The sequence below is a fragment of the Erithacus rubecula genome, assembly GCF_903797595.1.
Source record: "Erithacus rubecula genome assembly, chromosome: 11".
Taxonomy (NCBI): domain Eukaryota; kingdom Metazoa; phylum Chordata; class Aves; order Passeriformes; family Muscicapidae; genus Erithacus; species Erithacus rubecula.
In genome coordinates this window covers 16,493,568-16,554,515 of record NC_136663.1, presented here as the reverse complement: position 1 = coordinate 16,554,515, position 60,948 = coordinate 16,493,568, and the positions used below count along the sequence as shown (strand labels likewise).

General features: G+C 40.8%; 1 protein-coding gene across 4 annotated transcripts; it reads left to right on the top strand.

The window, feature by feature from the left end:
* The first annotated feature begins 663 nt into the window (after positions 1-663).
* Positions 664-51,094, top strand: ACSL3 (acyl-CoA synthetase long chain family member 3). 4 transcript variants are annotated; one of them, XR_013775528.1, is made up of 17 exons: positions 664-824; positions 15,310-15,413; positions 19,895-20,316; positions 26,648-26,825; positions 31,937-32,046; positions 33,221-33,359; positions 35,142-35,292; positions 35,886-36,009; positions 36,170-36,241; positions 36,735-36,874; positions 37,565-37,737; positions 38,395-38,469; positions 39,115-39,306; positions 40,098-40,212; positions 44,230-44,421; positions 44,620-44,777; positions 46,982-51,094. XR_013775528.1 is itself a non-coding variant. In XM_079315658.1 (16 exons), the coding sequence occupies exons 3-16, from the start codon at positions 19,966-19,968 to the stop codon at positions 47,143-47,145; spliced, it is 2,142 nt and encodes a 713-aa protein (XP_079171784.1). In that variant the 5' UTR covers positions 667-824; positions 15,310-15,413; positions 19,895-19,965; the 3' UTR covers positions 47,146-51,094. The 4 variants fall into 4 exon arrangements, 3 of the variants coding, with proteins under 3 accessions (XP_079171786.1, XP_079171785.1, XP_079171784.1); XM_079315658.1 differs by lacking the exon at positions 44,230-44,421 and having other exon boundaries at positions 667-824; XM_079315660.1 differs by lacking the exons at positions 36,170-36,241; positions 44,230-44,421 and having other exon boundaries at positions 665-824.
* The last annotated feature ends 9,854 nt before the right edge of the window (positions 51,095-60,948 follow it).

Here is a 60,948-nt window from a genome sequence, read left to right as displayed (position 1 = left end):
GATGCAAATTGCCTCTGAAATGTGATGTCTGCGAGGGGAAGGACGAACGGCTGCAGGTGGGACACAGCCATGGGTGGTGGCAGCTGCAGTTTATAAATGGCTCAAAGATCCTCAGGAATTGTTAAAGAGGAGCCCAGCCTTGAGCAGCACTGACCAGAACCTTTCCAGGTGACCCAGCTCAGGTCGGGGTGGATGTGAAGGGAGCGATCTGTGCGGGCAGAAAGCCCCTGGAGGCAGAACCCCGGCAGCAGCTGCACCCGGCAAAGCCCGAACCGCCCTCAGCGGCCCTGGCTCCTTCAGCGACCCGCGGCTCTGGGGCACGCTGATCCGCTGCCGCGGTCATTCGCTATGAGCGGGAGACTCGGCAAAAACGCACACCGCCCGGCCGCCGGCGCGGTTCCGGGGCCGCGGATCGCGTGGGCAATGCCGTGGGTGCCGGGCCGGGGCCATCGGGGCTCCGTGGACGAGGCACCGGGCCGGGGCCGGGTCCCGCCCAGCGCGGAGGCGCCGGGGCCGCTCCGCGGGCGCGCAGGCGCGGCGGGGCCGGGCCGCGGAAGGACGCGCTGCTGACGCGGCCCCGCCCCCTGGCGGTGATTGGCCCCGGCGCCGGCCCCGCCCCCCCGGCGGCCGTGCCCTGTAGTAACCCCGTTCCGCGAGAGCCCGGCCCCGCGCGCCACCCGGCGCGGGCCAACCAGGAGGCACCGTGGCGCATACGGAATGAGCGCGCGCGGCGGCGGGCGGCCCGGCCGCGGGTGAGCGCGGGCGCGCACTCGGGCGGAGCGCGGAGCGGGCGGTGCCGCCGCGGCGTCCCCGGGCCGGGGCCGGTGAGTGCGGGGCCGCGGGCCGGGGCGGGCTGCGGGGCCCCGCGGCGCCGGGCGCGAGCCCGCCCGCCCTCGCGGTGCTGCGGGGCCCCGCCGGGCCTCCCGCCGCCTCTCCGGGGGCGAGTGCGGGCCATCCGGGCCGCGGGCGTGCTGGAGCGGTCCGGCGGGGCTGCCGCGGGCTCGGCCGCCGGCGGGCCCAGCGAGAGAATTAGTCGGTAACAGGCGCGTTTTTTCCATCTGCTGTGCTTTGTGTTTGCGGTCCCGTGTCCGAGCGGGTGGCAGGAGCGCGGCGTGAGGCAGGTGCCCGGTGCCGTGTGTCCCCCCCCGGCTGTGTGCCCAGTGCCGTATGCCGTGTGACCTTCCCCCCTCGGGCCGTGTGCCGTGTGTCCCCCCCCCCCCCGGTGCCGTGTGTCCCTGCCGTGTGTCCCCCCCCTCGGGCCGTGTGCCATGCGTCCCCGGTGCCGTGTGTCCCCCCCCCCCCCCCGGTGCCGTGTGTCCCCCCCCCCCCCCGGTGCCGTGTGTCCCCCCCCCCCCCGGTGCCGTGTGTCCCCTCCCCCCCGGTGCCGTGTGTCCCCCTCCCCCCCGGTGCCGTGTCCCCCCGCGGCTCCGGGACCGGCCGCGGCCCCGCGGTCTGGGCGTGCGGCTCGCTGCGGGTGAGCGCGGATGATGCGAACCAGCAGGGCCGGCAGTCCAGTCTCCTTTCAGGATTGCCGATCTGTGTTCCAGGCAGGTTTTAGTGCTAAGGTGCGTTCCCTTCCAGGACTCGCCCAGGTAGGATAGCACAGGAACACCTTTCACTCGCAGGGGGACGAGCAAGCCTCAAAATACTACTAGAGATAGTTCCATAAATAGCATGAAGTTCAGTGTTTGGGACTCGTACTGAATCCCTGGGAAATGAAAAAACAGTAACCTCCACAAAAATTAGGGCAGCAATAGAATAAAAATATTGGTAAGGTAGTTTATGACCGCTACACCTTTTTATTAATCCTAATAAACAAGCCCCCTCCCCGCCCATTTAGTACAGCAGCCAGCATTTAATCTTTTATAACAAGTACTGTGTTTTGTTTAGGAGTATCAGATTCTATGGTTTAGCACTTCTTTTGGCCTGTGAAATGGGTTTGATAACATCCGATGTGAAGTTCTTGTATTTGATGGCCTCAGTTTTTAAGTGTTGTTATCAGTACAGAATTAATCAAAAAGAGTCATACCGATGATAAAAGATTTTGGTTACTTTTAAAAGTCTGTTTAGTGTAAGGGCAGTCATTTTTGCTCGAAATACAAAACTTTGAGTTCACATAAAAATTTTTCAGGTTTTTTTTTTTTTTTCTTGTTATGGTTCTAAGAATTATGTAAAGAAAAAAGCATAAAATGAAACCAAAAGCCTTAATGTGGTTTTTGGCTGGTTTCATTCTGCTCTTGATACAGTCTTTCTCTAGAGTGGATTGCCATCACTGTGCAAAAGTTCACTGTGGCTTATGACTTTTATTTCCTGGGGCTAAAATCAGAAGCATGAAATAATAAATGTGTTATCAGGTCTTAGCTGTATCCCAAGAGGAAGGTAATCATCCGGATGCATTCATAAGACACCATATTCACTACCATCTGCAGCACTTCTCATGTTATTTGTTCTGTATGCTTTGAAAAGTTAAGGAGAGACATTTTTAAACTTGCTAATTCCTCCTTGACCTGTAGATTTATGCCTCAGGAATGGCTGAAACTAAGCATTGTGACTTGCAGAGCTAATTTTCTCTGTAGTTGTACAGCATATTTGTTATTGTTGGTCCCTAGAAATGGGAGGTAGGTTCATGTTTAACATTTGTATGTTCAATGTTGATGGCTGGCTTGAGTCAGTCTGATGGAGCTGCTGATCTTTGAAACTCATCATGAAGTCAGCCTGTGGTATGGATCTGGTCCCTCTAGGCTGGTCAGGAAAGCAGGCTGCTTGCTCATGGATACAGAATTCTGGGAGGGGTGCAGATTTAGTGGCTTAATTCTACAGCAGTCTGTTTGACCTGCAATGAGCTGGCACTGAATGTTTGTGCTATCTTCAAGCGTCCTATTCCACTCAAGGAAGGGTGAAGGTAATAAATTTTAGCTTCAGTTTTATTCTTCATATTTCACAGAACTGGGATGTTTTGGGAGGGCTTTGGCTTACAGCTGTAGACAAGAGGTGTTTCACAAGTGTTTATGGGTGGTTCCCATCTCCCTGCTCCATCTCTCTTGCTTGGAGGATCTGGAGTATGTAAGAACACTAAGCTGGGCTGACTATGCTGGTGTAACTTCTCATTTATGACACTTCCAAAACCATAATGCCAGTAAGAAATAACTTCTCAAATTTCAAGACGTGGTTTAACCAGAAACCTCAGAAAATCAGAATGGTATTTATTGGAAATCTGCTAATCTCTGAAGAACTATAGGAATTGTCTTCATGTTTGCCTTAAAGTATGGTGTGCTTTTGCTGAACTGGTGAGCATTTAAGCCATTGATTTCCCCAGCCCCCATTCAGTGCTGATTGTAGGGCTTTTATTCTTCCTTTCTGTAGACTAGTGAATGGTTTGAGCCGTTGAGTCATACTAAAGACCCAATTTTTTCAATGGATTGTCAAGACTTCTGGAACAAACATTGCAAATGGCTCAGGACAAAATTCAAAAGAACTATGGATAAAGCATTCTTGTTGAAGGAAATCCAGCTATGGAATAAATTTCCAGAAAATAGCAGGAAGAACTGAGTCCTGAATTGTTTAGCAGTCTACATTTTCTTTTAAAATTCTTGTTCCAGTGGAAGAGTAACTAAATCTGTCCTGACAGCCAACTACTACTTACTGCCATGGTGGCAAATCCAAAAAATAATGCAGTCTGATGCTGCAGCATTACTGGACCTTAAAAACTAGGTTCAGGTGACCTGAATTGAACTGAAGCCCCTTTTCTCAGTCAATGGAGAATTCTAGGTGGTTCTGAAAACCAATTCCGAGAATTTACATAAGACACTGAGTGGGGAGCTGCCTGAAAGCCAGCTAATAAGAAATAGGAGGCAGAAGGATTTATGTGGAATTTAGGCCATCTGAATATGGCCCTAAGAGGCGACTTAGTACTACTAAGTAAGGTGTATTAACACTAAGAAGACTTGGCTTCAATTTCTATCCGTTTCATCTGCTGCCGATTACTAAGCAAATTTACCATTTAAGCAGCTCCTGAAGGGTGGGGGCTTCCTGGCTGTCTCCCTGTCAGGAGTGACCCCCTGCACCAGCACAGCCTGTTCTGGGGGCAGCTCAGCAGAGAAGGCTCTGCGGTCATGGTGGCCAGAGAGCTGAGCAGGGCACAGCCTGTGCTCTGTATTAACAGGAGCACAGCCAGTGGGTCAAGTGAGGCAATTTTCCCATTCCGTTTGGCACTCCTTAGACCAGATCCAGAATATGGCATCCAGTTGTGCTCCCCTCCCTGGGACAAAGGAAATGTTGATAAACTGGAGTGAGTTCAGTGGAGACAGCTGCCAAGACTGGCTTGAGTTGTGAGCTTTTGCTTTGTGAGGAGAGGTAGAGGAACTGTGCCTGTTGTTGAGCCTGGAGAAGAAAAAGCTTGGGGGACCCTTCCAGCACCTGTGTGAAGGTTTCCAAGAGAGTGAAGCTGAGTTCTTCACACTGCATGGTGGGAGGAGAAGAGACAGCAGGTGTGAGATGAAGCCACAGAGGTCTGTGTTTGTAAGGCATTTTTCACCCTGAGGTGTTTCAAGTGGTGAGACTGGGAGCCCAGAGAGAGTCATGCAGGCTCCTGTGGTAGTTTTCAAAATGCGGCTGGATAAAGACCTGAGAAAGCAAGTGTGATTTCACAGCTGACTGCTTTGAGCTTGAGGTTGAGCCATAGTCCCCCTGATGTCCTTTACCATCTGAATTATCCCGTGGCTCTAAGTAGTTTCTGCCAATAGAGCAGTTGCAGTTGAAGATCGTGAGCCAGCTTATTTAGGGCTGTATGTGGTCTGGCAGTGCAGGCTTACACATCAGACTTGGAGCAGTATAGCAAGCACTCAAGCCAGTCCTAGGCACCTCTCAAATAGCAAGATTTTATTTGTTTAATTATGCAATTAGAGTTGGAAGAACCTGCTCTTCATCCTGGGTGCCTGGTCTACCTCAGGGCTTGCCATGTAGTAAAGCCTGAAGGGCTCTCAAAAGATTCAGCACTTGGCTGCAGATACAGTTTGAGATCTAATGATTTTGAGTATGCTGAAGGAGATCATGGACAAGGCCATATCCTAAACACACCTCCTGAATGGCTGTTCCGAGATATGGGGTGGGGCGGTGCAACTCTGAAAGAAACTCAAATGTTACACCTTCTGAATCAGGGAAAAGTTGTTCACAATTCAAAACTTGCAACAGTTTTTTACTAATCCTTGGGAAGGATCCTCACCCACGTGCCCTCTCATTCTTTTAGTGAGCCTGCAGCTCGTGGGAAGTCAAGGTGCTGACTTAAGGTGTCTGTAATCCCGGGGGAGGAGGAGGTGGCAATTTGTCACCACCTGTGCATTAGGAAGTCATCTTTCCCTCAGTGCTCGTGAGGCTTGTTAATTACAAAAATGTGCTAGTTAATTACAATATCTGAAATGGGACAAGCTGGCTTCTCAGTCCAATGAGTTTCCTGAAAAGCAGGGAAGATAAAATTGTTGAAGTTACTGGTTTATGGATTTTCACTGTTGATGGTGAAAACAGTAAGAACAAACTGCACACCTTCTCCCATTGCAGTATAAAACTGGCAATCTCATGCTTTGGTTTATAGAGCTGTATAAATACCCTTACCTTGAATGCTTGTGTCTATTAGATGAAGCCAGTATGAGACCTGGAAAGGGAAAATAGATAATGAAGCTTAGGAGTGGTTTGCTGAAGCAGGAGAATGGCACTAGTACAGTACTGGCAGGTTCAGTTCCCCATCTATTTGCTGTGTTACATTCCTGTCTGTAGAACATTTTCTCCTGAGATTACTTCATGAAAATACTGTGAACTGAAAACTCTGCACAAACACTTTGTCTTTAGAGGCAAGACTTCTGCCTTTGCCTTACAGCTCTCCAGGACAGGGTGTGGAACCTGCCTCATTTTGTTCAGGTTGGCTGCTCAGACATGTGAGAAATCTTGGGCATCTGCAGGAAAGTTTTGCATGGGCACTGTGCTTGAGCAATTAGTACAGTGTCATACATCAATGTGCATGGTGACATAAAGTCTAGTGGACCAACCAAAGTTTTAAGACAGTATGAGAAGGTAGTCTGTGAAACAGTGGAGTGTGGTCTGCAGTGGTTTCACCAAACCATGATTAAAATCAATGTTTATGAGCTCATTCTGTGAGAACCTGTGAAAAACTGGAAATGGAGTGTCTGCGGTTAACTTTTAGAATTTAGATGAGTTGGTAATTTGCCTTTGGTAAAGAGGTATCTATAGCTGGTTTTAAGTGTGTGGGTATGTAGAAAGGCAGAAGGGAACAGAAGAAGAACGAGGTAATGGCTTGCAGGAGGATTTAAGTGGTTATGTAGAGAAACATCTGCTTTTTTGTGTCTGTGGATTCTGTCAGGATTTTTGGTTTTGAGTGCTGAAAAGACATAAAGGCAGCAGGCACACAGGGGTGACAGCTGTCCCAGGAGGGCTCAGGAGGGAATCTTGGTGATCTGTGTGGTTAACTGGGTTTGGTCTGTTCCAGCAGTGAGTCCACAAATGACTTGTAAAGCCCTGGTAACAGAACTTTCCAAGCATTTACAGCTGCATTTTAATTGTCCTTATGAAGTATTGCTGCACTGTTATTGTTCTAGAGAAACAGTGAATAAATACTTTCCCTAATGGTTAATCTTGAGATGCATAGAAAACATTTTCAAATTCTGCAGTGCTGAAAACTGTGTCATTTTTATTTTTTCACCTGTCTTGAGGGGGAAGATGTTTGTGGAGATTCTTACCTGCTTTTCTTACGATCTGCACAAAAGGCTTAACCTGGTAACATCCAGTACTTTCAAGAGCAAGGTACAAATCCCCTTCCCAGCAGGTGTAGCAGGGCTGTGCTCACGTGTGAATGTCCAGGTCACCAAGCCAAGGCTGTTAGCAGGTGTTAGAAGGTGGGGTGAGGGTTTTTGATCAGGAAAGTTAGGTGAAACAGACATTCAAAAATTTTTAATCTGTAATTTACTAATAATCAGTTATAGTTAAGAAAAAGTCTTCTGCCCAAATCCTGTGTTGCACAGTCACAAATGAAGCTGTGGCCAGGTCCAGCTTGTGAAAGGACTGATTTGGTTTTTTTGTGCCTCTGTAAATGTATATGCATCTAAGATAACAGATTCTAATAGTACTGAGATTGAAACTGTATATATTTTAATAACATCATTAGCTTAATATTTCATGATTATTTGGGGGATTTTTTTTGTTTTTTGAAGCAAGATATATTTCCCTTTTGAAATGTTAGTAGCTCATGAAATGGTAGGTATTTATATTCTTCTTCTAGAAATATTTAATAGTCTATTCTGGACTTCCAGCTTGTCAAATTGTATTAATCTAATGCTGACATCTGTCTAAGACAGATGAAATGGTTTTGCCTGAGAACATACACAAAATTACTACAAATGCTGTTGATACTGTAGCACCTTTCTTTTTAAAAAAGGTCCATGCTCTTGAAACTTAGCAGTGAAAGTTCTACCCAGCCACATACCTCAATTTTGGTCATGTTTACATAATCAGAGTCTAAGGGTGTGTTTGATTTCCCTGAAGAGAAAAACAGGATCCACTTCTACCCAAACCTCCCTCTACCTACGCAATATTTGTGTACTGGTTCTGAACTACTGACTTGAGTGATCTCCTGGGAGGATGTAGTGACTTCCTCACCTTCATCCCATTCAGAACATATCTGGGCACTGGGTATTGTCCTCTGATTGTCATCACCTGTGTTTGTAAAGTTGTTTGGTTTTTTTTAAGGGTGATACATAAGTACTTGGAGCTGAGAGCCACACTTGTGTAATGCTTCTCAGAGAATAAAATGGCTTCTAATTTAATGAGACCTCGTTCTGTGTTTGCTTCGAGTTATGCAATTGTTGAGCATGTTCATGACTGATCCTGCCTGCTTTGCTTACAAAAGAAGAGTGATAAAAAGAGAGAAAAGGATACTTGTTCCAGTATGATGGAGAGAGGCTGTCCTGATACTCTGTTACTTCTAAAGCTAGAAAATAGAATGATGACTCAAGTGAACAGGGTACACTTCTTTATGCCACGTTGAAATAAATTATAGTGCTGGATTTTGAACAAAAGGGTAATTTCCCCCCCCTCCCCCTCCAAGCAGTATAGATCTAAAACCTAGATCAAGTAGCTCTTTGGGAAAACACTGAATTTGAAATATTGTCTTTTTCTTTAGCTGTTTCTTTCTTTTGTAATACCATATTCCCCACTGTCCCTAGAACTTTAGAGCAGCCAAGAGAAATAAAAACAAAACAAAGCAGTTTGCAGAGAAACAGCCTACTTGTCTTTCTGTAGCTCAGCCTTTTGTGTAACTGCACATCAGTCACCCCACAACTTGTTGAGTGGAAAGTGTGTTGTCTGTCCATAAATACATGGAGCTGTGAGGCCAAAGCATTAACTGCCAAAATCTTCTCTGGTAGTCTTCCCCAGATTTCATCAAGTGCTTGATTGATCAATGGTTTTACCATGGTTTCCAGGCTTTCCAGTTCATTTTGGCAATTTGGTGTTTTGGTGTTGTGCTTGTATCCATAGGAAATATTTGTTGAAGTCCCATTTCTACTGATTGTGTATGCAGCATTTCTGGTGTCTTATACATTGGTTTTGTTTAGTTGGAGTTTTCTGAAATCTGGAGTTAAATATTTAAGTGAAGTAATTTTTTAGTAATTATGTTCTGAAAAATATTAGGAGGAAGGCAGTTTCTGGCCATTGCAGGACAATACCCCGAATCATAAGCAAAGTATTTCTTTTAAACCAGCTTTAGAGTAAAGCTTAATCATCTGTAAATGTGGGTGTTTAGGATGTGGGGTTTCACAGACACCACTGTAAGCAATCTAAGAAACAGATGACTGTTTTTGAGAATAAGTTTGTAACCCAAGGCAGAAGTGAAAATTTTCACCAAAAGTGAAAATTACATATTCCCAGAACTTAGAGCAAATTTCATTTCTTCTTTGGATTTGTGCTCAGGAAAAGCTGCACAGGTTATTTTCTGCATTTATATCACTGCTGGAATGAAGCACTGCTTTTGAGATGTCTTGCTTAGTCCTTACAGAGGAGTTCAGTCTAGGGACTCTGAAACTCTCAGTGAATCTTGTACGAGTGTTGGCTTGAGGCAGAACTTGCTGGGGCTGTGAGTTTTATAAATTGCATTCCTGTTGTTTTTCTGCAGTGTGGCTGGAGGGGGATCTCTTTGTTGTACCAAGAGTGAATGATGGATAACAGTCTGAACCCTGCATGTGGGTTGGGAGCAATAGTCTTTCCTTAATAAGGTAGTGATCCTTTCTGAAGGACTTGTGACTTCCATTATTTTTCTTGCGAGAAATTTGTCTAAAGACTTGGAATTTTCACACTTTTTCTTATGAAGTCTGTATCTTCATTTTGTTCTCTCAGATTTGTTTTGTTACCTGAGTATTCATCATCTTCTCATTCTTCAGGAGCTTCTGGTGTAAAGTTATCAGGTCCCTCAAGATTTGAACTGAACTGTGCAGTTGTTTTGATGTTAATCAGTAGCTGTAGGCAGGCACTTATGATTAAGCAATTGCCTTGTAAAACCTGTAGAGACTTGCAGGCTTGGTTAATCTTCTGTTCCAAGGGAAGGGGAACACAATCCCAAGATGAAAGGGCTGTCTGGACAGGAGCCACCGGGAGTGAAGGCAGCAGGGCTGAGCAGTGACTGGGGAAAGGTGATTCTGGCAGGGGGGGTCACTGACCACCGCTCAGAACAGACCCCTGACTCCAGTGCAGAGAAGAGCTGTGCGTGCAGGCTAATCAATTAGCAGGAGTAGTGAGAGAGAGCTGTGAATAGGGGTTTGAGTACTAGTTAGTGAAAAAGCCCAGGAACACGGATGCCCGTGGTAAAATGTGTAACTAGTGTGAAGTTTTACTGACTTTGTGGGGTTACACCTAGATCCCTACTTCGTGCAAATGAGAATAAGGAAATAAAATATCTCATCTTGATGTGTGAATTGGCACTGCACACCAGGTAATGAGCCAACATCAGGGTAAACACTTACACCTAACAAAATCCCATCAAATAGAGAACAATTGTTAAAATTGGCTTACCAGATTTTGGACCTGTCCACCTGGTATTTCTTGAAAAACGAATATAGGATAATGGGTACTAATTTTTACTGTGGCACTACATGAACTCAAATTAATCTAAAAGTAAATAAGAACAATTTTCTGCATGCATAGCTTCTGCTGGAGAAAAAAATACTGAAGCACCTTTACAGTTAAAAGTGTGTGGGATTGTTTTGTTAGGGGTGTTTTATTTTTTTTTTGTTCTGATCTAGTGAATACATGACTAGGATGCAGTACAAACCACATTGAATGTATGGCAGCAGACCATCTATTTTTATTCTAAGAAATAAACAAGCCAGAACTGCTCATGCATTTCAGATTTTCCAGACGTTGGAGAGCTGATCTTGGGCATGAAGCACATGTAGCCATTCTGGTGAGTCCCTGGGATTGGATGGGAAGCAGAGTCAGCCTCCCAGTGGAAGTGTTTAGGGCAATTGACTTAAAGGAGTGGAAGGTGACTGTAGGAATTGGGAGTGATGAAATGGCAATAAGTCGGCTCTTATTCCACTTCTTCAGCAGGCAGAGGTTACTGGTGAGGCTTCTGGCTCTTTTATGCAGACTTTTTTCATATGTGCCCTGGTGTTGATGTTCTTGTTTAAGCACTCATCTGTGTTTAATTCGTATCTCTGGTTTAAAAATCTAGCGGTGTGCTGGGGAAATCGGTGGTTTCATTCCTCTCTAACAGTGAATTGGCAGATACCAAAGTTCTTCTGAGGCCATCTCCAGTGGCAAGGTGCTTTACCCATTAGTTTCTTTTTTTTTCCCTCTGTCACAAACATGAAAACATTTTTGTTTGGCACTAAATGCATTTCTTAAATGCTCTGGTAACTGCTTATGAAAAGGAAGGGAAGCAGTGAATTGACAGTATCTGGTAAAGTGTCTGAAACAAGTTAAGACACTTGTTTGCCAAGAAGTCATGTATGTAGTGGGAGGGGAAGGAGATGAAAGAGCAGCGCTGGATTGTGTTCTGGCATTGCTGTTACTTTGTTACACGATTTTAAATAAGTGTTTTAGCACACTGCCTTCTTTTTGGGAAGTGCTTCGGCTTTGCTGGTAAAGTTGTTGCTTAGAGCTGTGTTTTATTGCTCTTATTAATAGAAGATGTATTTGTCAATCTATTAGATATATAAACTGTCGTGGTTGAGTTTTTGAAAAAATCTCTTATTTAAGGAAAATAAGTTTTAAAATATTTTGGATAGAAAAAATCTAAGATGCAGAATTGTAATGAGGTTTGCATTTTTAGTTGATTTTATTGGAAGGCTGTTTGTGTTGTGGGTGAAGGTAGCTTTAGGAGTGTTTAAGTATTGTTTCTGGAGCTCATTAGTATTGAACTCATTTTGATTTAATTTTATTTTTCACCTGGAACAATGGTTCAAACTTAAGTTTGTAGCCTGTGCAGTCAGACTGTGCATTGGAGTCCTGTAGTTTTTTTGTGGAGGAAATGGATCTGTTTGGGTGCTTTGTGATGTCACTTTTCAGTTTCTCATTAATGTCACTCTTTGTTTCCTTAGGAAGCAGAGGAGAGAAGTTTGAACCTGGGCCCTATTTCAGACAGCAGGGCTTTGGTGTACCTAGGAGGTTGATGTCAAGTATAATACCCACTTACCATTATCTTTTTAGAAAAACTGGATATATTAGGGATCTATTTTAGAGAAAGCACAGTTCTCTGCCCTCAAGAAATGTCAGCTTTTACATAGTTTAGTTCTGTGCTAAACAGAACATTTGTCTCCCTATTGTCTTCCTACCCTAGGTGTGATTTTTTTTTTTTTTTTTTTTTTCCCACTTGATGTAAATGAACCTACTAAGAGGAAAAGGAATCTTTTCTAGATAATAAAACTTTTTCCTTTGTATCAAAATTTAGTTAATACCGTAGAGGGTGTCTCTAGGGTAAAAGGACTTATTTAGTTCATGTAATTCCAACTTTTGTAGTATTCTTGGTGTTTTAACAAGGACATAATAATTTATTTATCCTAATAACATGCCTTCTGGCTGCCTCCTAAGGAAATAGGAGTATCATTTTACAAACATAGCATTGACATGTGAAGGACAATAATTAAACCCCTTTGTTTTTATAGGATGTGTATTAGCCTATACCCAAAGTTAAAGGCATTTAAGCTTGTAGCACTTGAAACCCCCAAGGCTGAGCTCCTAAAAAAGTAAGTGGTGAGATCATTAGTAGGGGAGCAGCAGGTTAATCCCGGTGCCAGCTCTGCCCTGATGCCGCGGTGTGCTGTGACACCCCGGTCACAAGGCGCTGTGCTGAGCCTGCTGCTGCCCCACGGGCTGTCACTGCAGCTCCACTGCCGCCTCCTTCCCTCTCCTCACTGCCTCCTGCCGATTCATGCTTACTCAGGCTGAGATAGCAGAAGAATAACATCTTTTGTGCTGCTAATTTTCTGTTGATTTAGGTGGTTGCAGTGATTCAAATGAGTGCCAAAGTTGATAGGAAGGAAAATCCCCCATTCCGCCCTGAGAAGGAGAGAGTTTAAACTGGAACAACAAGCTAATCTGACTCATTCCTAGCCACACAGGCACTCTTGTGCTGGTACAATGGAGAACAAGAGTGGAATTACCTTTTGGAGATGAACAGTCTGCTTTTATTAGCAGCCTAGCATTAAATCTGCTTGAGCCAAACTGAAATCACATCCTCAGGCTGTGCAGTCCATGAGCAACCTTTGCTGCCCCAGCGGTCTGTTCAACTCCTGCCTCCAAAACTGTTTTTTTCTGGGTCGTGATGCCTCTTCCTGAAGTCTGTGTGTGCCCCCCTGTGCTTTTCAGAAACACATTCCTGCAGGGAAGTGCCTGAGCTTCCCTTGGGACTGGAGTTGAGTTGTAGGTTTGTTATGCTGAAGTGTTGAATGGGTGGAGTTGTGGAGGGGGGAGTGGGAGTCCTGTGTTGGCTCTGGCCATCTGTCAGTGTTGTGTTCCCTGGCAGAGCAAGGGGAAGCATTTAAAGAGCCTTAGGATTCACCCAGGCTTGTGGTAGAGGTGGGTCACAGCTGGAGGCTATAGATGATCTGAATAAGGTAGCTCAGGATTACTCCAGTGTCCTTTCACAGAGTGTTTATTCTCTCAATGTCCTGAAGTACTGCCTCCTTTTGAGAGCAGAGACAGAATAAATAGCAATATTGGTCTCCCACTATCCCTCTTTCTGTGTAATACCACAGCAGTTCACAGAACGTGGAGCAGCAGGGAGGGCAAAGTCCTGGTTGTCTCCTGTTCAGGACTGGGAGTGAGACATAAGGACTGGAGTTGATGTGGGAACTAGTTTAATTCTTGTGTGCTTGCTTGAAAGAGTTTCAGAAGAACCTCTGTCTGAGTGTGCACCTGTGTTACAGATGTTTCTGTAGCAGAGGCTGTTCAGTAGCTGTGACAAGCCCTGTGTGCTCATGTGGAGCTGTTGAGGAAGGTCCTGCTGGGTTTGTCCCCTTTGTCCCCAGTGGATGCTGGTTCCTGGGGGTTGGTGTGCTGAGCATGGCTTTTCCTCCCTGCTGGAAGCAGATGTCCTTTGGGACAGAGCCTGGACCCAGAGGCACTGCTGTTTGTGACAGGGTTCAGGTCTACCTGCAGAAGGGTTTTGTGGATGTTTGAGAGGCTTGTGGTAGGTCTCCCTTGTGCTAGAAGTGATGCTGAGACCCGGGCAGCAGCCTGGAAGAGTGTGCCCACTCTTCTGTTGCTTCCAGTTTGGGAGGATGTGCCGAGCACCAGCTCTTCTCCAGGGACCCAAAGCATCCATTTCCAGCATTCAGTAGGGCTTGCTGGGATTCCTATCCTCTCTGGTTCAAGAAATATATAAAAGCACTTGTGCTGTACCTGTGAAGAGCATGTTCTCAGATATAACTGTCCCTTAAACCCATATTGCAGAAGAGACCTTCCACTTAGATAGGCACATGTTTAGGATTCTCCTCTGCACTGTCCATTGCCTCAGCCCTCCTTGCTTCACAGGCCAGGGAGTTTGCCTGTGGAGCATAGCTGATGCATCTGTGTACATTTGGCTTGCTTTTTTATTTTTATATAGACAACTACATGAGTATTTATAAATCAGTAATAAAGATTTCTTTCTTTTTGGTCTCTTATTTTTGTCGAAGAAAGGTTCACTTGCTGAGTGCTAGCAAATACTGACAGCTCCTGAGTGAATTCCAGGTGTAGTAAAAACCTGCCTCTTTAGGATTTTTAATGTTATTTTTAAGTCCAGATGTAAACTAATAGAGGCTATTTTCTGGTACAGTTAGAAGTCTGTATTATGGGCTTTGTTATATTGTCTTGAGAACTCCTATTGTTATATTCTATAATGAAGAGATTGGGTAGTACATGAATTTACTCAGTTATTTTTGTCTGTTAAATTCTAACCTTTTTATCATTTCAGTGAATGTTAATAAATCAGGGTTTGTGGTTTTGGTTCTTTTTTGTGAGATTCACTAATAAGAAAAATTTGATGTGCAGTTCTACAACTGTAAATTTTTGACCAAAATGTATTTTTGGAATAGTATTTTGGAATCTGTGGTTTGGAGTTTGGGTTAGTACGTGTGAAGTCATGGAAGTCAAAAAATGGGGCAGTGAGCTCCCTGGATGTTCACCTCAAGCAGCAAATAGTTAATCCACTGAAACTGGAAAATATTATCTTTAAGAACTGAATAGCTGTGTAAATAGAAATGTTTGCAGAAAGATAATTGGTACAAAGTGTTTACATTTGCCTATTTTAAAAGTGATTTGCCAGCACGGGTTTTTAATATTTCTTTCCACAAAGGACAATAAATAAAACTTTGATGTATAGTACAGCAAAATCAATAAATACAGTTATTACTATTTTATTAAGTCTTTTTGTAAAGTGTTCAAGAATATTTTATTACTCAGGTTGAAATGCATTTTCTGTGTGGGTGGAGACACAAAGATAGGTCTCTTTTTTTTCTACCTCAAAGGGTAGAAGCTCTGTCCACTGAAAGCCACTGTGGAGTTAGAATTTAGGAGACCATGAGCTCCTGAGTTCACCCAGAGCTGTTGCAGGCACCTTGATGGTGTTCAAGGGGCTCAGGTGTGAGCAGTGGCTGTGCTGTGTGTGCATCTGGCTTTGTGTTAGCTTGAAGCACAGGGCCTGGGCTCTCTGAGGTGATACAGGGCAGTATCAGATGAGGAAAAAGGCTTTATTTATTACAAAATGCAAGTGAAAAAAATGGAGGATGTGTTTTATAATTGCCATATTTAATGGGAATTTTCCATTTTTAGATTTCATGCAGTTGCCTGTGACAGCTCCTGTTGAGTAAACTGAGACTGGAACATCTTATATCAGCTCTTGTACCTGTACCTGCCACGATGAGAAGTTGCATAAGGTTCTTTTTTTCTTGTTAATTCATTCTTTTATTGTAATGTAATTGTTGTAAGCAGGTCAATTAGTAAACACATTCCTTTAAGGATTTTATTTCTTTCTCATCTAACAAAAGTTTTTCTCTAAAACTGAAGGGTATAACAGTATTATTATAAGTAGTATATCAGGCCAAATCACTGATTATGCATTAAGAAGGATCAGTCCTGAAAAGTACTGGTTTACTTCTCCAGACTCTTGAATGAGTGTGCTGGTTGCTCCTTCTTTTTGCTGTTGAAAAAGAGTGTCAAACTTAGTTTGTGGTCTTGCTCTTTCCCATTTGGTGACCACCAGACTAAACATGAATTACATGTAACTGAACAGCTCTTATGCATGTCCAGAACCCTTTGCTTGTGCAGATTTTCTATAAATTGTATTCTTGTATAAATTAGCAACTCTTTCATCCAGGATTTCACCTCCCAACCTTTCCTGCATCACTAGTCAGGGTTTAAGCACTGATTCCTCAAAACCCCCAGCAGGATTATGTGAAACCAGGATGGACACATGTTCTGTAAGAACCTCAGTGTTTACAGCTAATCTGCAGACCAAACCACTGAGTTAGAATATTACCACATGTCATGTGTTTTTATTTGTCAGTGATTGAGCAGGAGCTACCTAAGAACAAAATTCCAGTATTAAAAATGCAGTGAACTTTCTCACTGTGCCATTGTCTTATACTTGCAAATACTGCTTAGGATCATTTGCTTTCTGTTCCTTGCCCCAAAATGATGGGTTTGCTCACACATTTTATGGACAGAAGCAGTCATACACTTCCAAAATGAATAAGGTGGCAGCATATTGTACTTCAATGAAATTTTAAAACCTTGTATAGTATTTCACTAAACCTTTCAAAGTTATGTTTCTGTTGGGTACTATTTTTTTAAAGGCAGAATATTAAACAGCAAACAATGCTTACATTTTAGGCCATCCAGATCTGATATAACCTTGAACATTTCACTAAAACTTCTAATTTTTAGATTAGTTCTGCAGATTGATTTTTAATAATGTATTTTTGAGTTTTTAAAATAATATAGATTGAAAGTTTGAAATCGTAATTGTTACAGAGAAGAATGCATGAGCAAGCATTGTATCTTAATGAAAACAGTCTTATTCTTTTACATTGTCATTAAAAGTGGTTTTCTTAATGGAGGTTAAATGACCTTTTGTATAAGAAAAAACCAAACAGAAAATGTACTGTCATGTTCAGCTGCATTGGTTTTGCTTGCTGTAAAACATAATTGCCTTACAGCTAGCACTCCAGCCTCAAGTCAGGGCAGAGTTTTTCTTCTATATTCTTCTATCATCAAAATGATGTTTTTATTGAATCCATTTAGCTGACTTTGATGTTCTCCTGGGAATGACAGTGATAAATCTGTTGGGCACAAAGGTATTTGAAACTGCATCTCCTTTGCTTACATGGTATTTTCCTTTTCAACAACTTAGCAAACGAATGAACAAAATGATGAGTTAAAATCTGTTCTTCAGTTACACAAGGAAAGAGGGGAAGCCTTTATATTTCCACCAAGGAGCTTCCTTTGTGTCATGGCTCAGCTCTCCTTAGAACCATCACCCTACAAAGATACTGGAGCTTTTTCTTCTTATGAAACTACTGGAATATGTATTTCTTTCTTGTTCTGAAAGGCATTGCATTTTTCCAATGTCCAATTACAATGGTAATTACAATGTTACAAGCATAGATGCTATGTAAATATCACAGTCTGAAATCCATTGACAAATTTTTCAGACATTGGCATCAGAGCTCACTCTCTTTTGCCAAAGTTTGCTATCTCCTAATTATGAGGTTTTTGAAGGAAAATAAATGGAGTCTTACTTGGCCTGTAGATAAGAAACTTCATTTGCAAAAGATAATTTTTAATCTTAAAACAATTACATTTTGAGTTAAAGAAAATTGTCTTAATTTTTAAAATAAACAGTTGTCAATAGATGACTTGTAATAGCCTCACTTTTGTGAGATAGTAACTAAAATAATTAGCAATTTACTTAGGGAAAGGAATGTACATTGAAGCAGAGTTTTAGAGCAGGGTGCTTGCTTTTCTGAGCCAGGGGGACAGTCCAAGGTGTTTCCATTTAATTTGTCCTGTTGGAGTGTTCCTTAGACACTTTCTTGCAATGCAGCCTTCTATGAAATGGTGGGAAAAGCACAATTTATGTTTGCAATTCAATGCACAGATTTCCAGGTTTTTATGCAAAGTTATTATGCAAGGGTGAGCCAGAAGAGAGAGCTTGGCTTGACACCTTGGCATGTTTATCATAGAAATAGTGGAAAAGGTTCCTCTCTCCTTCTGAGGAAGGAATACAGCTCTTGGGGTAACTAACTGCAAAATGAAATGTGAGGCTGCTGTTCTGGAAGGGCTCAGTGCCTCTAAACAAGGAAAGTTATGAAACCTAGAGAGAATATTATTTGAACAGCCTTGACTGTCAGACAAGGAATTTCTTTGGAGAACAGTTTGCCTAAAGATTTTAAATGAGTTACCTTAATTTTCATATGTACCAGGGTTTGGTTAAATTCTGTTTCTACTTTTTAGTCAGAGAGAAGTTCTCCAGCTTTATAAGGAGAAAAAAGATGTTCACCTCCTGAACTGGGCCAGGCAAAATAATAGTACAACACAGAACTTTTTAAAACATGGGTGAACTCCTGGTGTGTGAACTCTGAATTCAGCTTCAAAACATTTAATTCTGTGCTGCTATCAACAGCAGTATAATTTTTCTGGCCTGCAGCAGCTGATTGGCTGGCTCATGATTATTTTCATTAAGTATCCTTCAGTGACAGCCTAAGAACATAAGTCTCTTCAAGTGATTACTGAATTTGCCCTTTAGCCTATTTAAGTTTGTTTTTTATTTGTCATTGCTCTTTTTGCCTTTGATCTGAAAATTAAAATATATGCATTTCCATTTAATTTTAAAAAATATTTTAAATCTCTTCCCTTCCCCACTGCTGCTTGTTGCAGTAAGTCCCTACTGTGAAGAGCTGCTGTGGTTTATTTGAGTGTGTGTCTCAGGGTGCTGTGCAGAACAGACTTTGATGTTGTTTGGTTCCTTCAAACTGCTTGTAATGATGCAGTATTTACAGTGAGATTGCAGCAGCTTGCTAGGGAAAAACATAATAATGAAATATTTTTGCATGGAGTTTTAGGAAGTTTTATGTTTCAGGGAAAGATGGAATTAATATCATCCTAAAAATGAAAGATGCTGGATTGATCCATTCCCAAAAGGACTGCAGATCTAGGATTAATGAAGCAAAGTTCCTTTTTATTACTGCTGAAGGATCTTATATGATTTAAACATTAATTTTTCAACTCAAATTTCTTTTCATTAGAGTTTTCAGAGAGTTAATGGAGGAGTCAGAGTGTAAGATATCAGCACAGAATAATAATTTTATGAATGAAAATTTACTGAATTTAGAATTGTCAAAAGCTGTGCATCTTACATATAGATCATTATTAGTTGCTTGATTTATGGTACTGCTTTTAATAAGTTGTATCAATGCATTTGAAAGATTAACTGAGGGAAGTGCATTTGTAGTTTATTATGTACAAAACACTGATTTTTAGCTAGTGGCTCATTGAATGTTGCAGAAATTCATCTTTAGCCATTATGGCAGCCATCCCTGGTTTCCATAAGGATTTCAATTATTTTGTTGATTTATCTTTTTAATCTTTTAGAGAGATTGTATAATTTCTTGGCCCAACAGTAGAATACATTAGAAAGTTGCATTGTCATTGTGGTCATTTGATATGGTAAATCAAGCTTTTAAAAAAGACAAAGTGAATATCCTGCATCATTAGGGACCCTGGAAAAAGTTACACATCTCTTCATAGTGCTGTTGTTATGAATTTGGGGATATTTATAAGCTCTTTTCTAGTATTTACCCAATATTACTTAGCTCATGTTTATTGGTACAAGTGGCCCATTGAATACTGGTTCTGAGCCTGAAACCATAGGGCTGGTGGGAAGTTCCTTGGAATAAACCAGCAAAGTTCTGTCACGTGCACAGCTTTCCTTCTCCTGGATGGGTGTCCCAGTGTGTCCAGTGCTTGGGAAACATTTCAACACCTTTAATGGTCAGGTTTCCCCTGTGCAGAGTGGTGACATGGCCTGTGCTCCTGGGGCTTGTTTGGGGGCTGATGATTCACAGTCAGGTCATAGAGGTTCCCAGTGAAGGTGCACAAAGAGCTCTGATGTTGAAGAGGATCTTTTCAACTGTACAATAATAAAACATTTTCTGATGCACATGTCATTGTGCTGCAGTCTGCCAAAGGGGAGTGGGACAGTTCCACCTTGTGAATCAGTGTCTGGTTTCATTTGTGTGTGGATTTAGACTTCTAACTCCTGCATTAAGAGACCTTTTGGGATTGTAATACCATGTTTAAGAATACTCCTTTGCCAACAGTGATAGTTTACTACTAACCTTTTCTTTTCTCTTTTCAGATCTTCTTGGATCCCCGTCTAGCTGGTCCATGTTTCCAAATTTTCTCTTGTAATATTCTCAAGCAGCCAAAATGAAGTTGAAGCATAACATCAACCCTATTCTCCTACAGTTCATAAACTTCATAGTCCTGCTGTACTCCCTTGTAACGTACATTCCATGGTACATTCTTTCAGGATCAAAGCAAGCTATAGCAAAAGCCAAGCAGGTTAAAGCCAGACCTGTGAATAACAAGCCTGGGGGTGCATACAGATCTGTTAACAGTCTGCATTGCTTAGCTTCAGTTCTATATCCTGGGTGTGATACACTCGACAAAGTTTTTAAATATGCTAAAACTAAATATAAGGACAAAAAACTCTTGGGAACACGTGAGATTCTGAAAGAGGAAGATGAAATCCAGCCATCAGGAAAAGTTTTTAAAAAGGTAAGTCTTTTTGCAGTCTGCCTTCAAGAATTTTTTTCCAAAGTTTGTTTACTTTTTTATGCAGCACTTCTAGTCCAGTAAAGCAAAGCTAGGGGAAAAATAAATGTTTTCTGTTTAGATTCAGTAGCTGTAAAAGGAATTAAATTATCTAATTCACAATCTTTCAATACTTGGCATTTAAACCAAATCAAAACCTTTTTGCACTCTTCAATAGATAACCTATTTATGGTTTCAGTCAAAGAAAAAACACAAGTATGTTTTAGGTATTTGTTTTTAATATTCAGCGGGTGATATAAGTGGCTTTAAAGGTTTCTTTTTGAATTTTAAAAAGTCTTTGTGTTATTCTAAACTGTAATCAGATAAATATACAAAAAAATGCTAGATGCCAGTGCTCAGATGTGCCTTTCCAGCAGACTTAGTTGTGATTTAAGGATTTGCTGTTCTGTCCTGGGAATTCAGGACTTAAATGAATTTTTTTGTTTGGAAAGGGATTGCACAGATTTTATTGGAAGAGTCTTTTTCTTTGAGTCTCCTTTAAGGTGAATTACTCAGCTAATATGTAATCCTGGTGTGTGTGGGAGATGTGGTTTCAGAATCTGACAAGAGCTCTCTTGTTTCAAGGGACTGACTTTTTTTTACAGTGTATAGTGTTCAAGCCTTTATTATCATTTGCTACTTCATATTTATTCAAACACATTGAAAAATGCACTTTTTCCTGAAGAAGCAAGGTAGAATACTGCAACAGAATATACATGTTTGTGCATCTCTCTGTGTTAAAGATCTGCATTTCTGTATTAGAAGTCGTTAAATCCACAATAGATAATTTCTGGTTTAGATTAGTTTCCATGCAGATGAAAAAAAAAATTCTCTTCATGCTGCTGGTTTTAATTCTCATAGAGGAATATGTTTAAAATAAAATCTGGTTAATACCACAACATATGGCAAAGTTTACTTCTGTTAAAATCTTCATACAAACTTTATTATTAGTGAAACTTCCCCTTAGCTGTGGAGTTACTTTGGCAGCATGAAGGAGATGCTGGCATGAATGGTTACATGTGCTCTCTCTTGATGCACATTTTGCTGCCTCATTACCCTGTAAAGAAACAGAAAGTTCATGTTGTACAAAGAACAGCTTCTGAGCATAGATCAGAATTTTGGCTGCCTATGACATGTGCCCTGTTTTCAATCCTAACTTTGAATGTAAGGCTTAAGAATTTAGGAGTTTTAACCTTTTCCATTATACAAGCAAGCCATTGTGAATATTGGAAAAACTGAAGAATGTTTGTGTTGATCACTTGTTTGTAAGTATTTAGACTTGGAAATTACCCAAGTTAGGTAATTTTGTCTAAGCCTGACACAAGGGTTCATTATGGTGGATTGCCATACTTGCCCTCCTGTTACTTTGTTCCAGGTTGTGGCATTATCACACAAATCCACTTCTAATGTTTTTTTCTGTTAGGTAATACAGTGTTTCTTAAGACCTCATAGCATGTGTTAGCAAGTGAGGAAAATCAGAACATTTCACAAGACACCTTGATTCTGAATGTCAGGGTTCTCTTCCTTTGATTTCTATCCTTCATTCCAGGCACCTTTTTATTGCCTGGTTCCCTTTAGCAAAACTAGTTTGAGGTTTGCTGCAGTTCTTCAAAAAGGTGCACAATGAGTTTAATTCTTAGGTATAATGCATGTTATTTCTGTACTTTATAGGAGCCGTAATATATTTTTATATTATACATATATATGTATCTCAAAAAGAAGTAAAATACTGAGCTTTTCATTATTGGGAAAACTAGTGTCCTCATACTTGCAGCTAAAATTATTTAGAGCTTCTTAACATCTTTAAGATCAGATATTCAATTCATTGTGAGAACAATGAATATCTCTGATAATCAATAATTTCTTGAATTTTTATGATAGTGTACTGTTGAAAAAATATTTGTTTCTGTGTAGATTCCAAAGTAGCAGAAATTTATGAATGTGAATAAATTGCAAAGATTTGATTATGCACTTGTTGCTTTTCATAGTAATTCATATATGGTTACTACTTCTATTTCATTCTGTAGTGCACTTCTCCAATTTCCTTCTCCAGTATCATGCATACCTAATATTAATTTCATAAACCTTGTATTTAAGTCAGCATAAAATAATATTGAAAATACCACTGAGATTAAGATGTAATTATTTGGAAAAGGGACCTAATTTAACCACAGCTGAAATCTTATGATGCCCAAAGGATGAGCTTTATTTTGTGTCCTCTTAGTTATAGGTGCTTGCTTTGATCTATGTTGTTAATGTGGATTTGGCTTTGTATGTGTGTTTTTTAATTGGTTTATTTTTTGAGGGAGATCTGTTTGTTTTGGGGATTGCTTGTTTGTCTTGCTTGGCTTTAAAAAAGCCAAGTTGGTATCCAAGAAGAGAATTACTGGAAACATAATAAGTAAGACACAGTGGGGAGAACAAAACACAGCTTTGTTGGGGAAGATGATGCATCTGAAGCCTGAGACACTTGGGTGCAACATCAAGCACTTGGGAATTTAGAACTTTACTCATTATTGCTGATATTGAAACTTCATGTGAAGATTCAAGAAAGTTCTTGCCATGCCAAGTTATTGAGCAGTAAGAGAGTCACTTATGATGTTGAAAACCATGGATTGCTATGTAAGTGTTTATTAGGGTGGGGTTTTCAGGTATGTTCAGCTACAATTCATGTGTTCATGTGAAAAAGGCCAAAAGTGGGCATTTCAAATGACCTCCTTTGCATTTTTTTAAATATACTTTTACAAGAAAATGTATTTAATTAATGATCACTGATTTCTAAATCGTAATCAACGTTCTTTAAACCTTATAAGGTACTATTAGACTTTCAAAGGTGACTGAGATCAGGTAGTTTAATGACTCTACATGAGCCTGCAGCTTTATCAAGAACATTTTATTACACCTTTGCACTAGAAGTATTAACACGTTTCTAAAATCCATGAAGGGGAACGCTAGCGGTGTGTTCGGTCTCAGCTGTTGCGGATCCGCAGTCTGGCTGGTGCTGGGGCTGCAGTGTGAGCCCGGGGCACCAGAGGGCAGCGTTCCCCTATGGAATGAGCGGCTCCAGGTGGGGCCCCACTGCTCCAGCTCCTGCCCTTGCTGCTTCGCTTTCCTCTGCTCTAACGCCCTTCTTGCGCTCTTTTGCCAGCTCTTGGACAGATACTTTCTTTCCATTAGTTATCGAGCAGCGGTAACCTCTGAAAGTTGTTGGATGTGTTTGAATGTTTAAAGGACTGTGGCACCTAGTGCCAGTCTGATCACCTGTTTGCAGCTGAAGCAGAATCACAGAACTGTTGGGGTTGGAAGGGACCTCTGGAGATCATCCAGTCCTACCCTGAGCAGGTGGCACAGGAACGTGTCCAGGTGGGTTTGGAATGTCTCCAGGCAGGGAGACTCCACACCTTCCCTGGGCAGCTGGATAAAGAAGTTCCTCCTCATGTTGAAATGGAACTTGTATGTTTTAGTTCATGGCCATTGCTCTTTGTGCTATCACTGGGAGCCCTTGAGAAGAGCCTGGCACCATCCTCTTGGCACCCCTTTGAGGCATTTGTATGCATTAGTGAGATCTCCTCAGTCTTCTCTTCTCCAGACTAACCAGGGCCAGCTCCCACAGTCTCTCCTTACGAGAGAGATGCTCCAGACCCCTCATCATTTTTATGGCATCCAGGAGCTCCTTGTCTTGCTTGTACTGTCCATTGGAAAGAAAATGTTAGCAAAAGCCACTGAGGGCAAGGCCGAGAGGGAGATGGGTTTGGAGACAGTCCAACATAAGGAGTGTGAGAGAAACTGTAACCTGCTCTGTGTCCTGCAGAGGAAGCTGATGGAGAAATGCAGGAGGAAGGGACTTAGAGCCAGCTTAGTAATAGGTATATATGAATATGTATTATTCACTAATGTGTATGTAATATAAATGTCATAGGGATGGAATAGAGAAGGAACACTGGAATTTGAATATGTGAAAGGCAGCAGGAAAGTAAAACTCAAAGTTACTGCATTGGGAAAGATCTCAATGTAGTTCTCACATCAGTGTTCTTCAGAAATGTGTTTTTATATAAATAACTGCAGCCAACAGTGCTATACATCCTTAAAAAATATTTTTCCTTTTTAAGAAAAGATAGCACCAATGACATGGTCTTTTACTACATATCAAACTTGTTTAAGCAGTGAGGATGAATTATTTAAAAGAATGAAAAGAGGAGTAAAAAGCAGAATCACAAGTATTATTTGGAGAGATTAATTTTTGGCCATTTAATGATTTATTTTCCCTAGTTCTGTGAGTTACAGAGTGGTGGAAATTACTAAAACCTGTTATGGATTGGCAAGCTTACCAGAAACAGTAACAAGAATCTGCTTGTGTTTCTTGGCCTAATTATTTATGACCAGTTTTCCTGAGGCTACACTCTAGGCAGAGTATAATGGGGGAGAGGGTGTTGCCCAAGTCACTGCTATAAATTATTTTCAGCTGATAAGCTTGTTAAGAACTACATCTGCCAAAAATACTGTCTTTGGGGGAAAAAAATCCCAAATTAGAATTTAAATTCCGAATTACTGAAATTTGGATGGACAGGAAGAGGTGCAATAATGTTTTTGGAAGCAGTGAGAGTTTTCCACACCAGAAATATCTTGGTGTGTTGAAACAAAGAGGGACTCCCAGGTTCCCCCTCTTCCTCAGGGGGCCAGGGGTGAGCTCCTGCCCCACGTGCTGCCATTTCAACCTGATCTTTCTGCTCCAGAAAGGTTTTGGGCTTTGGAAAAGCCACTGAAACACACCTTGTGGAAATAAACCAGGAGAACCTGAGCAGATATTTGTGTGAGACATCTGTATTTCATGGTGGAATTGCTGTATATTGCTGTTGTTGACCAATGTTGTTTTTTGCGCTTGTGAAATTATATTTTCCCATAAAGACATTTGTGAAATTTTCAAGCAGCTGCATATGCTCCTGTTTGTCCTGCTAAACAAGTAGGTTAATGAGCAAAAGGCAGTGAAGCTGTAATAGAGACAACTCATTGTTACTTGATACAACTGATTGTAATTTGAGCAGTTTGGAAAAGGGTCTTGACAAAGGAAATCTACTGGATTTTATTTATTTATTAGAGCTTGTGAGAGATTTTTAAATATGTTTTATTAAAGAAGTGGATGTGGAAGTACAGACCCATTAGAAATGTAGTTACATGTCAAAATGTTAGATTTGACAGCCCAAAGTTTGAAATGTAGTTCATGCTGATAAATGAAATACAGAAAAAAGAATGAAGGAGATTTTCTAGTTCTAGCTTTTCTAGTTTTTCTAATATTTATTTGCATTTATTACTAATGCTTTGTAAAGAACATGTCTGAAATACTTGATTAAAAATTGTTTTTCAGAATTGTCAGTGTGCTCATATAAATACATGGATAGGATATAATAATTTAGAGTATAGATTTTTAGTATAAAACATCTTCGTACTATATCTACATATGAAAATTTCTAGGTTGTTCTCAAAGAAATATCCTGTCCTTCAGTAAGGAAATAGTACTGCAAGGTGCAAGTGCACACAGAAATCTGGGTAGTGACCTGTAAATTTAAATCCAGTTTTCCTGTGCACCATCTTTCCCTTGGAAAAGTGAGATTGCACAATATACTCTACATGACTTCTCAGAACTGAGGTTTGCCAGTAATTTCCTATCTTGTGTTCTGTTCCACTTTTGTTCAACAGCAGAAAAAGGCAAAATTATTACTGCTCATCCCCTTGACATTTGTTTCAGAACAAAGGGAAAGGGATTTCACAATTTCTGATTGAGGGCCCATGGATATACTGCTTCCTGGATTTCAGGTCCCTTTTTCTAATTTTTTTTTTTTAAATGAACATCTGAGTGTCATGTTTGTGTAGAATTGTAGTCCAAATATCCAAGAAAGCAGATACAGAAAATTGTACTAATTAGTGCTTTTCATCCCTTACACAAACCAAACTTTTTTTAAAAAGCAGAGGCATGTGGGCCAGATAACCAAACAGTCTTTCAGAGGGCTTCTGAAGCTACAAAAGATGATGACAATCATGTGCTTTCCCTTCTGTGTAATAGAAACTTAGGTGGTAATATGCATGGAGATACTGCATTATGATATGGTATTTATCTTGGAACTTCCACAGGCCCTGTAGCTTTTGGCAAGAAAAAGTATCATCTTTATCTTGAGTAAACTGCTGTTATAATTCAAGCACATGTTACTCAAGCATCCATGGATTCTTCATGTGGCTGAAGATGTAGTAGGACGTGTTAAGGATTTTCATTTTCTAAATTGATTTTTGTTTTTCTTATTAGGTCATCCTTGGCAAGTACACCTGGCTTTCTTACGAAGATGTGTACATTAAAGCTGTTAATTTTGGAAATGGCTTAGCAGTCTTGGGTCAGCAGCCAAAGACTAACATTGCTATCTTCTGTGAGACCAGAGCTGAGTGGATGATTGCAGCCCAGGCCTGCTTTATGTGCAACTACCAGCGTGAGTACCTGTCTTCCCTGAAGTTTTTATGGCTTTTGATCTCACAGTCTGAAAACAAAACACTTTCTTGCTTCACTTTATCTAAATTTAATATAGAACATTAAACTTTTCAAATTAAAAAATACTGCATGAGCTAGAAACCATGTACTTTGTAGCCTTTTGCTTTAGTGGATAGAGAAACCTGTATCTGTTGGCAGATGGGGAGAATGGTTTTGGTAAGTATAGTTTGCTCAATGAATTTGTGAGAGGTTTACTTTTTCATCTCCAATCAGTACAGATTCCCAAGTTTCTGAAAACAAGCAAACAAAAGTCACACATGAATTCATTGACTCAGTTTCAGGACTTGATGTCAAACCTTCATCTATGCCTGCAAGTTTTGTTTTATCTGGATATTTTGTCAGTTCTTCAATTTTGACTTTGGTTAGGCCTGTTTTCCTTGCTCAGGAATGTACTGGGTGCTGGTCTCAGTTGCTATTGTTGTTTAAATGACTGTTTCATCTTTGCTCCTCAATATGTCCTTCACCTAACTAATCCCAGGCTGGGTTCTGTGGTGCTGTCAGGGGGACACATCTTGTCCCTCAGCACATGCCAGAAACTACTGTTCCTCATAGGCTTTTCCCTCCTGTGCCACATTAACCCTCCTTCAATAAGAGGTGGGACCTAAAAGCCAGATGTGCAGAAGTTCCTGATTTCCTACCTAGATACAGTAAAGATGTCTATCAATTATACTTTTTTCAGATTTTGGAAGTAAATCTAATAGGATTTATATTTAAATGGTCCCTTTTTGCTCTGACCATGAGTCTGTTTCAGTTTGAGAAGCAATATATCAATGAGTATGTAGCAGTTTTCATTTACATACATTTTTACTCATGTCTCTGGTTATTTTGCATGTACCTGTTGCTGTGTTGGTCCATCAATGTTAAGGATGGAGTTGGTGACAAGGTGCACTGCTCTGGCCCTTAACATTTCAAAGTCAGCCTGCTTGCCTTGTGTGACAGCTGGCTCTGTGGACAAGGACAGAGTGGATGTTGTGTACTGGGACTGTAGCAATGCCTTTGACATGGCCTCCTGTGTACCTGTACAGCCAGACTGCTCAGGTAAAGATGGGCAAGATGGACCACTAGCTGCAAGGATTGTAAGCCACAGAACAGAGTTACTTGCCAATCTTCAGTGATTGACAGCAATTCCAAAGCTGCTTAATTTCTTCATTGCAGGCCTGGATGATGTGTCAGAGTGCAAACACAGGAGGTCCCAGCTGGTGGCATGTTGGGGACAGCAGCCAGTACACTCAATGGTGGGGCTGTTGTGCAGAGGAGCCTGTCAGCTGGAAAAGTGGGTTGTCTGGAACCTCATGGAGTTCAGTAAAGGCACTTAAAATTTCCTCTGTGTGTGCTGGAATGCACCTCATGCACCAGTATGGGCTGGGAGACAGCTGGACAGAGCAGCTTTGCAGGGGAAGGCCTGAGGGTTCTGGTGGGCCATGAGTCAGATAGGATTTTGCAGCATCTTCTTGTAGTGCAGGCCAGCAGCATCCTGGATATTGGTAGCATGAATGCAGTAGGTAGGTCCAGAAAATGATCATTCTCCTCCTTTTGGACACTTGTAGAACATCTGGACTACTGTGTCTGCATTGGGGCTTCCTATTAGGAAAAGATGCTGACATCCTGGAGCAAGCCCAGTGAAGGGCTGCCAGGGTGCTGGAGGGGTTGGATAACATGGTGTCTGACAGAGAGGGGTCTGCTCAGCATTAAGATGAGGGAGCTCAGACCTTGTTGCTGTCTGACACTACCCAGTGGGAGCATGCAGAGGAGATGGAGCTGAGCTCTGCTCACAGAGCTGTGCTTTGATACCACTGCAGCTCACAGTCACAAGTTCAATGGCAGGAAAATGTGATTAGATATTAGGGCAAGCATCTTCATTGTGAGGGTGGTTGTGTGTCAGAATTGGAACAAAGAGCAGTTGTGAAATCTTCATCCTTGAAGTTATGTAGAGCCCAGACTGGCCATGGCTCTGAGCTCTGCTACAGTGTTTGGTGTGTGCAGGTGATCTTTCCACGTGTCTTTCTGCCTAAGTTTGTGATGTTTTTGGTTGGTTCTTCAGTGAGTAAATAGTGCTGGCTTGCCTACCAGAGCAGAGGACTGCACAGACTATTCTCAGATAAGATTCTTGTGCTTCTTTTAAGCTACGTGTCTCTGTGCCAATTCCCTTTTATCACTTTTGGGATCTGTCAGATTCCCAGTGGCTATCCTGGGAATAAAATGCAAAAGCTTGTATAATTTTTTTTTTTTTTTCCCTTTGGAACTGAAGCACATTTACAAATCCTAGGGAGATTTATAATTTGAGGGGGGAAATCTGAGCTGGGGGCTGGACGTTGTGAGCAGAACAGTATGCATGTGTTTTTGGGTTTGTGGGATTAGTGCTTTAAATCCCCTTAACTGCGACGTGCCTCGGCACACACTCTGACGTGGTGTTCAGCATCTGAGCTGTGTCATCTTCTGTGAACTTGGCTGACTTGTGCTGGCAGATGAGGAGAGCTGTGCAGTGTTCATGGCAGCTTGCAGGACAAATTGGGAGGTTCAGATGATGAACTTGAAGCAGTAGTTGTGGCAAGAGGTTGCTAAATGGCTTATGTTAGCATTTTTCAGTGTGCAGGTTTGATACCAGCTAACTGCTGTGGGGGTGTTGGGACACTCTTTCCAAATGTGAAATGTGTTCAGTCTGAACACATTTCTGTGAAATGGTTCAGTCAGAACAGATGTTAACAGAGCAGGTTCATCATCTGCTTTGTACATAGTGTTGGAGAGAATGCCTTTTGCCCTGCAGAATTAAAATGAGGAAAGTGTTGTTTTTATGGATTGCTTGCACAAACAAGTGATTTTATAGTTAGAGAACTTCAGAAAAAGTCACATTTAAAATCAAATATTTCTAAGTTTTATATTTGCAGGAGATGGAATGGGATTGCTAGTTCAGGAGCAGAAGAAGTAGTACTAACATGAAAACAGATTTTCTTCCTAAGTACCTCTTCATGTGTGTGAACAGCTCTTCACCAGGGTAGGCAGATAAAACACAGGAGTGCATAGTCAAATGGTGGAGTAGGAGAGGATTTTTCAATATGCTTGAGCAGAAGTGGTTTTGTGAGAATTAAATTTGACTGAAGCCTTTAAAGGGGCATTTTGCTTTTTATTCTTGATATACAATGGATCCTGAAATACTCAGTTTAACATTCCAGTTACTTTGAAATAAATTGCAAAAGTTCTATTTGTTTCTTTAGAGTAGTATTTTGTCTTTTTATATGAGCTGGCAAATTTAGTGGTATTGGGGATTTTCTTTTTGCCAAGCCTTTGGTCAGTTAACTCACTTGTACTGTTACATATATAAAGGTGAATACAAAATAATCCCTTCTCAGTATGTTTTCAGGAGAATGGAGAGAAAAAAAAAATCATAGAAACTTTCAGATTTGCCTGAAGAAGTTTTATGTGCCGATGTGGAGAAGGGAGAATTTCAGAGTCATTGCTGAGTTTTGCTCTTTCCATGACATCAGTGCCCCATCATAGAACTGGTCTCTCTCTCTCTGGCTCTCTGGTATAGCTCTGAGTGTCATGACGTACTTCTTTGCAGATGAGTAACTAAGTATCTCCGTGGTTATCCCGAGATGATGCTTTGCCTCCTGGGCGGTGCTGTCAGCTGGGTTCTTCTCCTTGGCTCGGGACAGCTGAATTTCTGCTACTTGTTTATATAACAGGGGTCACTGCAGTGAGGAGAGAGAGCTCGTGGGAACGAGGAGAGGCACTCTTCTGGACTTTGCTCCCACCAAATTAAAGAAAACACAGTGTATGTGCATTTGCCCTGCAACAGTTCTGAACTATGATGGACTGTTTTAATAAGAAAAAAAATAAGTAGAGGTCAACTATTTACTTTTTTGTGTAACGAAACTGGTTTTGAGTTGTTTTGGTTTAGTAACTCCTTGGATTTAAATATTAAAACAAAGAACTTAAATACAACAGAACTTTATTTAATTTTAATTTTTAATCTTTGCTGCAGTGATTACAGTCCTGATGTAATCTAGTGGCTTGTCTTGTTTTCATAATTACTTTCTTTAAATATTCCGCTACATACAGACTAAAAAGCAGAAGATATTCAGATAGATACCTGAGGTGACAAAACTCACAACAAGGATGTTGTGATTATTGATTGTGTTGATTGATCTCAGAGCCTTTTTGAGATGTCTGTTTAGTGTTCTGCTTGGAAAATAGAATTTTTTTTTTTTTTGAGAGCAATGCTTCTCTTCAATTTTTAGCTGCCATTTTCTTCCCTAGTCTCTTCTTGTCTCTTCTCATTCAGTTCCATGGAAAACAGCAGGAAATTAAATATTATTTTAAATGTTTTAATATGAAATCATTGTTTAACACGCTCATTAATGAGCTGACCTTACAAACAGGAAAAAATTTTTCTTAGAGTCAATTTTCTAAGTATTTTCTTTCTTGCTATTTGGTATGATTTTCATTATGTAAGTTCAGGGTCTAATGACTGTGATGATTAAACCTTTATTGCATTATTTTAAATAGATGTCAGAAGAGGATAGTCACAGACTCATTCCTGAGTGTGAGAATTCTCTGCTGATGACATGTACTGCCATGCTGTAATAATTTGTTATTAGCAGTCAATTGTGAAAGGTTGCTAACAGAGTATGTGAATTCTGGAAAGAGAAGTCACATGAATGAAAGCTGTTTCTTTCCTGTGTGCAAGAGGAATGTTACACAGTGATTAAACTGAGAACATTTGCCTACTTTTCAGATGGTAAAAGCAATGAAAGTATGAGAGTAGATCCAGGAGAATTGCATAAGGTGATGTGGTTTGGGGACCTTTAATTAGACCTTGGAAAAGAGTAAATGGTCACATAGAGAATGGTTGTTCATTATTCCTTCTGGGAGTAGCTGAAAATCACACTGCATTGAAATTCAGATGTTAAGAGCCTTTTTAAATACAAAACTGTCCCATCTTTGAGCTGACAAATATTTTTACTGTTTTCTGAGTAGGAGTAGATTAATCTCAGTTCTTTTTTGTAAACTATACTTGAAAATTAAACCCACTTCCACTGTTTTGTGTTTCAGTTGTTACTCTCTACGCCACGCTGGGAGGCCCAGCAATAGTTCATGGGCTGAATGAAACAGAGGTGACCACCATCATCACTAGTAAAGAATTGATGCAAACAAAATTGAAGGTCAGAAAACTGTTCTTTGTCTATCTCTTTCCAGTGTGTCTGTTCACCATTGCTAAATAGCCTGGTTCCATTCTACAGAACAATGATTTATTGCCTTTCCATAAGGCAGATACTTGTGGGAGAAGATTTATGTATCTGTCTTCATGTACAGAAAGTGGTAGTTTGTTTTCAGTGGGTTTTAGGCTGCTCAGTGACTGGAGAGTGAGCAATTTGCAGTATTCCAGAGCTGGAGTGCTGCCTGGAAAAAAACACCTTTACAAGAAACTGCTGTGGCTTCTGGGTGGATTTAGTGCCTATAAATGTAACAATGGGAAGAACAAAAAAATGTATAAAGAGCTAACTGTGATCATGCTCCTGGCTTATTGTCAGATGCTTTCCCAGCAGAGAAAGGTTTTTATGTCTAAAGATGGTTGTTTAAAGAGTTAGAGCTGTTTTTCCATGAAGAGGGAGAAAAAGCTCACTAAACATTACAACAGTCAAAGAACTTCGTTGACTTACTGACCCTGAGAGAATACCCAAGTGGAACAACTAATCTACATGAGTTTCATCATTGTGTGTTTTGGGGAAACTGGACCTTTCAGATAAGGCAATTGTTTTAATGAAAAACTGTGCTGTTGTGGAATTTTGAATGAGAATTTCCCAAACTTTAAAAGAAGTTACTACAATGACAGTATCAATGCCATGCACATTTATTTCAGCTTGCAGTAAGAGAATGATCTTCTCTTCTTCCAGAAGAACACTGATAAATGTCTTAGAACTCATGTTTTGCTTGAAATGTTTAACTAGTAATTTTCAATATTTTTGCTAGCTGTTATTTTTTTTAAATAGCATAATTACCAAGGAACAATCTAAAAATTATTGTGAGCTGAATATTTCCAGTTTCTCTCAATGTTCTGTGGGAAGGGAAAGTCAATTATGTTTACAAATTATTGCAGCCTTGTTTGTGGGGTTTTCATGAAATAAAATGTAAATGAGTAAATGGTTGTAGAAGCTTCTGGCCTTATAATTGGAAAGATTGAAGCTTTGCAGCTATTTGAGCATGGCAGGTTTTATATTAGTGCTTTAAAAACGTATGCAGTAGATAACATGAGGATTTTTGTTCTTGGTTGGTTTTTTTTTGTTTCTTGTTTTTACTTCTTGGCATAATTTCTGAACCCATTTTTCATTTCCACAGGAAATTGTTTCTCAAGTTCCACTACTGCGACACATAATTACAGTGGATGGCAAACCCACAACATGGTCAGAGTTCCCCAAGGGTGTCATTGTTCACACCATGGCATCTGTGCAAGCCATGGGGGCCAAGGCAGACACTGGTAGGTTCTGCCTGTTCTCTTTGGGTGCCCTGATTTGACCCCATTGAGTGAACTTGAAGAAACTGCAGATTTCAAAATTATGCAGGTTTAGCCTTTTCTTATCTCCTTTTCCTTTAAATAAAATCAGTGTGATTTTTGTTTTGTTTTGGTTGCGAGTGGTTGGATTTTAGGGTGTAAATTTGTTTGGTTTTTCAACAGTAAAAACTGACTTCATAATCAAGTGTCACAGACTGAAGAATAGATTTTAGGATAAGCAATTAATTCAGGCTAGCAACTTAGAAAGCATTCTTATGAGCAGACATATTAAAACCCTGTTATTCTGGGCACAGAAGGAAAATCATAGTGTATTTTATTACAAAAGAAATCAGTAATTTGTTACCATTAAGTTCTGTAAAAGTCACAGCAAAATGTAAAATAGTAATTTGAATCTGATAGAACTTGGCCACTTATTGCATTTCTGAAAGCATCAATCAATGTAAATTCATTGAAATCTATTTCTGCTCAGTGTAATATTTTTAGAACTATAATTCAGAATTATAGAACTTACTTTAATTGTAATCTTAAGACATTTTTATTCTTGGCTCTGAAGAGCTGCCCATCCTAGTATTGTAAGATTTCAATATATTCAGTAGTTGCTTTCTTTTGTTCTTATCCTTTGTTTTCAGAATCTCTTAACTACTGAAAGGAAAGGAATGTTGGATTGTATTTTAGGAGCTGGGGGAATGGTCAATCCATCTGATTTTCATGTTCAGGGGAATGGCAGATTTGCTCCAAACATCATGACCTCCCAATTTTTTTAGAAGATGCTTCTCCCTATTTGACATACCAATTTTACGTGCTACTAAAGTAGTTTAATACAATACCAGCAGAAAAATTTTGCCTGTAATTCGTTATCTCCCTGAAATTTGTTAATCCATATGCTAAGAATGTGTTGAGTCTTTCTTCAGTCTTTTAAATATCACATATTCTGCACTACAATAAAGTAACATTATCTTTGTCAAATTAACCATTCATAAACTGAAATGCTACCATGAATTGTTTATAGTCAAGCATGTCCTATTAATATTAAGTAGATAAGCTATTGCTTATGTTTTTTTTCCTCTGTGGTGTTCATTGTACAGGATAGGCAGGATTCAGTGAGTGGAAAATGATTAAATGTTGCTTTCATGCTTTTCATTCAGTGAGTGCACTGTGCCACATGCACTGTGTGTGATGCAATTTCCTCTGAGTGAGCACAGTAGTTTTTGTATTTTCTTGCTCTCAGCACAAGTATTTAAAAAGCACTTTAATCCAATTAAAGCTGTTGAACTTCTTTTAAATATTTATGGAGATTGGACCTCAGGTTGTCTCAGCAGTGCTTTGCTGCAGGTGTTGCAATGGAGTCAGTGTGCTGTTCCCTGCCAGGGAGCACGTGAGGCAGGAGCTGGCACAGAGGGATGGATCCAGGGCAGTGAACCTTCCCAAGGCAAGGATGCTCAGTGCTGCTTTGGGAAAGACAAAACTCTACCTCTTTTTCTCTCCACAGCAGGAGTAGGGGAAAAATAATAGGAAAGCTGGTTGTGGTAGATAAAGACAATCAGGCCAAGTGTTGCTCAGCTAATGCAAAGTTCCTACTCTTTGTGAAGGCACTTAAGCTTGACTCCAATCCTTTTAAACAAAAGCAGAGCATAATAGCAGGAGTCCTGTGGTGCTGCATTGCAGTGACTGCTGAAATGTGTCAGTGTGTCAGGTCTCCCAGCCTGAGAGGCTCTCCACACATCCTATTTTTTTAACAACTTGCAGGAAGCAAGCAGCCATCCAGGCCTGTGCCCTCGGATATCGCAGTGATCATGTACACAAGTGGATCCACAGGAATTCCCAAAGGAGTTATGATCTCCCATTGCAACCTAATTGCTGGGATAACTGGAATGGCTGAGAGGATCCCAAATCTGGGGTGCGTACCTACCATTACTTACCAGCAAATAAAGAAGCCGTGCAGTTGTGTTTAATTTTAGATTAATTGCTGTGTAAAATATGAACTGTTTTATATTGCTGTGGCTGTGACCCATCATACTGTGCACTGACACCTGAGCATCTTCCAGCACTGCACTAAATGACATATTCTCTTTGTTCTCTCCTCTTTGGTGTGTGAGCAAGACCAGGACACAAAACCCTGTGAGGCCACCTTGCACTAGAGTGGTTGAAAGCCTCCCTAAGCAGTGCTTCCCTTGGATAATGTTTAAATTCTGTGGCTTCTTTCTGTTTGGTGCAGTTTTTAATCTTATCCACTGAGTTGCCTTTACATAATAATACAACTAATTATCTTGGGATGAGTAACCAGAGTAACCATCACCCTTTTTTCACCCTTAAACCTACAGTATGCAACTCTTGAAACAAAACCCATATGATTTGAAATATGCTGTCAAGCTCAAAGGTATTTTCTACTTTCTCCATTTCAGCAGTAAACTTTGCATGAGTTGTGCTTAATGCTGCATGTGAGGACTCTAGGGATACGGCATAAACAAATCTTTTAAAATTTCTTTGCAGGGAAAAAGACATTTATATTGGGTACCTGCCCCTTGCCCATGTTCTGGAGCTGAGTGCAGAGCTTGTGTGTCTGTCTCACGGGTGCCGCATTGGTTACTCTTCCCCTCAGACACTGGCTGACCAGGTATGTTGTAGATGCAAGTCCTTTTGTTAAAAAAAGAAAAAAAATTAAAAAATTTACTTACATCTGATCTTTGTAATTTTTCTTTAAAAATAGTACAAATTTTGTTTCTGATGTTAAAGATCTTGAATGTGTCTGCTAGTAAACTTGTTCTTCACTTTAGTCTTCTAAAATAAAGAAAGGAAGCAAAGGGGATGTTACTACACTTAAGCCAACTCTAATGGCAGCTGTTCCGGTAAGTAACTGAAGGATGAATAATTTTAAAAATCTTTTTTAAAATGTATCATTCAATTTTTAGCACATTATTAATACCATGACCATTGAAATTGAAAAGGTAGAATCTTTGATGTTATATTGCCTTAAAATAATAATGTTGGTACTTAATTGTATGTTGGGGATAAAAATCATGATATGAGTATCAAACTTTTTCAAAGTTAAGATAGCAATAGAGATTTGATTCCCATTTTAATTAGTCATTTCTTGTTTGTTACAATGGAAGAGTGGAATAAAGAGGGTTGGCAGGAGGCAGCTGGGGGTTAATTGCCCATATTTTGCTTTCCTCCTTTCCATTAACATCTTGCTGTCTCTTAGCAAGGGACGAGGAGAGAACCTGGGAGTGAGTTGTCACCTGAAGCTCACTTGAATTTCTAGATGGTGTTTTCTTTTTGCTGTACTGAATTCAGGATTTCTGTTTCTCCGAGTTAAAGTTCGTCTTTTTATGTAACTAGGAAATTATGGATCGAATCTACAAAAACGTCATGAACAAAGTGAATGAAATGACCAGTTTCCAGAGGAATCTGTTTATATTGGCCTACAACTACAAAATGGAACAGATTTCCAAAGGTTACACTACCCCACTGTGCGACAGGTAATGTTAATTTCATTTTAAATGCCACCAAAAAATCAAAGTCTTACCACAGGAGCAGTATCTGGTTTTTTGGTGCTTTTCTTCATTTTATTGTTGACATTTTGAACTTGAACAAGTCTATACTAAATTGAAACAACAACTCAGAAGTTTGCGTGATAGATATATATGCTTACTGATGCAATTTAAGTGAGTGTTGTTTAACTTGAAACTGATGGAAAATTTGCATTTATTGCATTTTATTCAGGAATTTAATAATAGATTTATACAATTTTTGGGTATGATGAGAAGTTTGCTCCTGCAGAAGTAGACTCCACATTTCATTGAAGGGAGCATTGGTATATCTGAAATTGGAAAGAACCCACAGAATCATTGAGTCAAACTCTGGGCTTCCTGAGAGTAAAGGATAATGTTTTTGCAAAATTTATACAACTTAGTGTTTTTAGGAGAAGATCATAGAGTTTTACTGTGTTCTCAAACATTTAACCCATCTTCAAACTAGAACATGGAAACAATATTAGAAATCTGTGCCTGTGTTTCTGAAAACTTCAATGTTCTCCTTCGGGGTTTTACTAGGGTGTCATAAAGTGTGTTTGAAGACAGTGTAAACTTCCAGTTTGGATCCAAGACTAAGTTCTCTCTTGGTTTGTTTTTAAGCACCAAAATGATCTTTTCTTTCTCCTTGTGTTTCAGCCTTATCTTCCGCAAGGTGCGGCTGCTGCTGGGCGGGAAGATCCGCGTGCTGCTGTGCGGCGGCGCGCCGCTGTCGGCGGCCACGCAGCGCTTCATGAACATCTGCTTCTGCTGCCCCGTGGGGCAGGGCTACGGCCTCACCGAGTCTGCTGGGGCTGGCACCATCACTGAAGGTGGGTGGGTGCCACCCTGTCCCTCGGGTGGGTGCCACCCTGTCTCTCTAGTGGGTGCCATCCCGTCCCTCCGGCACCGCACCCGCTCTGAGCCCGCCGCGCTCAGCCCTGCCCGCCCGCTCCTTTGCTGGGGTCACAAAACATCATCCATCAGGAGAATCCTGGAGGCAGGTGGTCCCAAAAATGTGTAAGACAGTAGCAGTGCTGATTTGGGTGCATTGTGCTAAAGCAGGTGACCTGTGTGTGAAATGAACGTTCTCATTTGTGGTACAGCAACCCATTCTAGTGTGAGTGGGATCTTGCCGGTGTTGTACTTACCACATGAACTGAGTAATTTTTTTCAGCTTTTGTTGAGTATATTGAGATTTCAGGAATTAAAATCTTCCTGCACCATATTTTAATTTCATATAACAGACCCTAATGGTTCCAGTTCCCCTTTGGTTAACATGCAGCCATCTACTCACTTGGTGGGATAAGAATTTTATCTGTGTTCTCCAATTCCATTGGTTTTTCTCAGAAGTTTGGTTCTGTGAATTAAAGTTCAAAAACAAATAGCAGTTAATTTTCACTAAGGATGCATGACAAAAAGAGATTTTATTTTTTTCCTAACCAGCTTTGGTTTTTCTATTTCTGAAAATGCACTTGTTTAAATTCTAGTTTGGGACTACACCACAGGAAGAGTGGGAGCACCTTTGGTCTGTTGTGAAATCAAGTTAATGAACTGGGAAGAAGGTGAGAATTCCTGTTTAATATTAAATTGTAATGTGTTTGTAAGAACTGTGTTTTTCTATTGGGCTTTCCTCAGTAACAGTAATTAGAAGACTATTTCTTGGCTGGTTTGTATATTAAATGCTACTTTTGTCTATAAAAGTTTGCTCTTGGGGAGAAGAAAGGTAAAATAAATTCCTCAGTAGTTTCAAAAGAGGGAAATATCCAGACAGAAGCTATCAATGCAAGTGGCATTTTGACAAGGTAGTATGCACAGTACCTTCAGTTGCCATCAAGAAATTATATTAAAATAATCTTCATAATATTATTCTTAAAGTAATTAGAAATTGGCATGTAGAATAGAAGTTTAATGGATGCTTTATAAAATACACATAGTAAATTTTGAAATACATCTGGGTGTTTCCTTTCACTGGAGGCTTTTTTTTTGTACTGTAGAGTAGAAATACATAATACTTAAGTGTGTTTTGGATTAATGCAAAACCTCATGGATTTTTTGATAAACTATGAGGTAAAATTATTTGGTTTTATTTGAGCCTCTGTGAAACTGATAAAGCACATTACTTAATATTGCCAGAAGGATGGCACAAATTTTTGCCTTGGAATATGTTTTCATTCTCATAAAATTAATAAAACTTCCCATCCTTTTAGGTGGGTATTACAACACTGATAAACCATATCCTAGAGGTGAGATCCTTATTGGAGGGCAGAATGTGACTGTGGGCTATTACAAAAATGAAGCACGAACCAGAAAAGATTTCACTGTTGATGAGAATGGGCAGAGGTGGCTTCATACTGGAGACATTGGAGAGTTTCATCATGATGGATGTCTAAAAATCATTGGTGAGTTAATAAATTCAGGTAAATGTGTATATATATTCATATGCACACACATTTTTCAGGGCTGTGAGATACACTAATGAAAAAAAAACCTCCATATCTTGTCATGCAATCTAAAGCCTTCCCATGTATCCAAGGGAAATTCTGATATGTTAATGTAAACTTGTTTGTGGGTTTAGAAGCTGATTTTTGGTTCATTTTGAAACAATCTTAACACTGACTCCCTAAATCAGTGAGACTGGGTCATAACTGGAGAGTTAAATATAAGTTAAGATAAAGGTAAGTTGCCTTATATTGTTTAATTTTGTAAGGTTGTGTACAATAACATCAAGTAATTTGGGCGTAATTTTTGGTTCTTATAGTTGTTTTTCAAGTAAAAGGTAAACAGTTGCTCTTTAAGTATGAATTTAGCCTGAAATGAATAACATAATGTCACCAAATGGTGCATATCCTGCCCTGTGGGTCTGGCCAGACAGCACAAAATATATGCTCCTGGCTAGGAGTGGCTTTTGCATAGTCCTGCTTGTCTTCCATGCACATGATGGTGCTGTCATATAGGAAATGCTGTTCTGAAGGCAGAAAATGCATGGAATTGTAATGTCCCTCATTTTGTTGGGAAAGACTGATAAAATGCACTCTGAAAACCTGACATTAAAGGTTTCTGGTACATTGACCAAACATGAGTCAGTTTGTATATTTAAATATGCATTTCAGAAGAACTGAAAATCAATGCTTAAAGGTTTTCTGTTCTGTAATTAACACTTAATTCCTTTAATTCCTTTCTTCCTTGGTAGATCGCAAAAAGGACCTTGTAAAACTGCAGGCAGGAGAATATGTTTCTCTTGGCAAAGTAGAAGCAGCTCTGAAGAATCTCCCACTGGTGGATAATATTTGTGCATATGCAAGCAGGTAAGAGCAGCTGATAATTTGTTACTGCTCTGTTCTTTGTCCTCTTGAAGCCATAAGCAAAATTTTTTGCCACTTAATGCGTAGAATTTCTTTAATCAGTTAAAAAAAGGATTTTACTTACATTAGAATGGAATAACACTCGTATCAAAACTAAAAGATCTGAAATCCATTGTTATTTTTCCTTTCTCATTCGTTGCCATAATTTATCAGAAAATACCAATAATGAGTCTTACATTCCCCCTTCCCTCATCTGAAAAGCAGCTGATCTCTATTGCATTAATTACAGACATCACTCAAGCACTTTGGAGATTGTTACCTTTCGAATCCCTAGGACACCTTGTTCCTTGCTGTGTTTAGTTGTGATTTGTCGTTCAGAGGAAGTGCTGTGGTACTTCAGAGGCATGTGGGGTAAAAAACCACAAATGGCCCAGTAGGTGGCTTGTGAATTAAGGTTGCTTTTCTTTACTCCTATTGTACACCACCTTGAAGCTTAAGAAAAAACATACTCTAAACACTGTGGAAACACACATTAATGACAATCAAACATCATTTCTCTTTGCTTTGTAAGTGTACTAATAAATGAGATGATAAGGGCTCAAACATGCCTTAAATTTCTATTTCTAGTGTTTCTTAGCCCTTACACATATCAATATACTTCAGATGGTCTTTGTTTCCTGTTGATATTTGACATTGATGTTTGAGAAGTTATTTTGGAGCTTCTGAATGATCAGAAATTTTCTTATTCCCACTATGTCCCTAAACACCCCTTTTTACTTTGAAAGAAGCCAGGATAAGCATACCAGAGAATTGCTCAGTAGTAATAAACAAAACAATTCACTTTTGGTTTGTTCACCTGGTTCTCTGTAATTTTGGGGGGTTTCTGTAGTCATTTTGTAACTGCAGTTTTGACAGTTTTGGAACAGTAGGCTGGCATTGGGCCTGCCACTGCTGAGAAAATTATCATGCTATTAAGCTTTATTTGTGGTTTGGACTCACTGAGTTAGTCTCACATTTGCTTGCTTTGACTGCCTGAGGCACCCTCTGTAATCTGTGGAGAAAGAGCTTCCTACATTTAATTTCTTTTCCAGGATTGCATTTCACTATTGGACTTGTGTTACCAAATTGTTGTGTTAATTTTTCCATGTCAATATAACACTGGATGCTAAAATGCACTTGCCAGCCAGACAATTGACTCTGATAGGCCATTCCTTAAAACCAGGAAAACCTATGAACAATTTTTAAAGGTAATTTACAAACAAGAGTCCAGACCAAGGACAAACAAGACAAGACGTTCCAGATTGGTTTTTCTGTTCCTGCTCTACTTTTTCTTAATACTGTTATGTGTGTAATGTGGCATGAGTAGCCATGTAATAGAATCCCTGAATGATTGTCCATATGCACATTTCATTGTGGGCATGTGCTCACCTCAGCAGTCTGAGCTCAGAGAGGTTTTGTAACAGTGCTTGTGACATTTCTTAGATCCTGTCTCTCCTTATACTTTGCCTGGGTGATCTTGTGTGCAGGAGGAGCCCTTAGATTCCTTAGATTTTAGGGTGCAAAGCTCCTCTTAACATGATAGTAGGGAATCAGAATTGTTTGCGTGATATTTCTACTTCAAAGGTGTATTGACTTCATACAAAATAAGTGAGATAAGGAATAAAAACATTTGCTTAAAGGAGTAGTGATTAGAGCTCTGTCAGAAGGGACTCCTGCTTTATCAATACTTCACCCATCCAAGACACATTAAGTGGGTTTCAAGCTTCACCTCAAGAAAACAAGTAGCTCAGTTACCTGAGGAATGAGCAAACGTGGCAAAAAACCTGATGGAGTCCTCAGTAATCTCAAGGAGGTAAGGAGCAGACTTCACAGAATAGAAACAGTGGTATCTGTGTGTAGTGCCACTAAATATGTTTCTGACCATAGGTCTGAGAACTGTACTTGGGTAGAATCATAAGCACAGCAAGAGAGTGAGGCTTCCTAGTGTAGGACAGATGTTTTGACAGAATCTTTCATCATGGAAGAGATGACTAAGAAGGTCTTGAAGACCAGAGTCTGAAAATTTCCTGTGAAAATCACTTCCAAGACAAAGGTGCCAAATACAAAAGATTGGCGAGAGGGAAGATGGACCTTCAGGATACCTCTCAAGACAAAACATTGCCTTAACATTTGAACAGCAACAAGTGAAGATTTAACTTTGTGGCACAGAATGAAAGACTACATGTACCAGGAACTGTGAGCTGCAAGGTGTTCTTTCCAAGGAAAAAACAGCTGGATGAACCTGTTTATGCAGAACAAGTACACTTCTACTCAAGGGGCTGAATTTTAGATGAACAGAAAGCTTGATGCTTACCCAACTGATTACTTCTATATGCTGTTTATCCCTGGAGACACTGGTGATATTGCTGGACATGATCCTGAGCATGTCAGAAGACTACAGGAGCCAGGGATGAAAGTGTCAGAGTCCTTTGTGTCCCAGGTGCCTTCACACACAATACCTACACAGTAGGGAGCAAAGCTACAAGGGTTCAGTACAGAGTACATCATGAGTGCACATGGGGGAAAATGGGATAGAGGCAAAGGCAGAAGGTGAGGTGCAAGCAGTAGAGATAATGAAACTAATCTGAAATCATCCTGTGATACATTCTCAGGAAGAGAAAAATGAGAATGGTTTCAAGCTGGCAGGTAAAGCTTGTGATGATGCTGCCAGTGGAGTCTGTGTTTGTAATGGACTCTGGTGCAGTCTTCTCAACTCCTGTCAGATGCCCATTATGATTCATACCAGTAACAAAGGAGAAAATTGGAATGTTCTGTAACCAAAAGCATATTTAGAGGTAGTATCTTAAAATTATCTTGTTGAGGGATATAGTTGCAGTAATCTGCATGCTGGGGTTAAGTTTCCATGTTTTGTGTTAATGGTCTGTCTGGTAAGAGTTGAAAAGATTTAATAAATCTGTAGATACTTAAAATGGAAGGGAACCAAAGCCACAGTGGAGGATAGGATGAGAATTCAGAGTAAGCTTGGCTAGATGGAGATCTGCTTGAAAATAGCATTACTTTTAGAGAGGAGTTGTGTATTATACTGACAGCTAAATAAACTGCAGACATTAAGGGTGAGAACCACCAGTTGGTAGCAATTCTGTAGGTCTGACATGAATCCACATGTGCCATGCTGTTATAAGAAGGTAAAGGGAATAATCAGGCATATTGCCTACAAAATGTACAATGATCTCTTTGCTCTAATGAGGATTAAAGGTCTGAGTTCTACATGTAGCATATCTGAAGAGATGGACCTCATGAAAAGAGTTCAGGAAAAAAAGAGACCATGGCAATGTCTGGGCAGAGATGTGTTAATGGCATGAATTAGGAGGAAAGGACACTGCTGATGTGTCTAAATACATCTAAGAAAGGAAGCAATACTAAGAAGGTGGCAAGGAAAATCTGTGAATGAATAAATATCTTCTGTGGAAAAGAGAGGGACTATTGTGAGGTAAACTGCACAGAGGAAGATTTGGGAGTTGCCATCAGCAGCAGCTTATCTGTGCTATGATGAAACATTGGCATTAGTGCTTGCAGATGTTTAAGAAAGACGTAGACAAACATCTGTTAGATGTATCTGACCCTGCTTCAGGGCAGGTGAATTGATCAGGAGCCCTTCTGAGATCACTTTCAACTCTGGCTCTGTGATCTGCATTGTTAGAATCTGTTGAGCTGTTGTGTGATGTTCTGTGCATATTTTACCTGAACTTTACACTATCTGAAAATCTTTGAGCACCTGTTTCAGAATAATTTGTGCTTTAGGGCCCAAAGACTTTGAGATCACAGCTTCCTATGTGCTGGGCATGTCAGGAGCAGACAAAAAATGCCAACAGTAGAGTGAGTGTATGGACAATCACTTGAAAGAGAAAGAGAAGTCACTTCCCTTACAGAAGCAGGAATCCTTTGAGATGTGTTGTGCATATGCTCATTCCACAACTGCTCTCCAACCCCTCTTCACTGCAGTCCTCTGCTCCTCTACAGTAACTGGATTCTGCAGTTGAGGAATCTGAGGTAGGGAAGCCGCACACCAGTCTCCATTCCGGGCTGCAAAGCATGAGGAGAGGCAGGGCGCAGTGACATCGTGTGGGTACTGCTTCCCAAAGCTTTGGGCATGGGACACAGTGGAATATGCATATGGACAGCACACCTTGAAGCAGTCCAGTTTGCTGTAAGGTAAGTAGCTTCTCTTTCTACTTGTCTTTAAGCAAGCAGAGGTAACTCATGTACTATTTCAGGAAGATTATCAGGTGAACAAAAGCCAGCTGTTAGGAGCAATCTCTGTATGAAGTGTATACCCCTCAACTTGAAATGTTATTTTTGAACTGTTGTTTATTTGACAAAATGCATACTAAAGTACATTGTGCTTCTCAGTTTCCATTCTTATGTCATTGGATTTGTTGTGCCAAATCAAAAGGAGCTCGCAGAACTAGCCCGAAAAAAAGGATTTAAAGGAACCTGGGAAGAGATCTGTAACAGTCCTGAGATGGAAAAAGAGGTTCTGAAGGTGCTGGCTGAAGCTGCCATGGCAGGTGAGTGGCAGGGTAGATGGCATCCATCTTGTGGACTGCAATGTCTGTGAAATAGATAAGCATAGGCCCTGAAAATATTTCCTTGAGTGTGTATATTTCATTGAACCTGTATGAAGTGAGATTTTCATACAAAAGCCCCCAGCAATAAAACATGAGTTGGGTTAGTTCTTTTGTTTCATGCAGCTTCTTTTACTGTGGCCAATAGCTGATGAAAGAATATGAAAACAAGGAAGCTTTACAAGTACAGTTCTCTGTATATATGTGTTTATGTTTGGTCTTTAAGTGTCTTGTAGTGTCTTGTTGGCCTTGCTGCTGTCTAAAACCAGTGTGGGTCAATTACAGATCCATAATCATAATAGGCATTAGGTATCAGACAGTCTCACATGCTACATACCAGTGCAGAGTTGAAATAAACCCATGGTGACAGGGACTCTGCTGCCTTCCACTTGCATCTGAAGGATTTCCAAAACCTAACAGCATCTTTGTAGTTAGTAATTTTCAGAAGCCTTTCCTTACATTAACTCTTCCAGCCACACATGAAAATTACTCAGATATTCATATCAGTGTCCATAGTATCTCGTGGAGAGTTTGTAGGCTGGCCTGTTGGTGTGAAGAAGTGCTTTGTTTGTCCCAGGCCTTCCATCTGCCAGCTCAGGCTGACTCTGCTGAGCTCTGCTCTGGGAGGGGCAGTGAACAGTCCCAGTTGGTTGTGATCCTGTCACTGCAGATTATTCTTCCCCCTCAGTATCTTTTTCATGCTAATTGGCCATAGTCTGTCAGGCAGAATGAAGCAGTGTGGCGCAGGAATATTTTGTAATAATTTCTGCCTTAGTTTTGCTTTTGGCCATTTCTAGGCACTGAGCTTTTTTCATAACACTGTCATTTATGGGCACAGAATGACTTTTTAAAATTATCATCATGGGTGTAAAATTTTCTATACTCAATTGTTGACACTTTCCTGCAGTGGATGTTTGCTGCTGTTTTGCAGTTGCTCAGTATCACAATGTCCTTCTGTCCTTCTTTGCCCTTTGTCCTCATCCTTTCTACCCTGGATACCTACATGCTTCCAGCAATCTCTGCTTGTTAATATTCATCTCTTCTCTCTATTTCTTGTGAATATATTAAACTCTGATGAGGTATTTGCCAGCTCCCATCCCAGGAGCACCCTCCTGCCATGAGTGCAGTCTCAACACTGCAGCTGCTCTTTCCTTGCCCCACCTCTCTAGTCTGATTTTCTTCACTGTATGGAGCATGTGGCAAAGTCATTCTCAGAAGCTGCTGTGATGGAGAGTATGTACAAAGTTGCTTTCATTTTTTGTGCAATGCTGTTCTAAAGAGAATCAAATACTTACTAAAAGTTAATGAAAGGTAGTATTTGATTCAATTATTTTGATATTATTTTATATTTGGTTTTGGTTTTCACTTTGGTATCACAGGCTTTACTTTTAAATACTATGGGTTTTAGTGATAAATTGCAAAAATCTCCAAAAAACATGATCTAGTGATCTAATGCCAAAGGGAGAAAAAGGAACAGGAAAATCTAAAAATGTCAAGTTGCACATGATAATTATATATTTGTGTATATTTTTGAAATTCAACTTGAAAAGAGGATTCTTTTTTATTATTGCTATCTGTTGGTTATTTTTCTTAGTTACTTGTTTTTCTTTTCTCACATCTGCAACCACAGCAGAAATTGTTGCAAACTACAGTGTTTTGTGCTGAAGGTGTAACATGGAGAAAGCACTGCTCTATTTCTGTACAGGAAGAGCTCCCATATGAACATAGTTCTAAACTGATGAAGGGAATTATCAGGAAAAAACAAACTCCCCTATTTTTTCTAAGCTAAGTAATATGGATTTTAAGATTTTCACTCCAGGTGATGAGTACCATGATGCTGGGAGAGCAGAGTCTGTTTTGATGTTATCATTTCCATGCAGTGAGGCTTTTTTGAAATTAGGGAGCTGCACAGGTACCTCAACTGTTTGGGCTTTATTCTAGTATTTCTGGAAAAACTGGACAACAGGTACTGTTGGGTCCTGTCACTCTGCTTGTGACCCCACAGGTTGTCAAACCATCCATGGGGGCTTGGAGAAGCGCTTCTTCATTTGGTCACGTGCTTTTTGAGAGTACGATTTCCCTTCTGTGCTTAACTTTAGGAAAATGGTTACATTTAGGTTCTGCATTAAAAATATTTCTATTTGCAGCAAACCTGGAGAAGTTTGAGATCCCAGTGAAGATCCGTTTGAGCCCTGATCCCTGGACCCCAGAGACTGGTCTGGTGACGGACGCGTTCAAGCTGAAGCGCAAAGAGCTCACGGCGTTCTACCAGACGGACATTGACCGAATGTACGGGAAAAACGTCAAGTAATCCTCTGCACCACTCTGCTACCGTGAGCTTGGATCAAATAGGAAATACTTGAATTGCCTGTCTCGACTCAGCACTTGAGATCAACACTCAAAACCACCATTCCTCATTTCCAGCTTAAACTGTTCTTTCTAATGACGTCACCGTGATGACTGGCAAGTTTAGTAAAAAGTTATGGCAGCAAACTTGTGTCTGTCTCCTTTTTTTCCAGTTTTCTCTGCTACCTTGTCAGTCTGTGGATTTTCCCAGGTATTTTTGGGAAACCATGATTCTGAAGCCTCAAGTTTTTAAACATTTATAAATCCTGTATAATGTTTTATTTGTATCTTTAAAATTTGGATGTATATAGAGAGGACTTGGCTATATAAGAAATGGTTATACTGGGGGCCTTTTTTACCTAATTATTTAAAGATAAGAAGGTATTGATGTTGTGACATTATGTGCATTGAAAATGCTTGTTACAAGGTAATTTTAAACAGAGGACCAGGTTATTTGCTGCTGTGCTATTTTTCTGTGTAAATCTGAGGGAGAAAATGTTTGACATTCCAGCTTGTGTAATACACCTTCAATATGTGCCTAATGGTTACTTTTATTTTTATCTGGATGTGAAAGGATGGTCATGGCACAGTTCTGCCTCAAGGCAGGTACTCTTGCAGGTGTTAGTTAAAGCTCCTTTAATACAGAAAATGCTATTAACACAGCAGAAGTTAAACCTAAGAATAATCTCTCAGATACAGAAACTCCTTTTTTAAATAGCTCATGACCATTTCATCCAGAGCTGAATTGCATAGTGCTAATATGAACTCTCATTAATTTCACCTAACACTTTACAAGTTTGACTGTGTCCTTTTAGCAAAGGGACTGTAGCAACCTTTGTCTTTTCTCATTAGAATTGGACATTACAGTGGGTTTGCTCTTTCGTTGTTTGTGAAGGTTTGGCAAGACCCCTGCTCTGCCCTAGCTGCAACCCAAATCTTCCTGGGGGGGATTTTTAAAGTCATAATGACAGTTATGTTCTCAGTTCACACAGTGCCTAGCTGCCCTTTGTGCCATTAAAAATCTCCCTTTGATTCTCTGTTCTTTTGTGTAGTACTTTTTGCTTTAAAAACAGATATTTGAAGCATTTATCATCAAGAGTTATTTATGTTGCTTGGTTTGTTACACCTAATTCTTACTTTGGGAAGAAGTCTCAATTTCTGTTTCAGTAGAGATTCATGGATATTGTTTGAAAAAATGTGGGGGCTCTTTTCATCTCCAGTGAGAATATTCAAATTTGTTTCAGATGTGAATTTTATTTTCAAAATATTTCTGGAAAGGATAATCAGGGTTACATGAGAATGTGAAAAGGCATACATCAGTCAACTTTGTGATGAAGCTAATACTAAAATGGCTTTAATTTGGAGATTACTCTTGTGTGTGCCGTTTACTTGTAATACTAAAACTCAAGGTCCTGATGCTCACTTAGTGCCCTGCTGTGGTAGCACATAGCAATGCTGAGGGCCAGAAGCTTGGTTTGGGAGAGGGAGTTCCTGCTGCTTGTCTTTGTGACATGAGCTTTTGGGAGGTATTTGATGGACAAATTCTCATTTTATAAACCTCTGAATTTTTTTTAAATTAATGCTCTCCGTTGATTATAAAAAACATTTTCATAGGAATTGAAGATGATCAAGCAGGTTCCCTGATGAAGTGATGAGGTGCTTTGTGCTAATTATGGATTTTTCCTGCTGCTGTCCATGAAAAACTGTTAACATTTGGGAAATTTTGGTGTAAGTAATCAAGTGGAAATAGAAGCAACAAAAGTAAATCAGAACCATATTTTTGAGATTACTGCCTTTAGATATCCAGATCATAACTGAAAACCTTGTGGCAAATAGAGATGAGGCAAATGTTGAAAAATAACTGAAGAATCAAAATATGGAAAAATTGCCAAGGCTGTAGGGAAGTGTCACACCATGTATTAGACATTATTAACACTTAAATTTGTGTCTGTGCTCCATCAGCAAGTTCTTAAATAGAACTCAGCACAGACTGTACATTGTTCAAATATTTTTGTGATTTTTAGTGAAAATGAATAAATTGCTGAAAACCATGTATATCAATTGGTGCATTGTGTAGCAGATTTAGGAAAATAAATCTGCGTTTGGTTAAAAAAAATCTGACATTAGTATTTTATTCTGCTAAGGGTTTAAATCCCCTTTTGAGAAATTGCATAAACGAAACTTTAAAAATGGTTTGGAAATAGTACTTTTATTTTCTTTTTCTAATCCAGTCACAAGATGGGGTTGCTGTCTAGCTGTACATTTGATTTTACTATTCAGGGGTTTTTTTATGTTTAAAATGAATGTGGTATATATAGTTCCTCTTTCATTAGGCATCACATTCATTGTGGACATTTATTTCTTCTACAGAATGCGAAAACAAAGCAGTTCATTAAGTTTAGTCTCAGCGCTGGAGATAGATTTTTAAAAAAATCTTTTTGATGAGTATGGGTTTTTTTCCTTTTGATTTATAGCAAACGACAGACTCCACTACTGCTGGATTTGTGAGTATTTCCTGTCCCTCTGAGGCCAGCTGTGCTGGGCAGTGCTGTGGCTGTGCTGGGATGTTCAGTCAGGCTGCAGTTCAGGTGTGGGGCTCCCTCTGCTCCTGCTCCTCATTACTGAGCACAAGGACAGCTTTGGAGGGGTTTGTTCCAGCCCTGCAGAGATGCACTGCTGGGAATTCCCATCCAGTTTCTTTGGTTGGTTTGTTTGTTTGGGGTATTTTTTTGTTTGTTTGTTTGTTTTTTGTTTTTTCTTGGGTTTTTTTGGTGTGTCTTCCCACACCCTGTGTAACGAGAACAAAAGTACCTGCTGGAATTCACTGCCTGTGCCAAAGGCAGTGGGCAGCTGCACAGGAACTGAGAAGTGTGTGACTGGGAGGAGTGGTCTCTGTCACATGGGGGATTTTGTAATGGAAAGAGCTGTAACTTTAAACAATCTGAGTTCAAACTAAGAGCACAGGGCATATACCTCACCTGAAAGGCCCCCCAAAGGGGGGATTTTTAACAAAACTTTTGTAAATAAAAACTTACCAGGTCTCTGAATCATTGAAAATTGTAACTACTTACTCTCTTGTGAAAATCTATGTATTTCATTATTAAAATGGTTGACTGAGAAATTCCAGGGATGCTGTGAATATCCTTTAAGTTCCACATTTCTTTATAAAGCTTTCAGGACTTTAGGCTCTCATTCAGTCTAGATATAAGTGTTCTTTACAGAGTGTAGCATTTCTGCATTGGTGAGAATTCAGAAGTTGCATGTCAGAAAGGACAGTGTGAGTGCTGCTGCTGCAGGTCTCAGAGGCAGGAGCACACCTCCGAGGGGAGCTGTAGCTGAACAGGGAAAGATTCTGCTGAAATGGGAGTGAAAAACAATGTGTGACTGGAGCTAAGAATGTAACAGGTACCTACACCCACTGCTGTACAGACAGGGTGCAGAGAAGGTGTGGAACCAAAACCATACATTAGGAACACTCTGTGAGCTCCTAAGTTTATGCAGAAATTGCTATAGGACATAAAACTCCTTTGCAATAACCATTGTCCTGCTAAAATTCACAACTTTTTGTTCTGTACTAAAACTACATTTAGGTGATGCAATGCAGCATTTTTAATTTTTGTTACTGTGGTGTATTAACTACTTTGGACTTAATATAAAATTGTGTACATCTGTTTCTTTACTGGTGAGGGGAACAATTTTCAACTTGCCTACACCTTGGACCAGGCTGAAATGTTAATTGAATGACCAATTGTATATTGCTGTAATGGGTTATTTAATGTAAACTCATTTTTCAATGTGATCTTGGTTGTTACTATGAACTGCCTGAACATTGTATATCCTAATTGAGTTATATTGTATGAATTATTTATTTGTAATTGGATATCATGTTTCAAAAATAAAATTAATTTCGCACATTGGGTCCTGTACATCCAGTTTTTTCAGTGGTATAGAGTTGATAATAGGGAAATGTGTTCAGTATTGTCAAATGTTTCAAATATGTGTGACCATTTTGGAGTGCATGCAGGAGCAGGAATTTCTGGGTTAGATTGGATTTTCACGGCAGGAAGATTAATTGTGTTTGGTCAATTTTTATTTGCATATGATCTTACATTTACCTGGTTTTAAAAACACTGGTTATGGGTAATGCCAGATTTAAAACTGTACACTTATGACTTTTTTTCCTAAGTGTGCTAGGACTTGTATTTAACATGTAGTTCTCCTGAAGTTTGTGTGTTGAAGGGTCAGATGCTAGATGTTTGCAGTTGGACTTCTTAAGAGATCTTCAGCAATTAAATTTCAGGTTTTGATTACGAGCTCACAAACCATTGCTGGTAGCAGTCCAGCCTGGAGGCATCTCAACAGAAGCCTCTTTTTGCCTTTTTTGTGTCTCTCTTTACAGGTTCCCCAAATGCTCAGGGTCATAGTGCTGACAAAATATCAAACCTCACTTGCTGTGTAGCTGGTATTTTTGTTTATCTCTTTAACCAGACATGAGAATGGTCCAGCTTCCTCTAGATTCAGTTATATGCAAAGTAGTGTTTATTTTTTTTCTTTCAAAAATACTGTGGGATTTTAAGACTGAACACTTACTCAAATCATTTAGGATAATATGATTCATTGACACTGTTTTTTTTGTCTTTTTCTGTTAGACATTTATAGCTAACAAAATGCTGTTGGGGTCTCTTTAGTAAAGAGAAATAAACAAGTTCAGAACTGTTATAATAGGTATTTATTATAGCAACTAATTTCAGGAAGGATAAATGGAACCATATCAAAAATATGTTAATGTAGCTATTAGAGACACATGGGATCCAAAACAGATACAATAAAAATACAAATAAAAACACTGTAGACTTGAGTTGCTCTTCATGTCTACAAAATAATCCAGGCATGAGGGCAGGTAAAGGGAGTACCCAAACACTTGATAAGGTGAGTAATATTTTAAAAAAACTTATTGTATTACTTGCCTGTTGGGTGGACTCAGTTTCCTGGGAGCACAGGTACCCAAAGGGATAGTGCAGCTTGTCATGTATGAAATGTCAAAAAGATGTTTTTCATCAGACTTCTAGTAATAATGCCTTCTGTTGGTAGCAAGGTTGGGTAGGTTGTTTGCTTTGTGTTTTGGTAATTATTTGCAGGTAATTGAGAGAGAACTTTATGAATGTAAGAGTTAAATGGAAAAGTTGATATTGCTTCCCACTGATGTGCAATCACAGTAGTGTTTGGCAATGAGCATGGTGGCTGATGACCTTTATTCCTCTGAAAAGGTGAGATTTTGATGTAGATCCTTACATTGAGTAAGTTTCCTTACACAAAGTAAATTTCCATTGGGTTTCTGGTACTTTAGACTCCTAGAGAGGTTAAGGGAGAAAGAAGCATCATTTTGAAATATGAAATTATTAATAGCAAAATAAACTGTCTATCAAATTCCCATAAAATTAATTGTATCCCAAGCTTGTAAAACATCCTGGGTGCTTAACTATGAATACAGGCTTTGAGTTTGAGCTTTATCTTAATGCTGATCAGATACAGTTCAATTTTTTTAAAATAAGATTTGTATCAGGAATTTTTCAGCAAACTCTCAATTGTTGGTACATTTCCTAGTATCTATTTGTGTAGTTGTTTTTGAATCTTATGCATATAGCTTACAAGACTGAAGAATGATTTGCAAATTGTAGTTCCTGTTATGTAGTGTAATTGGAAGATAGGTTGTGGATGTTTAACAAGCTGCAAGGAAGCTATTTTCTCAAACTCATTAAGCATTTTATGTTTCATCAGTTCTCTGGATCTCACACACTTTTACTGGGTATTTCTGCCAGTTTTCTTGGAAATGAAGTGATTCTGCTTAATTTTGTTGCATTTCAGGGCTTGGTCTGTTCCAGCTAAAGCAGCATAACATAATTAGCAGGAAGGCTGAGAATGCCAATGAGCAATCTGGCCTGTTCAGCATCACATCCTCTTTCCTCCCCTTCTTGCCAAAGTTGGGTAAGAGCTGTAAAACAATAGGAGATTTTAAAAGGGAGACTTTACAAGAGTAATTTCTGTATCAAGATGTGTTGATGAGTTATTGAGAGCAGCTCCAGTGGGATGTCTGTGCACTCTCACAGGCAAACATTGTGTAGGTGACCTGCAGCAGGGCAGATTTAGGGCCAGAAGGTTTGGGATTGTCCCTTCCTGGTGCAGACCACCACGGAGCTTTGGGGGGTGATAGTTCCTGCTGAACTCTTTGATGTCTCTCCAAGGATGTTAAAAGTAAAATGTGCTAAAATTTCCCTCAGAAATTCCTTTCATTTTTTATTTGGAGCCTTGATAAACTTTTGAAATATTTAATTGAAAGTATCTCCCATTTAGTTATTCCTTCATGTGCTTAGCAATGGATTATCTGAGATTTTCCAAGACTGGCAGGTGGCAAGTCTGGTTGAGTGTTCCCCCTTGTGTTTTACAGTAATTTTCCTAATGTTTTTATAAATAGATGAGATGTGGGACTTTCCCCAGAATTTTCCCTGTGCTACTAAGGGATACTTGTTTTTAAACCATTTTTCCATTTCCTTCTATCAGTTTTATTTTCTACCAGTAACTTTTCATTATACTGTGGGCTAATCAGCTCTTTCTGATGTTGGTTTGTGGGTTGTTTTTTTTTTTCCCATAACTGATGTTTTGTCTGTTTTAATTGTTTTACAGAATTTACAACAACATGTAGATAAAATGGATTGCTTCCACAGGAAGGACTGATGCTCTCTGTAAGTCTTGACTGGCAGAGATTTCCAGAAAGGTTTTTTTCTGCAATGCTGGAACACTGAGGCTGTGGCTGCCAAGTGTCACCTGCAGCAGCCTGTTCTCAGGGCAGGTGTGTCCTTACCCTGTCTTTGTGGTCCTTGTGGAAGGTTGAGCTGATTTGGTGGAGAGAAAAGACTCCATTTGAGAAATGCCTGCCATGAAAGCCAAGACTTGCTGTCCTCAGCTTCTGGCTGGAGGATTTGTGAATAGCCAATGTTGCAGGTCTGTAACTGCTCCAGTTCAGTGGGAAATGGAAAAATTGGTTTTAAAAAGGAAAAGAAAAAAATGCATTATTGTGACACCTTTTTCCATTAGTCAAAATGTTCCATGTTAAAATGAAACCAAGGTTCTGGATTGCCACGTGATGTCTGATAGTCTGTCTGGCCACAGGATGCATTCCTGGTGCCAGGATGCTGCCCCTTCACCCCTTCTCCATCCCTGTCTGTGCTGGGGGGCACTGGCTGTCCCTCTCCTTTGCTGACAGCAGCTAAACCATTGTCCTGGCCCTGTGTGCCACAGTAAATACCTGGGCAATCACCTGTTCTCCTGGATCACTCCCTGGGTGTCCCCTCCGAGGGCTTGTCCCCACTTGAATGTCAGAGGTGCCAGGTTGTTCCCCAGGGCTCCATGGATTGTGTGCTGGAGTGGGCCAGAGCCCAGGAACCTCCTGCCTGTTTATGCCAGGATTGGTTGTTTGAGTTTTTTTCCTCTTTTCTAGCTTTAGCTAGAAAAAGTTTGGATGGGTTTTTAGGGTCTGGACCAATCCAGGATAGTTGAAAACTGCACTCCAACCATTCCAAGTATTTGAATTATAATTATTTCCATCTGTTTGTCTTTGTTTATTTACTTTTTCAAGAAAGCTCCAGTAGTACTCAGAACAGCTTTATTGTGATAGAAATTTCTAGCCCATTGTGATTTTAAGAATTCTGTGCTGGTGCAGTGCAACAAGGCCTTAGAACCTCTTGTTAGGAACACATGCTGGTACCATTTCTCATTTCTTTCCCTCTTAGGGCTGAGATTGCAGCCAGCTTCCTGGCTTCTTTCAACATTCTGTTTAAGAAAGACCTCTTTTAAGAATGTTTGGTTTATTCTCTTCCATGCTTTCTTCTCCCTGTATCTGAGTCTCTGGCCTTTCCCTTGTATGCCTGGAGCCAGAGCACTGCAGTGCCATGAGGAGAGGTGGCAGTGCCATGGGGAGCAGGGACAGTGCCATGGGGAGCAGGGGCAGTGCCATGGGGAGCAGGGGCAGTGCCATGGGGAGAGCAGGGGCAGTGCCATGGGGGGCAGGGACAGTGCCATGGGGAGAGCAGGGGCAGTGCCATGGAGGGCAGGGGCAGTGCCATGGGGGGCAGGGGCAGTGCCATGGGGAGAGCAGGGGCAGTGCCATGGGGAGCAGGGGCAGTGCCATGGGGGGCAGGGGCAGTGCCATGGGGGCAGGGGCAGTGCCATGGGGAGAGCAGGGGCAGTGCCATGGGGGGCAGGGGCAGTGCCATGGGGGGCAGGGGCAGTGCCATGGGGGGCAGGGGCAGTGCCATGGGGGCAGGGGCAGTGCCATGGGGAGCAGGGGCAGTGCCATGGGGAGCAGGGACAGTGCCATGGGGAGCAAGGGCAGTGCCATGGGGGCAGGGGCAGTGCCATGGGGGGCAGGGGCAGTGCCATGGAGGGCAGGGCAGTGCATGGGAGGGAAGGACCAGTGCCATGGGAGAGCAGGGACAGTGCCATGGGGAGCAGGGACAGTGCCATGGGGAGAGCAGGGGCAGTGCCATGGGGAGAGCAGGGGCAGTGCCATGGGGGGCAGGGGCAGTGCCATGGAGGGCAGGGACAGTGCCATGGGGAGAGCAGGGACAGTGCCATGGGGAGCAGGGACAGTGCCATGGGGAGCAGGGACAGTGCCATGGGGGGCAGGGGCAGTGCCATGGGGGAGAGCATGGGCAGTGCCATGGGGAGCAGGGGCAGTGGCCAGGGGGGCAGGGGCAGTGCCATGGGAAGAGCAGGGGCAGTGCCATGGGGGGCAGGGGCAGTGCCATGGGGAGCAGGGGCAGTGCCATGGGGGGCAGGGACAGTGCCATGGGGGCAGGGGCAGTGCCATGGGGGGCAGGGGCAGTGCCATGGGGGGCAGGGGCAGTGCCATGGGGAGAGCAGGGGCAGTGCCATGGGGGGCAGGGGCCGTGCCATGGGGAGCAGGGGCAGTGCCATGGGGAGCAGTGGCAGTGTCATGGGGGGCAGGGGCAGTGCCATGGGGAGCAGGGACAGTGCCATGGGGGGCAGGGGCAGTGCCATGGGGATCACAGGCTCCTCCTGCTCCAGGTTTTCCCGGAGTTGGGCCCCTGTGGAGCAGCTGGTGGGAAGCAGAGCCAGGCTGTGCTCTCCCATGGCAGCGCTGCACAAACCCTGCTGGGCCAAGGGAGCTCTTCCTCCTGAGGGCAGCCTCTGAGTTCAGCTCATTCCTCCTGAGCACTGACTTTGTACAGCAAAGGACACAAAATTACACCCACTGTTCCATAGTCCTGCTCTGCTTTCCTTCCCAGTTCCGCTTAAGAAACAATTAGTATCTTTTTGCCCTTTTTTAAAAAACTTTTTGATTTTGCTGCCAAGACCTTTCTCATAGTTTTTGGAGAGAAATAGTTTTAAAGATTGATGCATCTCAAATGCTTGCATCATCTCCACATCTGGTATCTTACTCCTAATTTATGAATCATTTTTAAAACCAGAAACACGTGTCAGCTGCAGCAAAGACTTTCTGTATTAACTGAGTTGACTTGTAAATTTTTTTTTAAAGTGTATTGAAACTTTAATCCTTTTCATTATTGCTTCTCTTCATCTGTTTTATCCTGGAGTTTATACCTCCAGCTCTCTGCAGGATATTTTTGGTGTGACCAGGCATCACTTCTGGAGGTGTTTGCAGAGGTCATGGGGAGCCCAACCATCCTGGGGTGCTGGGGACATCAGCAAACAAGTGTCCCAGGGCCCCTTGTCACTGCAGCCACTCTGGGGGTGAATGCTCCTGCAGCACTGAGGGAATCAGCAACTCAGACTGTCTGAGGCTGGATCATTTATTTGAACTCTTTTTATTTCCTCGGCTGATGAACTGAAATGTTGATATTGGTAGTTTCAAAGCAAAAAGTCTCTACTGGTGTTTTCTCTGCTGGTCCATGTGATAGTCTTAAAAGGCAGCTGTATGAATATCTTGGGGCACAGTCTGAGTGTGTCCATACCCTTAAACTGCAGTATAATAAAACTCAACTGACAGTAGGTATGAAGAATAGACATTTACTCTACTTAAATTATATTTAAGTAATATTTAAAATGCAACTCGAGATTTTTGTGTTGGAGCTGACTTGGTTTTTTCTTTTCAGTCACTAGACCAAAAAAAATTCCACAACCTTACAGGAAAATTGTGGGAAATGTTTGTAGCTTGCCAGTGACTCAGTTATGATAGCAGTTGCGTGCAATAGATGACTTGGTGAGCAGCAGTGACATTTGTTTTCCTGAGAATTTGGGAATCTCCCACAAGACCAAAGACCCTTGGTTCTGACCTGATTCCCTCACATTTTGGATCAAGAGAAAAGCAATTACCTTTCATTATTGTAAAGAGTTATCGTCCCAGTTCTACTTTATTTATTTTGAAAAGATTTTGGCTGTCTATTTCAAAATAGCAAAGCAAAATAAAAAAAATCTTTATCTCTTCTGAATCCATCCTTTGTAGTTTTCCTTCTGTAGGGAAGAGCCCCTGACCTCCCAGGGGGTCATCTTCCAGCTGGGCAGTGACCCAGTCGTGTTTTCATCTCAGTTCTGCAGAAATGACGTGTCCAGTGACAGAATGAAGGGTTCAAGTCAGAAATCTCCACTTCTCACACCCAGGTATTGCCACACCAACCTCAACAAAATGTATTGGTTAGGGGTTCTTATCCCTCTTTTATTTGCCTGTAATATTTTTTTTCATGGGTGTAAGGATTCCTTTATTTTACCTGTTCTGAAGGCTAACATCAAGTTCAGCTGAAAGAAGATCTGACGCAAACCTACTTGAGAGTAGGAACAGTCTTGCTGCAGCAGAGGTTGGACATTTATTGCTGCTTCCTGCAGCACCTTGGCATTCCTGTCCCTGTGCCCTGTTACCTTCCTGCCAAGGGCTAAAGGCAAGGATTGAGAGTTGCCAGGGTAAGGCCTGGGACAGCCCTGGGAACAGGGTGATTATTGTGTCTGCAGCTCCTGCTCAGACTCAGACCTACTGCTCTCATTTCCCCACTGTGGGTTTGTGATTCAGAAGCAACAGCATTTCACAAGTGCTGTGATTGCATCCCAGGAGGAGAGTAGGGTCAAAGATAAGTTTGTTTCAGTCAGAGCAAGATAATGGGGTGAGATGAGGCTGGCTGGAGCTCTTCTGTCTCCCTGGGCTTGTCCCTGCTGAGGAGCAGCAGTGCTGGCCAGCCTCTGCAGCAGGGCTTGCCCCAGCTCCAGCCCTGGGTGCTGAGCCCAAGAGCTCTGCTCAGGATGAGCAGTTTCTGTGCCCCTGTCTGAGCCTCTGCTCAAATTGTCTGTGTTTTGGACAAAATGGGGAAGCAGCTGAGAGGTGAAGGGGCTGTGCTGTGGGATTCCAGGGAAGGAGGAGGGACCCAGCTATGGATGCAAGCAGAGACAGAGAGAGCTTGTTAGCACTCGAGGGAGAAATGGGTGGAAACAGGGGAACCTGTGGTCATGTCTGCTTTTTAAAGTTTAATTGCTCCTGCCAAGTCCTAGCAAGTTGTAATTCAAAATTCACAACTCAGATCCCCAAATGATTAAAGTAATGGATTTAGGATTTTATTTTTTCTAGTATCCTGGTTATCTCAGGCATGCAAAAGCCATGGGCTAAGCTTAATTTGACTGCTTGCAAGAGCAAGAAGCTTTTTTGCTCTCACCCTGTTTTCTTACAGCAACCTTGGATCCTTCTGGGGTGCTCTGAAAGCAGATTATGAGTTGATGTTAATGGGGAGTCAGAAGTGTGAGTGGTGCCTTGGCAAGAGCTCAGCTGTGAGATGAGTATCACAGTGCTGGAAGGTATCTGATTCAGTGGGGGAAGTTGATAACACTCCTGCTTAAGAGTGTCTGAATCACACAGACTGAGTTTTGAACACCCCCAGCTGTGGACAAATTTCCAGTATTAGTAATGCTGGTACAGAGGAGATTGCTGCTTACACTGAATCTGCTTCCTGGGAATGAAGCCTCCACCTTTCATCTTTAGAAAGTATGGAGTTCATGTAGATGTGAGGGATCCTCATTTGGGTTTTACTTATGTTTAGTCCATATTGATTGCCCCCATTTTACTGTTTTAACAGTAGAAATCTGATATGCTTTGTCTGTGATTTATTTTGTTAGCAAGCTTGTGCAGTTTTACCACTTGTTTTTAAAGCTGGATTAGAACCTCTCCTAAATTTAGTCCAACAGAAATGACCCCAGAAATCTTCATTATATGTGTGTAACTGGCTACATTGCATTCCCTTATCAATTGAAAGGATGGCATCTGGAGTGGGTGTGCCCTGCCCCGGGTGGCTCTCTGGCCTCGGTGCCATGGCAATCTCATCTCCCCATCCCCTGAGCATCCCTCGTAGCCATGGCAACGCTGGCTGGGATGTGCAGCTGGCTCCTGCTGGAGTCTCTGCTCCCAAGGTGTGCTGCCCTCCATGGCATGGCCTGCCACGTGGGCTTTTCCATGTGATCATGAACCCACGTCGTTGTAACTTGGCCAGTTCTGAAATGAAGGGTTGAGTAAAATAAGAGGAATTAAATGAAAATGTTAATAAATTAGGGGGCGAAGCCTAGGCAGGCTTACTTTAGTCATAAGATATCTTTAATTTAGCAAAATAGCTGCTTTCCTGAGCTAAATTACAGCAAATCATGGGGCAATTTATTGGAAATGTCTGAGCACTGGGTACCCAAATTAATGTCTGTGTTTTATTTTCTTTCCTTTTTGAGTTTCAGCAGACCCTGAAACCAGTCAGAGGGGCCAGATAAAAAGACACGAACCAAACACCACAAAACCAAAAAGATAAGTTTGTGTTTTAGTGATGACCTAAACTTCCCTACACTGCCATTTCCAATGATGAGACAGGATCTATCACACGTAACTGGAAGAAATTAGTTTTATTTTATTTTATTTTATTTTATTTTATTTTATTTTATTTTATTTTATTTTATTTTATTTTATTTTATTTTATTTTATTTTATTTTATTTTATTTTATTTTATTCATCCTCACATCATGAAGGAGTCCGGAATAAGTTGATTCTGCCCTTCTCATCTCAAATTTGCACCCTGGCACTGTTCATTGCTAACAATCTTGTGCTTTTATATTTTAGTTAAATTCTGTAGTAGTCTTCAGATCCTGATATTAAAAAAAAAAATACACTTTATAATAAACCAAAGCATTTATTGGAGTTTATTTTAGGTTTTGTTTTGTTTAGTTTTTTGTTTTATCTTGGTTAATGCTTGGGTTTAGGAAAAAATAATGACATAATTTGACTTGCTAGTTGATTCAGCAGCAAATCATAAAGCTTAATTGTCAAAACTCCTTAATCCCAAAGAACTGGCTTTAAAAAAAAATTGAATGAGTTTTTTCATTGTTCTTTTTTTGCTTATGCTGCTAGCTAATCCTAATGCTGCTAAATCTGCATTCACTTTTTCATTTAATTCTGTTATTTACAAAGTCAAATGAATTCAGATTAATATTTTCTTGGTCTGTGCTCCAATCCTAATGGGATATACCAGGCAACAAGGATCTGGGCAAGGAACCTTCCAGAATAGATGCAGCCTTCTCTGCTTTTGAATGAGCAACTATTTAAAGTAAAAATATCTGACTAAGCATGGGTGGACTTTGAGGAATAGGAGGAGAGTTAGGAGGTGGAAACATTCCTGGAATGTGACTTGCACCAGCCCCAGTGCTGGAGTTGGGGGGAGCAAGGAGCTGAGCAGCGCCCCAGGAAATCTGGCAAGGAAAGTTTATCTTTGGGGAGAAG

What these genes read in the sequence shown, in the direction of transcription:
- ACSL3 (XM_079315659.1), top strand. Translation starts at nt 19,966, where the DNA reads ATGAAGTTGAAGCATAACATCAACCCTATTCTCCTACAGTTCATAAAC. An exon ending in CTTTATGTGCAACTACCAGC is followed by an intron (nt 26,826 to 31,936) that starts GTGAGTACCTGT and finishes TTTGTGTTTCAG; the next exon opens with TTGTTACTCTCTACGCCACG. An exon ending in GTTAATGAACTGGGAAGAAG is followed by an intron (nt 38,470 to 39,114) that starts GTGAGAATTCCT and finishes CCATCCTTTTAG; the next exon opens with GTGGGTATTACAACACTGAT.